We start from the raw sequence: 72,089 nt of genomic DNA, 5'->3' as shown, positions 1-72,089 counted from the left end.
TTTTTTTGTAGTGTGCCTTATGTGCCAAGCATAGTATTAAGGCACATTGAATGCAGTATTATGCTCCATTCGGTGTCAGTTTATAACTAAAACTAGCTTTCCGCCCGCGGCTTCGCCCGCGTGGAATTTTGTCTGTCACAGAAAAACTTTATCGCGCGCGTCCCTGTTTCAAAAACCGGGATAAAAACTATCCTATGTTCTTTCCCGGGACTCAAACTATCTCTATGCCAAATTTCATCAAAATCGGTTGCGAGGTTTAAGCGGGAAAGCGTAACAGACAGACAGACAGACAGAGTTACTTTCGCATTTATAATATTAGTTGGGATTAGTTGGGATAATATATCTTTGTATCCACAATTTATCAAATACAAAGCTTCATTTTAGGTAATTTTTATTTGTGCACACCTTATGAGTAAAATTGTGTGAAATCCTCCTCTATTTCACTCTAATTGTTCCTCTCCATAAGTTAATCCACAGGACGTCCACTGCTGAACATAGGCCTCCCCCAATGACTTCCACATCGCACGGTTGCACACTCACTGCGGGCACCCTTCGCACAGTCGCGACAGCAATATAATTAGGTAGCTTGGGGTCATTGGACAAAATTCTACGTGCTCACAGACCGGGCTTTAGTCTTCTTTATTATTTTGCAGCCAAAGCATCCAAGCTATAATCTGGACGACCACACCGTGGACCCTCGTGGCCAACAGGGCCATCTGCTACGGTCCCCAGATGAAGTACAGTCTGGTGACATTAAGCAATAAGCCGGGACATTTGTACCTCATGGGCAGCGGCCTCATTGAGGGGCTGGAGAAAACTCTGGGAGCGGAGATTAGTAAAGTGCTTGAGTTTGATGGTGAGTTACATAGTTATGTTTCTGTTTTTCTTATTGAGACTGAATTTAGTTATTCTTCAATATAAAGTGACTGCTCATCAATTTCATTTGCCAGTAGGCTTGAAGTACTAATTCTGAGATATTTTATGCATTACGTATTTAAAAAGGGTTTTATGAATAAACTAGCTTTTTTCCTGCGGCTTCAGACGATTTCCCATGCCATGGCTTCTTAGCGCAATTTGAATTTTTCTTATACATAGGGGTTTTCCCCCCTAGGTTGTCTGGAAGAGATCGCATCATAGCGATAGCACGCCCTAAATTCTGCAGTTTCTTTTGTGTATTTTCTTTTCTTTTTTCGTGTATAAAGTGTCTAAAGCCTGGTCCGTGAGCACGTAGAATTTTGTCCAATGACCCCAAGCTACCCATCCTTATCGGTCGTGCGTAATTATATTGCTGTCGCGACTGTGCGACGGGCGCCCGCAGTGAGTGTGCGAGCGCGACAGCAACAAACAGAAACAAACTATCTTTCTACTAATCTATCTATATTTCTTAGGACAAGAGCTCGCCGGCACCACGTACAGAAACAAACTGGTCAACGAAACGCTGCCGTTTCTCGAAGGCGACCACGTGACCGAAGGCAAGGGCACCGGCCTAGTCCACACGGCGCCGGCGCACGGCCCTGAAGATTTCTTAGTCGCGCTGAAGAATAACATGACTGTGGTATGAATTAAAGGACGTAGCACGTATAAACTCGACAGAGTTAATACAAATGAGTAGGTCATCTTCATAGAAACGCACGGGCGCGATTGGTATGCGAGCGCGCATGACACACTGACAAAATTATTTTTATTTTTTATTTTATTTATCCACAACGAGTAATCCTGATGATTTAGTATTTACTCTGATCTCGAGGCGGTCAGTATTCTTTGTATGACTCCATACTGCGACGACATAAACTCCTCGCCTTGGGGTTGACAGCTCACAAAAGGCGATACGTTTTTAATCCCTTTCCGAGTTGATAAGTCTTCTATGACCTTTACTTTCCAAGGCATGCTAGCTCATTAACTTATGACCACCACTTATGAGCTGCGGGACACAATTTGTGTAAATCCCGGTCACTGAGCACGTAGAATTTTGTCCAATGACCCCAAGCTACCCATCCTTATCGCTCGCGCGTAATTATGTTACTGTTGCGCTCACACACTCACTGCGGGCGCCCGTCGCACAGTCGCGACAGCAATATAATTACGCGCGAGCGATAAGGATGGGTAGCTTGGGGTCAATGGACAAAATTCTACGTGCTCAGCGACCAGACTATAGAATGATGTATCATTCCTTTCAGAAATGCAACGTAGACGAAGCAGGTTGCTACATCAACCTGGATTCAGAGCTAAACGGTCTCCCAGTCCTCACAGCAGGCCAGGCTACCGTCATCCAACGCCTGGGTGACTCCATCATTCATCAAGGGACATACGTGCATTCCTACCCTCTGGACTGGCGGACGAAGAAGCCAGTCATCATCAGGGCTAGTCAACAATGGTTTATTGATACTGCTGCGCTTAAGGAGAAGGCTTTGGTAAGTTTTGAACATTACTCTCTTTTGTGTTGCGCAGTCGGGTCAATCTGGATCCAACAAGTATTTTGCAGCTCTCTTATTAGTCATAGTCATAGTCATTTATTCCATAAACAATAACATTATCGTATTGGAAATATTACAAAAAACATGAAAAATTAAAAAACATCAATCGATATAAAATCACAAATTATACAACACAGCATAAAACTTTAAGGACTTTAGTTCTTTTGATGCTACTTGGCCTAATGGTTGGGTATCGGACTATTATATTATGCCAGCGGTTGTGGCTTCGATCCCAGTGGCCTAATTCACGAATTGAACTTGAAACTTGACGTTTAGAAGTCGTTCTTTTGAAAGTTCTAAATCCGTATTCACAAGGGTCATTTCGATAGAACGATCACTCGATAGGATCGCAACTCAGCGATTTGTTGTCGCTGAAGTTTTGTTACGTGAATAAGGCTACTGTACAATACCTAAAATACAAACATATTAGTGTGTCGGTTTTCTATTATAATATTATTTACAAAAACACGTAAGGTTCGTAACTATTTACTTTAAACAACACTAGCTTTCCGCCCGCGGCTTCGCGCGCGTGGACTACATTATCTACATATTTTACGGAACCCTATTTTTTTCCAAAATAAAATTTAGCCTATGTTACTCGTGGATAATGTAGCTTTCGAATGGTGAAAGATTTTTTAAAAACGGTCCAGTAGTTTTTGAGCCTATTCATTACAAACAAACAAACAAAGTTTTCCTCTTTATAATATTATTGTAGATTACAGAGTGAAGGTACGCACAAAATAGGTACAATAATTTGCATTGATTTTAACTGACTGACTCACTTTCAGAAACTTCAAGTGCTAGGAGTCTCAAATTTTGCATGGGATCCTTTCAGAACATAGGTGCTCACTAAAAACGGATTTTACGAAACTCCACCCATAAGGGGGTAAAACGGGATTCACGCGTACGAATCTGCGGGCGGCCGCTAGTACAGAATAAAGATACAGAAAGCAAATAAAAAATAAATTTATTATTATTAATTTATAAAAACTTTTTTCTTTGAATTTGCACTTTTTCACTATGAGCAAGTCTGTACCTTTACAAAAACTAAAAACCAAAAAAGTTTTTCCTCTGACTCGTGAAGGATTTGAACCTCCGCCCTCCGATGGTCAAGTGAATTCTTATATCGGCGCTCTAACCTACTGAGCTAACGAGTCTTGTTCGATACAGACGAAAACTGGCTTTGGTTTCGTAAATATGACGTCACCATAACGTCAGTTTGTGTTCCTGGCGCAGTGCGATGACTCCTCGCGTTATAATATGGGTCGTTTGGAATGTGGGCTTTAATGCGTGGTGATTAGACTGACTTTTGAATGTTATTGTGGGCGGTTTTTGTAGACAGGTGAGTCATGTGACCTTGCATTGTATATAGTACATAATTTAATGACAGCTATTATCTCTTATTATCACAAAACATAATAATCATGTTTGTTTATTTTCTGACTTAAAGGTGTTTTTAATGTCGTGTGGATTTCATTACGACGCGAGATTGCTTCGCATGGAAGTGTCCTTTTCAACTTACCAAAGAGGCAATGAAAACACCTAATCTGTGAATTGAAACAGGATGAGCATTAGATTTATAATTTAACCCAAAATCTCCAAAGCTTCGCCTTTTTACATACTGATGTTTTGTATCAAACATGTATAATTCGCTGTTACCTTGACTGGTTATTTTAAGCTTGCGATGCGGGGAGTTGATAAATACTCGTACTTATCGAATAAATATTTGGACGATACGTTTCTAACGCCCGTATTCACAAACGATGCTTGCTTAAGTGATCAAATCGAACACACAGTGTTGAATAGAGCTCTGTAATTGGTTCGTGTGTCACCCTGTGCGTCCACGCGCACTGTGAGACCTCATAGTAATGTTTGTGAATACGGGCGTAAAATTCACATGTTATTTATTACGCTTATAGCTGCACTTATTAGATAAGTGTAGGTGGCGCGTACACTTACTACAAGCTAACATAGTCCTCATGTCCCTCCCAGGCCGCTCTAAAGATCCTTCCACCTTCCTTCGGGGACCAGTCGCGCCAAGGGTTCATCTCACAAGATAGGCCTCCTTAATTGATTTTTATTGTCCGTGGTGCATAATACTAAACCTTTCTTTGTCACCTGTCATCCGCTTTGCAACGGAGGGAAGTCGAACCTTAACTTCGAACTCCTCCTATGTTCTTCTGATTAATTTCGTTGCGGGTCAAATGACAGTTAAACCAAATAAATGTTTTTCTTTCTTTCTTAAACTTTCCCCCGGGACATCTTGTCCTTCACTGGTTGGGTTTTTATTGGCGGTTAAGCTGTAGATCCTGGCTACACAGAAGTCGCAACGGTGGGAACGAGAGGTGGGAAACTGGGAATAGTCCCGAAGCTAATATAGTGCTTATGTCACTCCCAGGCCGCTCTAGACAAGGTGAAATTCCTTCCACCATCCTCCGGGGACCAGTCGCGCCAGGGGTTCCGTGCTCAGCTCGAGTCTGTACAGTACAACCTGTTGATTGAATGGTTGTTGCAAGCTAATATAGACCTTATGTCCCTGCCAGGCCGCTCTAGACAAGGTGAAATTCCTTCCACCATCCTCCGGGGACCAGTCGCGCCAGGGGTTCCGTGCTCAGCTCGAGTCTGTACAGTACAACCTGTTGATTGAATGGTTGTTGCAAGCTAATTTAGACCTTATGTCCCTCCCAGGCCGCTCTAGACAAAGTGAAGATCCTCCAGCCTCTTTTGCACTCAGCAGCTGGACTAATGATGATTTCGTGATTCTTTCAAGCTATTATAATATTATTGGCAGGTAGCTAATAGCTCATAAGATAGTCCTCCTTAATTGATTTTTATTGTCCGTGGTGCAAATCTTCTCATAAAGGTTACTAAACCTTTGTTTATCACCTGTCATCCGCTTTGCAACGGAGGGAAGTCGAACCTTAACTTCGAACTCCTCCTATGTTCTTCTGATTAATTTCGTTGCGGGTCCAATGACAGTTTAACTTTCACCCGGGACATCTTATCCTTCACTGGTTGCGTTTTTATTGGCGGTCAAGCTGTAGATCCTGGCTACACAGAAGTTGCAGCGGTGGGAACGAAAGGTGGGAATAGTTCCGAAGCTAATCTCGAGTCTGTACAGTACAACCTGTCGATTGAATGGTTGTTGCAAGCTAATTTAGACCTTATGTCCCTCCCAGGCCGCTCTAGACAAGGTGAAGATCCTTCCACCGTCCTCCAGTGACCAGTCTCGCCAGGGGTTCCGTGCTCAGCTGGAGAAGAGGCCATACTGGTGCATATCCAGGCAGAGAGCGTGGGGGGTGCCGATACCAGCCGTGTATGGAAGGGACAAAGTCATAGTTGACGAGTGAGTATACTTAGAGTAGGCGCACACCGTTGATTTTTCGTCGGCCGATAGTTTAGTCGGGCAGTTGATCAGTATGGGCCATGTATGGGAGTGCGCACACTACGCCGATTCGATTTGGCCGATTCTTCATACAATTTGAATTCGGGCACAACTATCGGCCAACTAAAAATCAACGGTGTGCGCCTACTCTTAGTCTTTTTAATGTCATCTGTAGGCATTTATCAATTATGCTTGATAAACCCATTATTTATTTTGTTTGTCATTTAAAATCATAGATAAATGTTATCGTGGCGAGCACCCTAGCTCGGCTGGTATAGATCGTTTCATCCACGAAGACGCGCCCCACCATTCTTCCGCTAATGTTTGAGTGTTATCGGTACACGCTAAATTATCCATGAGTGCACACGCACACTACAATAATGACGCTCGGATTGCTCGGATCAAACTCCCCGCACCCCGCGCTTCCCTCGAACAAAAATTAGTGGGGCGCGTCTTCGAGTTTGACAAGATCTATATTAGATCGTTTATGGTTGTTTCTATTACTCGTAATTGATATTTCAGAGCTAGCCTTATTTGTTTTTTGAGAGTAGGTATATTTTATGTATATTTATGATGATTAATTAGTCGCTCCTTACGACATCCACTATGAGTGGGCGTGGTGGTCCTATTCTACTCTGCCGAAATTACTTATTTATTTATTTAGAAACTCAACAGCTGTTTTACAATTTTCGTGTTAGTTTGAAGAGCCACCAATATGCCATGTAATGCGAACAGCTAGGGACTGGATTTCTCTGCCTGCTTCCGTCTTTCCTGAACACTCTAATAGGCACTAAAGCCTAGTTCGTGAGCACGTAGAATTTTGTCCAATGACCCCAAGCTACCCATCCTTATCGCTCGCGCGTAATTATATTGCTGTCGCGACTGTGCGACGGGCGCCCGCAGTGAGTGTGCGATGGATGGGTAGCTTGGGGTCATTGGACAAAATTCTACGTGCTCACGGACCAGGCTTTAGACATGCTCTGCATAAAAACAATATGAATAGATTGGCATGTCTTTATTTGTCTGAAAGCAGATAAAATTATCGTAAAATCTAATAAAAGTCCTTCATTTCCAGGCGCGTCATAGACAAGCTGTGTGCTCTCATGGACGAGAAAGGTCGGAACGTGTGGTGGACTTGCGACGTGCGCGAGTTGGTGCCTGATGATGTACTGGAGAAGCATCAGTTGAGGCCTGAAGACCTCACCAAGGGACAGGTGGGTAAGGTTTTAGTGTTGGGTGTGTCGTGTGTAGCATCGAATCGAATTTAAGCTACTGAACTGATGAACAATTATTTAGGATTTTTGTATGAAGAGCAGTAACGTACTGGCCATGAGTCTGTACCTGTAAATTAGTGTTCACAAATGCAGTCGGAGGCATAAATGACTAATTATTTTGTTGGTGATATGTATTTGATACCTCTGACTGCATTTGTGATCACTAAGGCTTGTTTATATCTTTTTAACGGCTTGACCGATTTTAGCGTGAGAGGTGTCGTTAGATTCGTCTTAATCGTGAGAGTGACACTAGCTATATTAAAATTGAAAAAATCAAAATGGCGGATTTTAGACGTCAAAATGTCTTACAAAAAATATTTTTCTCAAAATCTATGGAGTTGGGTATCAAAATAAAGAGTTTTTTAAGTAGCTTACAAAAATGTATAGTACTTAACTAAAAAGATTAAAATAAAATTATTATTGAAAAAACAAAAAACCCAACTGCGTAAAAATGAACTAGGTAAATAGATAAAAACAAGACAACTTACTGTTCGCAAATGCAGTCTTTTTTAAATATTTTTAAGAGGCTAATCTATTTATTGTTTTTGTGGGGTAAAAAGGCTATTAAAACATGAACAATTTCATCATTATTATGACATAAATGTATTTTCTTTCTTTATTGTGATGGGCATTGCTGTTGTGACAGGATAGCACTGCTCAGTTCACTTTTTATTTCCTTGTAATATTTATGTGCTATTTCTGTCTTTTTTTTGTACGCTCTATGTCAGTGGTTCTTAACCTTTATGTCACGAGGGACCATTTTACCAAAGGACAATGTTCATTTCTGGCCTGGCGTGGACAAGCTGCTAATGAAAATATGAATTTGCCAAAAATTTTTAATTAATTTTTAAAGTATTCACTTAGTGTAACTTTGTATCAATTTGCCTTTATAAAAATCCAATTTAAATAGTACTTTATGTGATAATTACAACTTCCTGTCTTTATCACTCATTTCAGTGTTGCCAAAATGAATCCTATCGGTAAGAATCGATTCATATCGATTGTTGTTCGACTATGACAATTATTATTTTTTTAAATACGTATTCATTAAAATGACATTTATAAAACCTTTTTAATATTCTAATAACACTACCAAAAATATTTAAATAACTAAATGAAATCTTATTTCACACACACCTCATTATACACCTTATTTCGAGTCATCAAAAATACAATCGATTTTTATATCGATTATTTTTATTCATCACCACATTATTAGCATGGCAACACTGAAAATATTGTCACAGCTGTTATCTGTCATTCGCTTTGTTTTGTATTTTTCATCGTGAGTGTTGTTTAGTTCTCAAAACCAAGTTTTTGCCAAAATAAAAGCAGAAGAGTGTTGTATAAGTTTCCCTTTTGACATCTTTATTTTTTTGACTGTGGCTCTGCACCAATCAAGGACAAATAATATTTCAAATGAAGAAGCAACCTCTAGCACTGGTCACTGTTAACGTGGATTGTCTTTGTTACAAATACGTTCCATAGACTGCATATTAACACGGAAAGAGAATCACATATTCGAAAATAATGTAATAATGGAACATATTTCACCTCGTCAAGTAAGTTTTTTTATAATTATTTTCATTATATTTTATTAAAGACATTGGCTTGGTATATTTGAACAAAGTGTATATTTTTTTCTATACAAATACTTCTTACTGATAGATAAAAATTGACATCACATCACAATATCTTAAAGAATGAATTTTGAATGATACCATAATTAATTTCTTTGTTTCAGCTGCGGGGATCTGACCAAATATGTCATCCTTAAGTGGCAGTGAGCTGATCGAGCTGCTACACATGCTGTGGAGCCCCAACAAACACATGATGGGACGAGGATTCATTTGCCCTTATATTGGCCGAATAACAGTAGGTTGCTGTGCTCATGTTATGACAATTTTGTGGTTTTTGAGCTGGGCAAGGTATCAGGAACATGTATTTCCACCTGCCTAGTTCCTAGACAATATTTTATTAACCCATGAGTCAGATTAAAATAATAATAATAAAAAAAATGGTGTTTTATTTTGCTTCTAACCTTTCTAGTCTTAATCAAAAAAAATTTTTTTAAGGACTTGGATACAAAATGATATTTATATTCTGTTTCTTACTGGTATAGACTATTTAATAAATAACAAATTACATGCTGTAATGTCTGTCCACCTCAGGCCAAAGGTCCCATACTAAGTGGGCATAACCCTTTCTGTCTTGTCAGGGACCACATATTTTTTTCAAAATCCTATGAAAGGGGAGGTCGATTTCTCGTCCACTGTGCGCCGTTTGAGTTGTGTTGATTCGACTCATCACGTCACATCACTTGTTTATTACGATGTCTTCGTGGACCACTTGGAATGCCTCTAGGGACCACCAGTGGTCCGCGGACCACCGGTTCAGAACCACTGCTCTATGTCCTTAACTAAGTGGTGTTCATCGTAATAAATGTTTCTTTCTTTCTTTCTTTCTTCAGGACATCATGGACATCTGGTTCGATTCCGGCATATCCTGGAGTGCCCTCAACGGCGTAAAGGCCCAGCTATACTGCGAGGGCTACGACCAGCTCACTGGCTGGTTCCAAGCGGCCCTGCTGACTTCCCTGGCCCTTACTGGCGAGGCTCCTTACAAGTGAGTATCAACCTTATTGCTATAGCTGTAAGATTCATATTGTGACTTATAATAAGCTCGCTTGGTGATTCAAGCGTCTTTCTTTTCGGACGTGGCACATATCGGATTGGCGCCTGACAAGTAAGCTTCAACCTTATTACTACAGCTGTAAGGTTCATAGTGCCCTCAACGGCGTAAAGGCCCAGCTATACTGCGAGGGCTACGACCAGCTCACTGGCTGGTTCCAAGCGGCCCTGCTGACTTCCTTAGCCCTTACCGGCGAGGCTCCTTACAAGTTAGTTTTAACCTTATTGCTATAGCTGTAAGATTCAATTTTAGTCTCTCTGGCTCTTACTGAAGAGGTTCTTACAAGTAACTTTGAACATAATTTCAACAGGTATAAGGTTCATAATGCAATAAACTAATGAGCCTCTCACCTAACACTACGATTACTCACATATTGGCGAGGCTCCTTACAAGTTTCAACCTTAGTCCGACAGTTGTTAGAATCATATTTTGATAGACAGATAAATTCACAGGCTGTTTCCAAAATAATGTCCTTGTTGAAATGGCACTTACAAGCGAGGCTCCATATAAGTATAAGTTTTGGCCTTATTACAATAGATTTAAGATTCAAGACAATCAACACTAGGTTGTGAATTCACTGACTGTCCCTAATTGCTTACTAAAAAGGTTCTTTCCATAGAAGTTTCAACCTTATTACGACAGCTGTAAGATTCATAATGTAATCGACTGATTTTTAACCAACTTCAAAATAAGTAAGTTCTCATTGCATTTTATTTCCAGGTCAATATTCGTGCACGGTTTCGTAGTAGACGATAAAAAGCGCAAGATGTCGAAATCAATTGGAAATATAATCGAACCTGCGACCATCATTCATGGAGGGAAGGATAAGAACAATCAGCCGGCCTATGGAGTCGATGTCTTGAGGTAAGAAAACACTATTTTAAGGGTAAAAGGGGTAAAACAGACTGGTGAAGGTCGCGGGAGGTGACCGGTCTTTGTGGAAATCCTTGGAGGAGGCCTTTGTCCAGCAGTGGACGGCATTTGACTGAAACTAACGAAAAAAATTGTATAACTCGTGTCATGTACTAGCATCATAAAATTTTAAAAATCAGTGAAATCGAGAGTTAAATCCGACTGGGGTGGATCGAAAGAGAGAGAGAGAAACCCGACTGCTAAAGAATGGTAATTTTTATTTATTTGACTTACTGACTTAAGGTCCTATGTCCCCTAGATGGGGCAGAGGGCGTCCACAACAGTCCTCCATCGCGTTCGGTCTTGAGCTTCGCGTTTGATCTCGCTCCAGGTCTTGCCGATTTTATTCGCCTCGTCTGCTACAGTGCGCCGCCAAGTTTGCTTGGGGCGACCACGTTTGCGTTTTCCTTGGGGGTTCCAATCCAGAGCCTGCTTAGGGATGTAATCGGGGTCCCTTCGGAGAGTGTGGCCAATCCAGTTCCACTTGCGGCGCTTGATCTGCTGGTCGATCGGAATTTCGTGGCAATTATTTACAATGCTGTAATTTTTATTTTCCCTTTAGGTGGTGGGTAGCCAGTCACTCGACACAGCACTCTCAAATTGTGATCAGCAAGAAACTCTTAAACGACTGCCAGACAGAAGTCATCAGGCTGCGGAACATCATCAAATACCTCCTTGGTATCGTCACGGACTTGGACAAAGACCATTTTAGCCAACGACCAAAATTAAACTACTTCGATCAGTACATGGTTCGCGAAACTCATGATTTTTTAAAACAAGTTAACGAGCATTACAATAATTTTAGATACAATTCTGTAGCACAAAGTATACTCTATTTTATTAGTAACAAAGTATCTGGGCTTTATTGCCATTGTATTAAAGATAGGCTATACTGTTCAAGCAAAGAATCCAATGAGCGTATTTCAATACAGTTAGTCGTTCACACAATTTTGACGTCTATATCCAAAGCTCTAGGACCGATTATGCCGCATCTGATAGAAGAAGCATGGCAATACCATCCGCTGTATAAAAATCCATTCTATTTCACAAAAGATATCCCAATGTTGCCAGCCACAAATATTGATGCGTCATTAATGGATACAATTTTGGATATAAAAAAAGATATTTGTGTGATCACAAAAAATGAAAATTTAAAGAAGTTTAATGCGACCATAAAATTAGATTCAAACTTATTTAATAAGTTAAAAGAACTAAATGTGTCAGATGGCTCAAATGACAGTGTGCTGAGCGAAATATTGGAGCTGTCAAAAGTCAAATTGCAGGTTATAAATGGCGGGAAAAATTGGCTAATAGAAATAGAGGAAAGTAATGCGAACCAGTGCTTGAGATGTAGGAAATATAATGTGTATGACAATAGTGATAAGTGTGTACGATGTGATAATGTTTTGAACTCATTATAAGTATTATAACTAGATAATACAAGCACTATTATGTGGCAAGAGTTGAAAGGCGTCTGAATATTTCAAAAGCTGTAGAGTAAAATAACGTAAACAAAATGCATTTACAGTTATTGTAATTTTATTCTAATTTGTAGTAAAAAAACGAACTGAATTGAGAACCTCCTCCTTTTGTTAAGTCGGTTAAAATGAGACGTACGTGTACCTATTACAGAACGGATCATATTATATTGGTTGAATTTAAATATTTAGTGCCATCACAAGACAGAATAACACAAGGCAGAATAAATGACTGACATTGAATAAAATTTTGAGCTGCCTTCTGTAATACGGGCCTTAGCTAATTATAGTCTGGCCGTCGAGCACGTAGAATTTCGTCCAATGATCCCAAGCTACCCATCCTTATCGCTCGTGCGTAATTATATTGCTGTCGCGACTGTGCGACCATTATTTATTTTGAAATATAGAAATCAGTTTGTGATGCACTAACAGAAAATAGAATTTATATGCCTGATTTTTATTTATTTATTATTTATTTATTTATGGATAGACAACAGCACAATATCTGTTTAGGTTTGTGTAAGTCACTATGTTTTTGTAAGTTTTTGTAGGCCAATTATGACTATCCAACAATTTTGTTTTGACTTCTAAAATTTGTGTTGTCTGGTTTATATTAATATTTATCATAGATTTATTTTTATTTAATATTAGTAACGACAACGAGTAATAAAAACATAAAGTTTATAATTGTGTTTTATTATTATTATTATGCTCCTTGCGATAGTTAAAATCGCTTTATTTATAAAGATACACTACAAACAACTTTATAAGGGAAACGTTTAAAAAAATACCAAAAGGTTACTTTGACTCGTGAAGGATTTGAACCTCCGCCCTCCGATGGTCAAGTGAAAGCTTATATCGGCGCTCTAACCTACTGAGCTAACGAGTCTTGCTCGACGCGGACCAAAACTGGCTTAGCGTCCAGAAATATGACGTCACACGCCAGTTGATTCATTCACGAAATGAGCAAGCTTACGAATCGACGAAGATAGAACGAAAAATGAACTTTAAGAAGTGGGAATACGTATTACACTGGACTAACCTCACCCGTTTTATCATCGGAAGAAAACATTCATCGCTCATGTACAGACTACAGCATCATCAAGTTAAACTCAGGCACCGTATGCAGTTGGAAATAAAGGCTATTTTATATCGAAAATGTATTTTATAGTCTAATGTCCTGGCGTTTGTACCATACCGTCACCGTTCGTTGTGGAAATCCTTGGGCGAGGCCTTTGTCCAGCAGTGGACGTCATTTGTTTCGTAATAATTAATATAATGACGTCCCGATGCTGTCCGGACGACCAGATCACGCTAATGCAAATCCGGACGGCCCGGACACGAGTTTCGTTAGCCATCAGTTTGTGCATCAGTGGCATTATGATGTGCATTAAGTAATCATCTATCAGTAGCTATGTTTTAAGTTATCATAGTTTTAGATTTACATTATTTGAAAAACAGGCAGACAAAGGTGACCGAGTTTCTTCCGCCGCTTCTTCTCAGCACCAGCCACCACCATATTTTAAAAAATAAAGACAGTATTCGGAATAAAAATTCGTCTTGCAATAAGTTGATGATATCTACCCCTGGTTAGCACTATCTTAACTTTAACTTTAACAAATGTCAAAAGTCTAAAACTCCGTACAATAACACCGGATAAGTAAGTTACGGTTAAAGGTGAGGTGGTGCAACTCAGCCTTAGTGCCTTTTGGTCAGCAATCAATCTGTTTAAGCCTAAGCGCAGACCACCAACTTTTAGTTGGCCGATAGTTGGGCCCGATTCTAATTTGTATGAAGAATTGGTCGATACCAAATCGCACTCGTAATGTGCGCACTTTCATACATACCCATCTGATTAACAGCCCGACCCCACTATCGGCCGACTAAAAGTCGGTGGTCTGCGCCTAGGCTAATAGTCAGAAGTCTTCAATCCAAATATAACATCCAAGGGGCCGTCCATAAATTACGTCATCGATTTTTTCAGATTTTAGACCCCCCCCCCCCTTCTCCCAAAATTGACGTCATTACCAGTTTGACAAAATTAAAACACTTGGTTATAGAATCACCTTTTTTTTTAATAGAGTAATTCTTAAGGAAGGTTTATATGTATAATACATGTAAGTACCACGGGCGAAGCCGGGGCGGGCAGCTAGTATTATATGTAATACTAACGGCCGCCCGCGACTTCGTACGCGTGGATCCCGTTTTACCCCCTTCATCTATTTTACGCGGTTTAGATTTCTTCATACAAATGTTTTTTCCCGCTAACTCCCGTGGGAATTTTACAATATCCTGTTGTAACTAAGCTTTAAGTTTACTAAGGTAGGTACCTGCATGCCAAATTTCAAGCGTCTATCTTACGCGGTTTAGATTTTTTCATACAAATGTTTTTTCCCGCTAACTCCCTTTCCCGTGGGAATTTTGCAATATCCTGTTGTAACTAAGCTTCAATTTTACTAAGGTACCTGTATGCCAAATTTCAAGCGTCTATCTTAAGCGGTTTAGATTTTTCATACAAAAGGATTTTCCAAGATATTAAGATAATTGTACCAAGTTTCGTTAAAATCCGTCGAGTAGTTTTTGTTTCTATAAGGAACTTACAGACAGACAGACAGACAAAAATTTTACTGATTGCATTTTTGGCATCAGTATCGATAACTAATCACCCCCTGATAGTTATTTTGAAAATATATTTCATGTACAGAATTGACCTCTCTACAGATTTATTATAAGTATATAGATTATTGTTCGAGTATTTTATCTGTAGTTATTACTGTATTTGTGTACATCTATGTTGCATTATGTATGTTTATTATGAGTTATTTTATTATTGTACGCGCCTTAGCCGCCTCTCACATTTGCAGTCTCACTTACTAGGTGTGCTGGAAGAAATTTCTTTTTAGAAATAATCTTTTTGTACGTAAACAATAAACTACACTCGACATCAAATAAATCGCACCTCCCGCGACAAGCATTTTCAAACGTATGCATCCCCACTTCCCACCAATATTGGCACCATTTAAAAGCCTAGTTCTAACCTTCATTTCATTAAAGGAAAGATTTTTACCCCAAAAATGTGTCTTTAGAAGGATCCAGAGTCACTTCTTAAAAAAATAGGTAGTTACGCTAGAGCCAACTTTTATGGCTATAAAACTGTTAAGTTGGGATTAATCGCTATCCATTTGTTAAAGAGGACACGTGAAATCATTATTTGGTTTTATAACCATAAAAATTGGTCTAATTGATCCCATAGGTGGGCCCAAAGTGAGGTATTTTTTCAAGTCAGATTTATGGTATATGTTAATCATTTATTAAGAAATTAAATGTGTTTTTCTTTAAGGATATTTATTGGGCTTTCAAATAACACCAATATTGTTGGGGCACCATGATTGTGTCAGAAGAAAATAAGTTCGCGTCGCGGAAGGTGCGGTTTATTTGATGTTGAGTATATNCCTAATTTAGAATGACGTAATATATGGACGGCCCCCAAGTCAAGTTATTCAAAACAGCGGACTGGTGCAGCCTGCGCTGGCCCGCATTATTATCGTGGTCAATACAACGTACTATAACTGGCTAGCCACGACGAAGCTTGTGAATTAGGGATTAACCTGCCCCAATCTGCTTCTAACTGGTTTAGGGTTGTCAAAGTTTTGTTGAAATCTTTTTATTAAACAATTTTCGTAAGAATAAGCTTTTTTTTCGGGTAGACGGGTCTTCTTTCACAGTAAACGAGTTTCTTGATCTTTTTCTCGATCCAATATTTTTTTACAACAAAAAGATGAATAAACGTAGGCAGATACCTGAGTCTGATGAACGTAATAAGGCACAATGATTTATGCTGTAACAACGATAGTAAATTAGGTAGTTAGGTACATAGTTGTTTTTTATGCTCAAAGAGATTTTCATTAGTAAAATTAAATTGGTAAGTAGAAAGCGTAATTTGTTCGTGTCGAGTTTAAATTACTTAGATTTCTTGAGTTAACGAGATAAAATAATGATGTATTTGTAGGTAGGTGTATAAATATCACCTATTATCTTGTCTATATCACAAATCGACATCCATAAAATTAAGATTGGCGCTGCGACATTACGGTGCGATTCGACAAATAATTTAATAATTTTCCAAGTACCAACCCTAGCAACGGTCCAGTCAGTCGGCAGATATGTCATCAGCCGGTATCGTACTACCCGCATGCTCGAGGCGAGCATTGAACGTCGCCCAATCGTACGCCTATTGAGATGTCCCTGCAAACTGCCAATGAGAACGAGGCTCTTTCAGCCTCGTACGTGCCATAGGTACCCATATACGGGGTGTCCAAGAATTCGGAATGGCGGCAGCTGCCATTATTTATTATAAATAATCGTCAACATTTCAGCCAATGGCAAATAGTCCACGTTTCTGAACGTTAGGCTCTTTTTAACGTAAGTTCAGTAAAAATAAAAAAATAAATAAAATATTAACAGAAATTTGTGCAAAAAGTTCCAAATTCGATGCCGCAGAACCCTCCTGCTTTTTTTTCATTTAGCTACTGCTAGGTTAAGACAGACGACGTAGTGTGGGCAGGCCTCCCACTCGGTGGGCCGACGATTTGGTGAAAGTCGCGGGAAATACCTGAATGCGGGCAGCGTAGGATCGCTGTGGAAACATCCCTGGGGGAGGCCTTTGTCCAGCAGTGAACGTCATTTGGCTGAAACGAATAAACGAAAGAAGCCTCCTGGTCCAAGGTGGGAGTACCAAGCTAATATTTGTCGAGTATACTTAGTCTTGATTATTTTGAGAACCCGTTCAGAAAACCGTCCTCCGTTTTTCTTCATTAGGCTCTGTTGGCATAAGTTGCTGCTCGCATAATTATATATAAGATAAATAAAGACTGTGTCGTATAACTGAAAAAAAAAAAACAGTTAAAGCAGTCCTTTACCTGTAGAATCAGTTCACATTGCATTTCCTACAAATTAAGTAAGTAACCTAAGAAACACTAGTCAGGTAAACAGACCATTGTTATCTCAAGGCTGACCTACATAGTCTATTATTGCAGACAGTGATTGAGGCATAAATCAATATTGCAGTCGGGTCAATACGAAATGTCAACATCATTAGCCGATGTATTGTTTGGGAAATGAATACGATTCTCCTAAGGGATGGAATGTGGGGTGACAAGGAAATTGTAGATTTTAGGACAGTTGTAGTCCTGAAAAATATGAATGGAAGTTTTTCTACGGCACAAAGACATCTGCTTTTAATTAAACAGTAGCGACAGAAATTTTATCATTAAATAGCAATTTAGTACTTATCTAGATGAGAATGTAAAGGAAATTACGGACAATTTTAGGTGCTATTTAATTTTAATTATTAGCAGATTAGTCTTAATTAGGTAATAATGTAGGGATTAAATACATAAATTTTCTTTAAATTCCTCCATTTAGGTACCTAGCTCAAAAACGGCAGATTTTTTGTTTCATTTCCACCCTGTATCAGACTAACTATGGAAATATGGAAAAAAATAAGGAAAACAAACTGTACAGAAAAAAATTAGGCATAGGTAGCTACGTGGTCTTTGTTAATGGAAAACTATTTTTTTTATCCACTACGAGGAAGCTCTTGGCCTGTATCTCACCTGATGGTAAGTGATGATCAGGCCGAAGGTGGAAGCCAAATTTTCAAGTAAGCTACAATAGTCGAGGGCAGAGGTGGGTGACCTCTTTGGCAACTTTTTTTTTCTCTTTTCCTTTCGTTGTTTTTTGTACTTTTTTTTTATTAGTTGTCTAATAAATATTTTTTCTTTCATTCTTTCTTTCAGAGGTTGTTTGAAAGCTGGTCACCTGACCGGATTACCCGGGCATGCCGGGCAACAGCTAATCGCCGCCATTATCCGGGCGCTCATTAACCGGTTCTGTTGTCTGCACTGACGACTGACGGTTTATCTTCTATTTTTTAGCTGTGCACTTTTTTCTGGATGTATTTGCAGACAGCATTCTTCAAATTGCGTTGTTTGCCATCCAAGATAAATAGTAATTAATACTTAGTTAAATAATAAAGAAGCTTAATTGTTTGAATCTAAATTATAATGACGCTATAAATACCTATTACAAACTACCTACTATTCATAATAATGTTTATAGTAATCAAGCAAAAGACCCTATTAGTCTTGTCTAACAAAATTCGCAGTCAGCACTAGGCAGATGTGCTGTAGGTGCTCTAAATGGAATAAGTACGTCGTAAAATAAAATTTAATTCCACTTAGAGCACCTGTCCAATATATCGATAGGTGCTCAAAGTCGAACAGGCTAGGTACTATTTCAACGGGTGTTCAAAGTGGAATACCTACGTCACAAACGGAAAATATTAAGTATTTGTATCTGTAATATTTTTCTTGATAAGAAAGATGTAGTGTACCTACACCATTTTCCTGTGAAAATGAAGAAATATTGCTTTTTCACCAGCTCAAGAGCCTTATTTATTTTCAACATTGCGTAAGGTAAACCAATAATATGACTTACTTCTTATATTGTTAACGAAATCATAACTTAGGAAGGCATATTGCCTACGTTTCCACGATTTACTTGTCAAGTGGAAATAAACAGAAGTAGATAGCGATTTCAATAAACAACAAACAATTTGCCTTCGTGCATACTGTGCGTTATTGCGTGGAAGAATATTATGACGAGTTGTGATCTCGGAGCTTAGGGCACACACACACTTGAGGCAAAATATGTATCTAAAATTTTATTGAATAAGTAAGGGTTTTTTTTCGATAAAATTAAAAACGCCCTTAAAGATTGTTAGCTCGGTTCCCTAACAAATTGTATAATGTACTGAAATATCGTATATTAAACCTGGAACTAGTTAGTGCTTTGTAACAAAAGAAATTGTTATTCTTGGTGGTAGATCTTGTCCTAAGATCTTTGGGCAAGCTACCAATGTCCTAAGCAAATCGCTATAACAGCATTCTTGTATTGGAGCAGCGGGAGGTAAGATAGCCAGTTCTCCTGTGGTTGAGTTCCAGTCTGATTATAACTTTCCATCATTAAAAATCTCTAGAATTAGAAATTGAACTGAAATTGCTTGTTACATAGGTAGTAAAAGCTTTGCTTAGTTTGAGACTGTGTAATATCTAGTCTGTGTATGTCTATGTAAATCTTTGTTTAGTATGCACTGCAAGAATGTCCATGAAAATTTATATTATGTTTAAGTACCTATTTGTTTTTTAGATAAATGTTTTGTCTCAAATGTGCAGCTCTCCTTATCTCATATCGGCATTCCCCTCACACGCGTTACAGCCATTTTGCATATCTTAAACCTGTCCACGTGCCCTCTTATTGCCATAGCAATGTATTTTGGACGGTCGTAAAACATTCCAGACATTTTTCCATTCCACATTGTCTAGACTTTAATGTTAGCAATATCAGCAGCTGTTTTGTGAATAAATTCTACTAACTTATCAGTTATTTAGCTAAACAAAAGTTGCATCGTCATCATTCAGCCAAATGACGTCCACTGCTGGACAAAGGCCTCCCCCAAGGCTTTCCATAACAATCGGTCCTGCGCTGCCCGCATCCAGGCAGGTAGGTACTTCCCGCGACCTTTACCGATCATTACATTTAGGTTATAGCCAACACAAGAATTCTACAAATTAGTTTTAGTCTATTGTGGTTCTAAAAAGGTGAAAGAAAAAAAATCCCCTTGTGAGAAATCAAAATTAGGCCACAGCCCTCCAAATACTCAATATAGACATCAATTTATTGATACCGCGGTCTCAGCGGCCATATAAGATTCCACGAGAGTTAGTAACCTTTTTATATATTTTTTTTATTAAAAAAATAAACTTTTTCCCTACCCATATTTTCGTAGCATTATTGACCTCCCCTCGAAGCCAATCGAGGAAAACTTCTACTTTTTAATAAATTACATTGAAAATTCGTCGTTAAATCTACTGCACATTAATATTTAACCACCACCCTCGATGGTCACGCCAATACATTTAACCTGCGTTATATCGAATTCTCAACACTCTTAAGGGCACCCCGTAGGGTATGGTCTACAAAAATAGTATACCTAACTAGCGGCCGCCCGCGACTTCGTACGCGTGGATCCCGTTTTACCCCCTTCATCTATCTTACGCGGTTTAGATTTTTTCATAGAAATGTTTTTTCCCGTTAACTCCCGTTCCCGTGGGAATTTTGCAATATCCTGTTGTAACTAAGCTTTAAGTTTACTAAGGTACCTGCATGCCAAATTTCAAGCGTTCTAACTTAAGCGATTTAGATTTTTCATACAAAAGGATTTTCCCGCTATTTCCCGTTTCCGCGGAAATTTCGGGAATTCCTTTCTTAGTGCACCTTGACGGTACCTAAGCTACGTCCCTTCCAAATTTCAAGTGCCTACGTTTAGCCGTTTAGGCTGTGCGTTGTCAGTTAATAAGAGCAAAGTTGTCCTTCAAGTACAGCTAATCGAGACAATAGAAATCAAATTGTTACCGCGGTCTCAGATCAGATGACCATTGGGTCTCACAGGCTAAGATGACACAATTCTTCGGATATTACCTAACCGTGTTCATCAGTGTGGTCTGGTGTCTTTCTCGACTCGGAGATTCTGGATTTGAGTCCCAGTTGAAGAATAAGTAGGACCTAAATGACCTACATATTATTCTTCTTCTTTTCGTGTCGACAACAAACCTACACAGTGTCAGCCCAAAACTCCGCCACAAGAGTGGCGTTCTCAGCAGCACTCATCAAATCCTCCTGAGTGCAGTTGCTTGGGCACTCAGGGCACGACATCAGGTGCTTCATCGACTGGGGAACAAAACCGCACCTGCACTCCATGTTTAAGCCATCCAAGAATCCCCACCTGACCAGATTGTCCTTACTACGGCCAACCTTCTTATTTATTTGGTAGGATACTCAAAGAAAGAAAGAAAACATACATATAGGTATTTATTCGATAGGCTATAAACATAAAGAGCAAAAAAAAGAATTATTTGTACCAAATTGGTATCTGCTCAGTATGAGGCCATAACGTATTCGGGAGGCTTCGAACCAACTTGTGAGATTGTGGGGAGGGGGAGGGGGTCCGGAAAAATCTCACCAAATCTCACCAAGGGGGGTGGGGGGGTTGAAAAATTACCAAAATTGTCTCACGTAATTAATGGACGCCCCCTTAGGGTGTCTCTTAAAGCCTGGGTCTGGTTTAAGTGATCGCTATGTTCTGGCTATTAAATTTCTTAATGTAATCTCATTAATTTATTCACAACAACACTTCACTGTTATCACTAACTTTGAATCATGAAACTAACTTTGTTTAAATATGAGATATTCGTGATTTCGAAAGCCCATTATTTTCTGAAGTTACCTGCCGTTCTTTTCTCTGATAACCCTACGTGGGGTCCTTAAGGCCTGGCCATTCGCTGATTTGCGGGGGCCGGCAAGACGTATCGGGGTCTCTGAGGCCCGCACCGAAATAAATCCAATGAGACTTGACGGGTTATTTATTGACTCACGTATTATAGCGGCCGGTTAGCGGGAGGTTGTAAATCCAAGTGCAGCGAGAATTTAGAAAACGAAGTTGAGGTTTTTAATTAATGGTTTTTATTAGTCCGGGAGTCCTACTTCCGATGTAGCAGATCTTTTGCATACTTTTCTTCTGGTAGGCTATAATGTCTTTGCCACTATTGACATGAGTAAATGTCATCGCAGATCTTCCGTATAGAGATTTATTAGAGCAATAGGCTTAAGATCGGATCAACCGACCATCGAAATGCTAACTTCCAAAACATTTGAAAAAAAAATCTTGACAAACATCTTATAATATGTGTCTGTAACTGTTATTACACTAGATAAAGCCTTTTAAAAGATAATTTAAAGTCTATTTGTGAAGTACAGAATTCTTGGAACTATCTAATAAGTATCCAACGCATCCATCTAATCCAATTTGCATTTTCTAAGGAACAAGACCCCAGCACAAAGGATCTACTGGAATCTGAGCAATCGCTATGTAATTGTTCTAACGGAGTGGTTAGAGGGAGCTGGGAATAGCTCAGTGATGAACTTGTTATTTAGATTGAATCTCAGTTGACAAAGTTATTTAATAGTCTTTGTTCTTTACTGAACTATAAAGCGCATTTTTTAATTTTAAAAGGCTCGACTGATGAAGCACAATCATGATGTGTGCCCAAACAACTGCACGCAGAAAGATTTAATGAATGCTACTGACAATGCCACTCTTTGTAGCTGTTTAGGGCTGACATTGTGTAGGTTTGTTGTCGACACGACAAGAATAATTTTAAAAGGTAATTTTGACGACCGTCTCACTAAGTGGTTTGCAGAGCGGATAATATTCCGCAATATACCTACATTATTTATTCTTTATTTGTTTGTTTTGGTAAAAGTGAAAGATCCACTCAAACTTCCAGTTAATTTTAGGTGCTGCAGACTTTTCCGATTATGACGCCTAAAGTAATTTTGGAACGGGCTCCCGGACTACATTACAAGGTCGCAACACGTCTTTATTACTCGTACACTGGATTAAGGTTGTGTTGTTAAGTTTTTGGCCACTTTCGGTGTCACGATCATCAACTAACTATATACACCTATATATTTGACGCGGACTGCACTGAATCATTGTTTACTTTATCCCTCTTATGAACCTTGGATTAAAATGACATTTCCATACTTAAATGTTTATTTAAGCCAGAGTTCAACTAGGGTGTATGTATAAGTTGTTGGGAGGGATTGTAAAATTTGTAAACCAATTTTACTAAGCTAAACAAAAGCCTTGCCGTAGAAATGTTTTAAAAAGATAATCAATCCTAACAGATATTCAACGAAGACAAAGCCCCGTCCCCAAGTTAAGGAAGGAGTTACAAGTTGTATAAAAAGATTTTGTTTTAATTAGAACGTTGTTCGAAGTTTGATCGCCCCTTTGAGGAAGTTTCGTTTGGAACGCAAGTGTGTCTGCTACTTTATCGGCCGCTTGAAGACTTGCCATTTTTTTATAAAGCCAGGACAGGACGTCCACTGCTGAACATAGGCCTCCCCCAATCATTTTCTACATCGCCCGGTGGGTAGCGGCCTGCATCCAGCGCCTTCCTGCTGCCTTGATAATTACCTACCTGTGTCTGTGCAGGTAAAAAGTAGTCTACATTCAGAAACTTACCTATTTGGTACGTGAAACGTCCAATCATCATCATTATCGTCATCATAGGACGTCCACTGCTGAACATAGGCCTCCCCCAATGCTTTCCATGTTACCCGGTTGGTAGCGGCCTGCGTCCAGCGCTTTCCTGCTACCTTTATGATGTCGTCGGTCCACCTTGTGGGCCATGAAACCAAACGGCCATGAAATGATAAGTACATTTCAAAACCACACCCTTCAAACCACTCACAAGCTTTACCACTAGAATCGATGCAAATAGCTTTATCACGCCAATCAACCAATCGATGTCGGATCGGACGCTAATTCGACGCGGAACGTTACTGTAACTAGCGAAATATTTTATCGAATTTGCACCAACTGGGTTACGCTTTTCCGTGTTTTGTCACTTTCACTCGTGGCGAGTTGTGGGCACGAGGGACAGTGACAGGTATACTGAATTAAAATAGGGGTACTATTAGCCAGGGTTTATATTTTATTTAGAATAAAAGGGTTACACTGCGCTGCACATTGCAATTTTTTGAATTTTTTAGTGTTTAACACTAAAAAATACACTTATTATTATTCTGTGGTTAAACTCACTTCACTCACTTTGGTACCTATGTTGATAATCTCTGCTTTCTTATTTAGAAGTTTAGTAGTTCTCTCACAATTTTGTGTATTCAACTTCAACTTTTTCTATTGCAAGTAAATATATGTACTTGTAAAAACAAAATCTTCCAAGTGAACTGAACTGCTGCGCAAAAAACTAACATTAAAAAACTGAAAACAAAAATACAGTCCAGGTAGGTAGGTACTTACTTAGTTTAGAATTTTGTATTCTTAGCAACAGTCGGGACCCGATACAGTCCAGTTAGTTTAGAATTTTGTATTCTTTGCTACAGTCGGGACCGAATAATTGGAAATTTAGTCTAGATTTGAGACTTTTAGCGCCTGTTTAGGCAATTTTAATCGTTATGATTTACAAATTGATATCACCACCATGTTTTTTTATGCATAACAAGACAGGTATTTGACCACAATCGCACCTGGTTTTAAGTGGGATGCAGTCTAGGATGGTACGTACATAATTCTGCCCTGTAAGTGCCTATTCACTCTCGTCTTGAAAATAATGTTACAGTATAATCTGGATGCACGATGTAACTTTCCCCAATGGTCTACACTCTACAGTCCACATAAATCTCTCACTCTGCAACAGGGCAACAGATATGTAGATACCTAGATAGATAGATAGAGGGTAGATAGGGAAAGTAGTACGAGATGATCCCCTTAAGCGGGAATCGCTGTAAAATACATATTTTTCAAGGTAAACCAAAAATAAAGACGATTACTACTAGTATATTTATCTATCCAACTTTCCTCATACTCAAAACCATAAATTAATTGAGGTTTCATTAAAATATTTCATTTTTTGCAAAACCTTACAAAGTGATCATCTTGTACACCCCTGTGGGTAAGATGATCCCCAGGTAGGGGTAAGATGATCCCTATGATTCTATTCTATGATCTATTCAATTCTGGTTATACTCCTTTCGGAGTACCTAATTATGCGAACAAATCGTTAAAAAGTTAGAAAAGAAAAACATTTACGAATTAAATAACGAAAATAACTGATTCTTTCTTAGTACCTGCTAAAAAGCGTTTAAATAATTGAAACGCTTTTTGGCTGGAGCTGTGTTGAATATATCACAAATAAATTCACCTGCTTCATCACCCTCTACCCCAGCACATGCTTTATGGCCCCATTTTCCACATGCATAACATTTTATCCATCCTTCACCCTTGGTATCGCTTGAAAACTTTTCTGTTCAGTACAGCCACTCAATATCATCTCCTTCAGACTCAGGTGAGTTATATGAATATGAAGTTCTCTTTCTTTTATTTCACTTCCCTTTACCTACTCCATTGACTTTTTTGTTTCAATTCCCAGGGATCATCTCGTACATATAGGAAGGGATCATCTTGACCCAAGTCCCACTTTTTGTTAAATATTTGCTAAAATAATCTACAAGTACGCGGCTACTTTTTTATGGCCAAAATATTAAAATTTAACATAATAGAAAGCCTAACGACAACAGTAATTACATTTAACATTGTTTGAATAAAAGTAACATAAGCTCAAAGTCATGCCTATTTTAGATCAGAAGTACACACTTTTTCTTTTTTCTCGTCAAATTCGATGTATCGCTCATGCCACCATTACGATTTGACTGAGGCGGGGATGTGTCCAGAGCTATGTTTTACCAGTGAAAGAAACTAAATGACGTTAGTGGTTTCAGCACAATCGCGAAAGATCATCTTACCCCAGGGGATCAACTCGTACTACTTTCCCTACCTACATTCAGATTCAGATTGACTCGCCCGGTCGATGTGTGATTGACGAAGGTACTGTCAGCAAATAAAGCGCCAGTTAATTAGCAAAATTAGCGCTATTTCCTTCTTTTTCTTATTGGAAAGGTGTTTTTTCTTTTAATGGTGACCTCAATGGTCAATGTGTTTTGATTGGGAAAACGGTGGAAGCATTTTGGTCGGAAAACTGATTAAATACGATTCATTAGTATTAGCACGAACTATTAGTGTGTAAAAAGATACAATATGTTTTTATAATAAGCACTTAATTAAGGATTTGCAACACTGGATGTGTTCTGTTGGGAGCGATCAAGCCAAAGTGAACGCAGCCCGCATCATAATATATGAACGACATAGTGATCTATCAACGCACAGCCCAAACCACTGGACGGACCGGGCTGAATTTTGATATGCAGGTAGATGTTATGACGTAGGCATCCGCTAAGAAAGGATTTTACGAAACTCAACTCCTAAGGGGTAAAACGGGATCCACGCGTACGAAGTCGCGGGCGGCCGCTAGTCTTGGTATTTACGAGTACGACTACATTCAAGTTTTACCCCTGGCAAAGTTCCCGATAGCCTGTTAAGTGTTAGTTACCTAGAGTGTCGGGGTGTGTGGAAATCGCATCGTGAGACGTCCACTGACAAGGTGGACCAACGACCTTATAAAGGCAGCAGGAAGACGCTGGATGCAGGCCGCTGCCAACCGGGCGATTGAAATCATTGGGGGAGGCCTATGTTCAGCAGTGGACGTCCTGTGGCTGAAATGATGATGATGATGAGACAGAGTCGTGTTTCTGCAGTGAAGACTTAATAAGTTGAAAGAAAGAAACATTTATTACGATGAACATCACTTAGTTAATGTCGGGTGTAAGTCCGACAAATTAATAAGTATGAAATAATATAAAACGTCAAAATTGGTTAAACTTGGTATATTCGTAAAATGGTTAAACATGGTTAAATGGTATGCTGAGTACACGCGGCGATGGTAACCGAACGCGAACTAACTTAAAGATATTAAAATAATGAAAAGGTTAAAATTGGGTCAGATTGGTAAATGCTGACCGCGCGCTTACGGGCGAGTTGAATGCACTGTACTTCGTACAGTTAAGGACAGAGAACGTATACGGAAAAAAAAGACAGAAATAGCACATAAATATTACAAGGAAATAAAAAGTGAACTGAGCAGTGCTATCCTGTCGCAACAGCGATGCCAATCGCAATGGGACTCCACTCAGCATATTATACCGTGGCCCACAGTGGGGAAGGCCATTAAAGACGCTGGTTGATGATGGTGATGACCTCAAGTATCAATAACTTAGCTCCACGCTTCACATGTGAAACAAAATTGGTTTATAATGAATGAGCTGTGTTCATTCCACCGTAGGGTAGGCAATGAAGATTGATTCAGATGCGCGTAATCGCGTAATGTACAGTCCGCTACATAAATACCAATTGCGCCGGACGTTCTGCCAAGACGAATGTAACGGTTTAAGTGAAATAACTGGGGTAGAGGTTACTTTAACGAGTTTTTATGGTTTCAGCTCGTTCTAAGTTTAGGTTGTTTGTACGAATGTTTTTCTTGCCATGCACATCACGTACCTTATAATAACCCTCCTTTTGGCGCAGTCGGTTAATTAATCAATGATTTCAAATTACAACAAACATTACAAACAAAAAACAACAAAACCCAATTAATAAACAAAACAAGTATTAAAACATGAAATCTGGTTTTGAATTTCTTTGAGCCAAAAAGTGAAGTCATATACTTATTCCGTCAAATATCTGGTCATCAGGTGCGATTGTGGTCAAATACCTGCCTTGTTATGCATAAAAAAAAATTAAACTAATAAATTATTATTCTTTCTTTCTTTCTATTACTACTTACCCGTCATAACACGAAATCTATGGATCAGTTTCCTCATACAGAAGTAATAGGTTGAAAGGCGTAACAAAAAAAAAACTCATGAAAATGTCAACCAATCCTGAAAGAAAAAGTAAACTGAACTGTACGACGCAGTACCTACGACTACTTTAATCCACATAGACAAAACTGCCAAAAGTTAAGGCTGGGTTGCTCTTTTTTACTTTAACTATAACAAACTTCAAAATTCTGTCAAACTCCATACAAAATCACCGGCTATGGTTATAATATACTCGTAGTCATGGTTAAAATAAGGTGGTGCAACTCAGAATAAATTCCACGAAATCAACCAAATCCGTAGGCAAAACCTAGCTAATTCCAATATTTCGTATTGTTTACGTGTACGGTGTAATATGCGCACGGTACAGGAGTCTAGTTCCCCCTGATCCGGAACTAATTCGGCGCACTGTCCTAGGTAATCGCTGCCTAGATTCAATCTAGTCTGGATCCTAGCTCCTCGCCTAGGGGGAGGCTAGACAATTTGCACAAACTGAGCAATAACATCACTGTCTATTACAATCATTCTGGTGTCTATTATTAAAAACTGAAATAACTATGAAATAAAGAACTTAGCTTATACTGAAACGAGGAATCGGTATTCCCTTTTTACCCACTAGCTGAGATACTTTTGATTAATTTCGTTGCGGGTCCAATGACAGTTTACCTTTCCCCCGGGACAAACTTGACCTTCATTGGTTGGGTTTTTGTGGCGGTCAAGCTGTAGATCCTGGCTACACAGGAGTTGCAGTGGTGGGAACGAGAGGTGGGAATAGTCCCGAATAGCTGAGATACTGAACATATCCTTCGGAGGGTGGAGGTTCAAATCCTTCACGAGTCAGATTTCCTTTTTTCATTCAGGAGTGGAAATATCTATTTGTTATTATAACCTATCTCAAGATTTATACTATGTGTGTATTTGAAAAGAAAAATTTACTAACACCATATTGTACTTATCTGAACTTGGTTTCAAAACCTTACATAAAACTTATATAAAAATGGAAAATAAATACTATTAGTAAAAGTTGTTAATAAAGGTCTGTCAGCTCGTGCCAAATAAAGATTTCCTCACTTTCATTCAGTAACTAACCGGAAATCGATTTCAGGGTCTATTAAAGGCACACATACTCCCTTTCTAGACAAAATTATTCGTGACAGATCAAATTTCGAAGTTGTTAACGAACAAAGAAAGCCACACGAAGCGATTTCGGTATTAAAACTTTCATTATGTCACTTTGTCCAGGGATTTGCTCGATCAGTCCCCAAAATTACTATTTACTGCTCAAATCGTCAGTTGAATACACAGTCATAAATCTGTACGTTTGACCAAGGCATTAATCTAGCCAGCTCGCAAAATTTAATCTAGACTGGCTGACCGGCGCAAACCGGACTAAACCGGTTATGCCCGGCTTTCTCCGGTACAAAGTGGACGTACGACTGACTTCCCGGATTGGTTAGTTTTTGTTTGTTCTGGGGTATGCCAGACGTGCCATGACGTCAGTCAGATACAATAAAATGCATTTGACAAGCATTCTCAGTGCTGGACTGGAATGTCCAATATAAAATGAATGGTAGTATTTTCTTTTATTTCATTTGAAGTCTTTTCATACCCGTTTGTTTGTTAAGGTTTCATATTATAAAGGAATAACAAGAATTGTCCAGCAGTGGACGGAATTCGAATGAATAAGGAATTCCATGTTTTCTCGATGGCATGGACACGATTCCTGGAAATAAAACAAGTGAAATAACTTTTAACAAAAGAGAAATATGATTTCGTCCATTTTTTGGAGGGTTCGATAAGCCAACTCTGTAGGTACCAATCGACAAAAAATCTCACAATGATCTTCTACCAGTGTTTAATCTAGTAATGAATACAAACCACACTTTAGGCATTCACAGCAATAGAGCATTTTTTAACAAAAATATCTTATTTAGGTCTTTCTAAAGCAGCTCTAACAGATAGTCTGAAGTTCTTTGAAAACATTTAGATATCAAGTTTCACGTCTACCTAACTCTAAATTGAAACAATCGGTTTTAGCCCTCGAGATTAACTGAAATTAGTTAACTAGACTGTCTTTGTTCTAACAAGTTACAACCAATTCACAGATAAAACTCAAACTTGCCAGTGTTCAGTTACAAGATCTTGAAAGTTAGGAATGTTCTTGTAAATTAAATGTAAAACACACACACACACACACACACACACACACACACACACACACACACACACACACACACAAACACACACACACAGGCAAACACGGTAACAGTAATGCATAGTTTTTATGTCAGCTAGCACCATTTCGAATTGCTCCAACTGTCACCTTCAGAGAGCTGGGCAAGGTTGAAAAACAGCGCAGCCCGGGACTTGCTCTCGAGGCAGCTTGAGCTGAACCTCATGGCCTTTTGTTTCCTGTATTTAATTTACTCTAGTTTTAATTTTAATTGTAAATTTTAAATTTTGGTTGTGGGAAATAATAAATGAATTTATTATTTATTATTATTTATTTATTAAATTCAGTCATACAGCACAATCTGGGGGCTTAGTGTGAGTTTGCATCAAACGTTGACACTTTTTACGCGCTCACTAGTGACGACGTTTGGTGTAAACTCACACTAAGCCCTTTGATACAAAAGACGTCGTGTTAAGGAACTAAAATTCCAATTTTCCCCCTTTAGGAGGTAGGTAGTTTGTAAGGGAAAGATAGGAGTGCCGCCAAAAATATAAAAAAACTTCTTACAGACGAAATAAGATCACAAAGACTTTTGTTTTAAATTATGTTACGTTAATAGTAAGACTCTATTTGCAAAAACAACTAAATTTTTGCTTTCAATTCATTGCCAAACGATTTTTTTTGCTTAGGCCAAAGGTCAATTGGCAGAGAATTCCCAATGGCATAAAGTTCGCCTCGTTTACCTATTATATGGTATTAAAGCTTAAATAAAAAGACATAGTTTAAGATGGAAGAGCAGTCGTCCGGCAAGCGAAAGGTCGTGAGTTCGATTCCCGCCTTAGGCAGTACGATTTTTTCAAGTTGTTTATTATAATTTAGTCTAAGCTTATAGTCTGATGTGCTGGTGTGTTTTCTATTAAAATCTAATTTTCCAGACTACGGAATAAGTACAGTGTAACCTTGCCCTTTCAACCAAACCCCTAATTACACTACACAAAAACATATTATTATACTAAGAAACAAAGTGCGGTGGTAATGTGTTATGCATTATAAATTAATAAAATTAGCCCTTACTCGGGTAATCTTTTTATAATGGCGGCTGTGGGCCGTGTATCATGGATTAGGCTGGCAAACAAAGTTAATGTGTTGGGAAGTTATTAACAGTAAAGCCATGATAAAAATATTGAGGTTTTACTTCAGACGCGAGAAACTTTCTTTTTCTTGGCTTTCGGGTGGGAAACTTTCAGCCATGTTTAAATTAAACTTTTAGCTAAAACCTATTTGGAAATAAAAAAATAAAAAACTGCAGACCGAAAACAATATCTGCAAAAACAAAAATTACAAACGTACCTACACGGTGCTTTTACGATTTAAAAAGCCTTGTCTTAATCCAATAAAATTAAGGATAGAATTACGCAAAAAAAAATCTCCATTGTTTTAAAACCCTTCTGTAAACTTCTCAAATCAATCGCATTCAACATTTATTTTATGAATACTGGTTAATTACGAATTAGGCGCGATTCGGACCGCGCTGTCAAATTAAATTTGAAAAAGGAACGCGGCCATTATGAATTCAAAAGAGGTGTTCTTTAATTTGGCCGCAATCATTCCGGCGGGAAAAGGGACTTTATGTTTATTTTATTATGTGCTATTGTTGCGTTTTATTTGTTTCCTGAACGTAGTTAGGAATTTCTGAACGTGGATTTAATTTTTAGTGGGCAATCAAACTCTTTTGTTGAAACTCAAAGATTTCTAAACTTTTAAGCAGTATACAGACAAGCGGTTTTGAATAAAATTATGCGTTCAGTGTACAATGAAGGATATTAAAAAAGAAAACATAGTTAATTATACAAAACTCTTTTACAATACCTACAATCTTTAGCTATATTAACAGGGGACAGGGCCGATAAAAAAAAAAGATTTAGTACTGTGTAGGTATACATATAGTGCTTTGATAACATCTAACCAAGCGGCCGTTTATTTCAGACTGATTCTACATACATTTTTAAAGTAAAAGTTTTTTTACTACCTTAATGTAATTATCTGTTTACTTAAATCCTTCTTTATCCATAGTAAAAACTTTCTTATTATTACAAGAATAGTTTTAAAAGCATATCAACTTCCTATAATAGATAATAATAGGTATACTTATCAGGGATCCGATCAGCAAACTTAGTGGGATCTAAAACAATAGCAATGCGAATGGTATACCCTTTCTTGGAAACTTAATCAAACCCTTTAAAGGGAACTATTATTACCATAGATTAGTAGATTGGGAGCTAAATTAACCATAACTGAGGGTAGGATGGAAGTGTTACGTCATTGCTAATGGATTAATGGATATGTCAGCTTGGTCACGGGTTTGATTCTCGCTAGTGGAAAATAATAGTGTAATAAGTACGAATGGGAGTAAAGAAGGACATTAAAAAAAACATAGTACCTATTTAGGTGCTAACAGCCTAAAATAAAAAGAACAGTGATCGAACTCTCATTTCTGCTTAGCCCAAACGCCCCAAGGTTGACTGGAAGACAATATTATGGCGCACTGTTTAAGCGCAACCAATGTGGCTATGAGTTTTAAATAAATGACGATGTATCCCAAGGAAATTGAACGCGGATCTCCGGCATGGTTTTTCATTACGTATTTTCACCACCATTACAAGGTATTTTCTTAGATTAAATAGCAAAACCTATCGTAATCATTGAGAATGAATTGAGTAGATCTTTGCGTGCTGTGTAGCAATTTTCTTGTACGGACCCCTGTAGTGGATGTGCGTTACGGAACCCTGTAAAATTGGAAAACAATCCGCGTCTCACGAACAAATCTGTACCCCCAGTGAAAACGGAGTTAAGTCGAAAATGGTGATTTTTGGGAAATCGCATTTGAAGTTAAAAAAAATCCTGCTTCGTCGCTATTAGAGATAACTTGGTGAAATATTTTTTAGGTGAAAGGTAATGTTAGATATAATTAGGCAGTGTGCCAGTTTGGCAAATATAGCATGTAGTTTTTTCGTAATTAAATAAAAACCCAGTTATATCGCCATGCACGGCAACTTTACATTCGTGTAAAGTGATGTAATGGGACATAAATCATTTTACACCACACTGAATTGACCACCCGCTAACAAGTGTAAAGTGATACATTTTACGCCATTTCTGTTGATATTTTTTTGTTTCTTTAATTTTAGAAAAAGTTGTAAAACAAACATTAGTAATTACACTATGAGGAATCATTATTTCAGGTTATTTAGGGTAAATCGTCCAAAAATTTCTACTTATATCAATATACACCAATTTTGTGATGAGAAAAAAAATGTGTAAACTGATCTAACTAACATAATAGCGATCTAAGTATCCTAATAATTATGTGTAAAGTGATATAAGTGGCGATTGTAAAGGAATAAGTAACTGATAACATTTTACACATGTACGAAACTTTTGTGGTTAATGGTATTAGTCTAATTGAATCATTATACACAAAATAAATAATCATTTGTCTTTTACTTTTTGTGATATAAATTAAGTTACATTCTTTTTCACCAACCAACAATACATAGTTTTTTTTGTGTATATTAATATGAGTCATCTTATATTGTTAATCACAAATTCAATCTGAACAACTTCAATCGTGTAAAAAGTAGTAACACGAGTCGTACCTCTTGACACAATAAAAAATTGAAAGAAGCCTCCGGTACACTTTGTTAAAAGTAGACATGTATCAATATACACGAAAGAAAACTCAAAATTGGTTCACAAAGCCTTACTTGTATCATTTGGCACAAAATTATTTTCTTTTCTATACGTCGTAGAAACATACCGATTAGATACAAAAATAGCTAATTTTTCAGAGATTCACATTATGTTATAAAGTCAATTTTGATCTAAGTCGAGTTAGATCCCTTTTCACTGGGGGTACAGAAATAATGTGGCCGTAAAATCTTAACTATTGTGCAACATCCTTTACATTAAAAACCTAAATTTTTCCACATAAAACCTATATAGTTCCAAAATACTGGACTGTCCTGTCGATGACATTGACAGTGGGGCGCCACCGTCAATACCGGATCGCTGATTCAGATTTTTGACATGTTGGAAACCATATAGTTGAACGATGGTAGCGCCCCCCTGTCATTGAGTTTGGCGGGACAGTTCAGCGTGGGTCATCTATACCACACTGACAGCTGCCATTAAAATGTCAAAACTCATAACCAACTAAAATGACCACCAAAATGTGATTTTGCCCGATATTTAAACCAAAAATCCACCAACACCATCAAATTCACCACCGGTCCATACAATCCATAGAGTTGATTCGATTATCCAAAATGGGTAAACTGCCATACATGTACACAGATTCGGATGAGACAGAAGAAACCTCCAGCTCGGTGGAGAATGTGAAGAAGAAGAAAAAGTTCTCGTGAGTAATAAAAGTAATAGACTGTTCCCACCTCCCGTTCCCACCTCTCGTTCCCACCGCTGCAACTCCTGTGTAGCCAGGATCTTCAGCTTGACCGCCAATAAAAACCCAACCAGTGAAGCTCAAGTTTGTCCCAATCTTTGTGATATTACTTAATCTTTCTGTTGATATTAGACATGAGTAAGTATGCATTTTATAATTTACGAAATACCTATGAAGTTAACATTAAATTTTTGCGCGTACGTGTAGTTTTACTGTCACAGTTGTAATAATAGTAATAAATAAAAAAAATGCTAGTTATACAATGAAACCCTTTATTTTGATACCGTACTCGATAGGTTTTGAGATTTTTTTTAAATTCACTATGATGCCTAAAATCGGCCATTATTCGGCATGTGACGATGCACAGCATCTGGTGAGAGATGCGTCTACTTCCGGTGTAGTTTTTTACCTTTTTATACCTTAAATGACGTCATTTCCGCAATTATTTAATAGGAATTGATTTGACTTACTTCCGTTTGCCGCCATTTTAGTCACCTGGGGGCGAGCTTGCTCGGAGTTCTTCATAGCGTCTTTAACTTCCAAACTAGCAACATCGTAAGCAGAAACTCTGCTCAGATTTTTACTGAAATAATTTATTTCTCAAGGTTCTTATACTAAGTTTAAAATTAAAAAGTGCAATTGACCGCGCGTGTGTGACCACGAACGACATGTACGTGATGGTGGTTGGCGCAAAAGGGGACGAGTGTCTTCCGGACGACGAGCAGGTGGACCCAGAGCGTCGGATACCGGAGAAACTCGGACCCCGGCGAGATTCAAAACGGATGAAACGAGGTACGTGGGATTCTGATAGCTTTAACACTCTTTTCGATCAAATGAGCATTCTCGCGAATCTCTATATTGTATTAATAGATTGAATAACGTACCCACAACCATCTTATCCAATTTTAACGGCGGCCCCGTCAGCCCCAATCGCAAACATTACCAATCAAAATACGTTGTTAGCATCACCACAATCGAACGATAACTCTTTCTGGTACGAGTTTCTTAATAAATACCCATTTAAACTACAACTATTAGTAGACTGGGTGGCCAACCCCAACACTGAGCCAGCTTACAGCTTGAATTATTAAATTCTAATGTTTTTTGCAAATCAAGAAGCTTAATAAGTATGAAAAAATGTGCTAAGTGCATCGAACATGTATACTTTTATTTTGCAACAACATATAATGATAATGACAATTTATTCTAAACCGTCTAATCAAATTAAACTAAAAATGCCTCCATCTGCATTTGTGAACACTAAAGATGCAGAATAAATGTCGAAATTAAGAAAATTCGAAATTAAAAAAAACGTCATCGGCATCGCTATTGCGTAAAAAATTAAGTGCGTGTCGTGCCACGCGCAGTGTAGGGTTCCGTAGTTGTCTGTCGTTACCACAATATACCTATTTCAGAAGCAAGCAATTACTTCATCTAAAGTCACTTTTCATATTTTCTTCTAAGGAATTTTTACTGCTTAAGAAATTGTATAATACATGAGTCAAATGACTATTACTCTTAAACTAAGTAATGTATCTTAACCGTTATAGTTTTCCTTGAAAAAAATCATACCCACTTAACATGCAGGGGAGCTACCCTAGATTTTTTTATGAACATTTTATTTTACCGTTTTGTCGGCGTGATTAATATAAATACCTTCACAAAATTACAGCTCCCCAGTACCAATAGTTTCCAAGCGAAACCTCGGACAGACAGACAGACATGTCGAAACTATAAGGGTTCAGGACTACGGAAACCTAAAAAATGACATTACATACATATGAAAATATTATGTATTTGTAGTTAAAGTGACCAATAGTCAAATTTGACAGATGTCAAATGACAAGTGGTTAAATAACAGAATTTTTTTTTATAACAATGTTTAACTTGACTTTTAATACATTTTTTAACTATTAGTTTACATTTTATTTATATTTAACCATTAGTAGCAAAATTTAACAATTAGTTATTTTAACTATGAATCAAAAACTGGTCCTAGGTTGAAGCAATTGCTTGTCTTACTAAACGACGGGAAGCTACGGAACCCTGCACTGCGCGTGGCACGACATTGGGTTACTGATTTTTTCATATAAATCTAATAGACTCGAAGCATAGACATTGCAAAATAGGCATTTTATTAAATATCACGTGAGATTAGGGGGGTGGGGGAGGGGGTCAGGCAAAATCTCACCAAATCTCACCAAGGGGGGCGGGGGGGTTGAAAAATGGCCAAAATTGTCTCACGTAATTTATGGACGCCCCCTTTGCTGTCCCGTTTCTCACTACAGCAAAAGGTACCTGCTTAGCACCTCGAAGTGACCTTTCTGGCTTTTCTTAGCTCTTTTCTTAGGGTTCGAGACCGACCCTCAAAATACAGAATCTCCACCATGTTCTTACCACATGGTGACCTCCACGTCAGGATCAGGTAACATGTAACTTTTTAGTATGTTGAGTTGAGGGTAATAAGGTATCGTTCCTAAAACATACCTGGCAAAAATCCACTTTAAAAACTTACAAAATAACCTGGCCTTGGTGGTTAAACTAATGGCCTAAGGAAAACAGTCGTAGCTATATTCTTACCTCTTGAAGCTCGACAGCAAGATTTATTTGCTAGACTAAATCGTTTATCTACTCTTCTACTACCTTTATGCCCTGTGGGTCTAGACAAAATTTACTTTAAAATCGCAAACCAGTCGAAGGATGGTCGATTAGCCTTCTTTTTTCTATACGAAGTTATAACGTATCCAATTTTCGATTCGATCAAAAAGTGCTACTTGTCTAGGGGGGCTGGTATTACTAATCTAAAACTATATTAAAGATAACTTTAATTTTCTTACTAAGCATAAAAGCTTAACCAATTTCACTTCCTGATAAAGGCCTTAAACCCAACAGTAGGTATCTAAAATGTGACCTTTACGAGGCTTCTCGTAGACTAGCTTATGTATATTTTTCTCCTACCATCTACATCAGCTGCTGACATGACAAAACATAGTCTCACCTGAATAATTTCAAGATTAAGTTAATAAACCTTGACCTACGAGTAAGTTCGGCACCGTTACGGCATCATACAAACAACTGGGAAAAATGACAGCAAATCCCAAAAAACAACATAGGTATGCCCTTGCTACGGTTGCGTAAGTTACTGGAATCAGGCGAGCAGAGGCGAACAGCGGAATATAATAACACATTATTTATTTATTTTTTTTTTTTCAACACCAAGTAATGCTAGGAATCTACATGGATAAAAACAGTATAAAAGTGTACAGATAAAGGTTGTTGGATTTAAAACCTCTCCTGGCATTGTTGACTTCGTTCTGGCATCTTTAATTTGGGTGATATTTAGCCATAGATGAAATTATTTGATGAGATATTGGTGTAGGCAGAACAATAATAGCAATATTATAAGGCAGACACTTTTATTAACTGATCTACGACCGATACACCAAATAACATATTATTTAATTAATAACTTTCAATCAACAGATCTAAAGCATGCATGTTGGATACTCTTCAATCACATCGTACGCCTGTATTATAAACTTATGTTGATGACTCGCATGAATCTTACTGCCATACGGGCAAATTATATCAATACACACTCAATCTGCATTTTAATGAGGAAAGAATTTCTGAATTCAGTTCAGTAGCTTTCCAGTTTATTCATTTCAAACATACAAAAGTACAAACCCTCCTACTTTGTGATATTAGTGCTGCTCTCACTGTGCATTTAGAACAAAACATGTTAATACCCTGAAATTAATCATGTTCTAATCTAGTTCTGTTACAGAAACTCGAAAACTTTCATCACATAGCGCCATTGGTAAGTAGTCACCAGGAGCTAATAAACAAGTCTCTCACCAGATGCTGTGCATCGTCACATGCCGAATAATAGTACAAGTTTTACAAAACAATAAAACTTGTATTATTGAGCAGAGACGATGCACAGCATCCCAAGAAGGCCTCCTGGTGAGCTCTCTATGAAGAACTCCGAGCAAGCTCGCCCCCAGGTGACTAAAATGGCGGCAAACGGAAGTAAGTCAAATCAATTCCTATTAAATAATTGCGGAAATGACGTCATTTAAGGTATAAAAAGGTAAAAAACTACACCGGAAGTAGACGCATCTCTCACCAGATGCTGTGCATCGTCTCTGCTCAATAATACAAGTTTTATTGTTTTGTAAAACTTGTACTATTTTACTTTTTCCAATTTTAGCTTGTAACAAATTATAATTATTACAGAATCCTAAAGTATACTACCGGCAATATAAAGAAAAAGAAATGCAAACTGCACAGCAAGTCCGAACCGGACGATTCTGACTACCGGAGCCGTAGTGGGCAACGCATACGCAGGTTACACGGCATCTTGAAGAACGACAAGGAGAAAGACTGTTAGTACATCTGCTTTTGGCGATTAGTTCTAAAAGTGGCAAAGAGATGGCACTGTGCCTTATTACATCGCGGTGTCGCCCAATTTTGGTTAGATGTAATAAGCTAATTGAAATCTAAAAACCTATGATTTCATCACTTGGATTTCGATATATTATAGTATGTAAATGATACCTAAATGCTGTCCTAATCTGACGTAGTTGTAAATAGTTTGAATTATAAAATCGCATAAAATAAGTTTAGTTTTACGCGATGGAGTAACAAAAAACTGTCTGTTCACAACTGATTAATCTGATTATGGATAGAACACATCTTGCCATTTTGGTCGTAGTTGTAATAAATTATCATAACGCTTGCATGCGCATATTGCTCATATTGGTTGCCTAGACCACTTTTTACAATGCTATTTCGGATGCAAGGTCATGTAATTTAAAAACAAAGTATTTACCATTGTAAAGTTATCCTACGCTCAAAGAGATAAAGTCTACATTATAATGGAGCGAAAAATCGATGCAGCCAGACAGGCCGACCCATCTTTAATGCGTGTGGTGACGTAGTAGTGACGTCATTTGGTCCAAAACAAAGTCAGTTTTCGTCCTCAAATAACAAGACTCGTTAGCTCAGTAGGTTAGAGCGCCGATATAAAAATTCACTTGACCATCGGAGGGCGGAGGTTCAAATCCTTCACGAGTCAAATTATTATTTTTTTGTTTTTCACCGACTTTAAAAAATAGGAGGTATTCAAAACAGTTGTCTTTTTACCACAAAATGAAGAATAACTTATTTGTTTTTACTAATTACGGTTGTATCTATCACATTATCACAGTCTGGTCTTACAAACATGCTAGTATTGTGTGATATAGGTAAATGCATTCTTGATTTATTAAGCCAAAGATATTCTCTAAAAAAACAATAGCTTATTATTAAGCGTAAATAAATGCGATTTTCCGACGAAAATGTATTGTTTGATTTGCTCGCGACTGTACTTGATTGATGACTGGCATTATAATAACAAATTGAGTTTTGGAATTCGTTCGTTCGTTCGTTTCAGCCAAATGACGTCCACTGCTGGACAAAGGCCTCCTCCAAGGTTTTCCACGATGCACGGTCCTGCGCTGCCCGCATCCAGGCTCTTCCCGCGACCTTTACCAGATCGTCGGTCCACCTAGTACGAGGCCTGCCCACGCTACGTCTTCCAGCCTTCCAGTCTTCAGTTTTGGAATTATTCTACAGTAATACATGTGCCAATCTTATTAAAGTTCACTATTCTTTCTACCTTCTTCGAATCGTAGCTTACTCATTTCTTGAATGAATCAACTGGTGTGTGACGTCATTTGGTCCAAAACAAAGCCAGTTTTCGTCCTCAAATATCAAGACTCGTTAGCTCAGTAGGTTAGAGCGCCGATATAAAAAATCACTTGACCATCGGAGGGCGGAGGTTCAAATCCTTCACGAGTCAAATTATAATTACTTTTTGTTTATAAACAACTTTAAAAAATAGAAGGTTTTCAATACAGTTGTCTTTTTACCTGACAGCACCAGAAGGAGGGTTATGTTTTTTTAACGTTATTCTTACGTAGATAACGAAGTTAACCTTTTAGTATTGTTTGGATGGTGTTACCACAAAATAAAAAATAATTTATTTGCTTTTATTAATTAATACGCTTGTTAATCCAAAACATTACCAGTCTTACAAAACATGGTAGCATATTGTGATATAAATGCATTCTTTTGATTTAAGGCTATAATTGTCTAAAAATTTTACTTCTTAATTCAATACATTAAGTACTATTTTGCAACGAAAATGTCTATTCTTTTATGCTCGCATCTGTACTTGATCGATGATTGGCGTTACAATAGCAAAACAAAGATTTGTGATATTCCAGAGTAATACTTGTGCCGACACAATAAAGTTCACTTTTCTTTATACCCTCATCGATTCGTAAGCTTACTCATTGAATGAGCAACTGGTGTGTGACGTCATGTTTCTGGACGCCAAGCTAGTTTTGGTCCGCGTCGAGCAAGACTCGTTAGCTCAGTAGGTTAGAGCGCCGATATAAGCTTTCACTTGACCATCGGAGGGCGGAGGTTCAAATCCTTCACGAGTCAAAAAATCTTTTGTTTTTTTAGCATTTTACGTAACCTATTTTTGATAGCTATGTCTTTAGTTTGACAGCGTTTTTTTATCCACAACGGAATAAAAAAAAAGCCTGTATCTCACATGATGGATAGTGATGATCAGGCTGAAGGTGGAAGTGATCTCCGGGAATACTCAAGCACATCAAATGTAATTAATACCATAACAGTTAATTAGGATTTTTGCATTAAACATGCTAAAAGGTTGACTGAGAGATAATGCCACATTGTCTTAAGGCTAGGATTTACCGCCTCGATGCCGTGCATTTGTTTACCTCAACCCCCGCACACCTCGCACTGATACTCGCGCTGACACTCGCGCGACGCGTTGACGCCACAGTGTAAAAACAAACCGTAAGTTGGATGACGGTTTACGTAATCTTCAAATAGTTAATAAATAAATAATAAAATTAAATATCCTTCGACATAATATTTTAACACTGCGCCTCTAGTCTCAAACTAAGCAAAGCTTGTACTATGGGATATGAAAATACTTAAATAACATAACATAATAAAAAAAATATTATGGTTAGAAACCGTGCATAGTGCAGTCCACACAGCTTATGACCGCAGTCTGTGGAGGAACACTATCTGTGGTCGCGATCCTCATCAGTGAGGGACCGAGGAAGAAGAAGAATGGTTAGAAAACACCCAGCCCGAAACAAATATTATTATAATGTTCATGCACACAAATGTTTGTCAATCAATAATGTCAAATGAAAGATGATAATATTAAGTCAAACAAATACTTTTTACCGACAAAAATAGTAAATGATCACAAAAATTTAAATTCCATTTTAATATGAAATACTAATGTTCTTTTACATTTTGCTATTCTATTTAAGCAAATGACTCTAAATTAATCATTGTAAACCCAGAAATAGTAAACAATCCTCAAAACAACTTGCCTAGAGGTCCTCGTCTGACCTTTTAGAATTTGTAACTCAGATTCAAGCAGTAAACTTCTAAAATAATTATTTATGGTATCAATTAAATAACTGTATCGCCATCTAGTTTTATAATTCAGCATGTTTAAAAATTTGTGAAACATCAGAATTGATGACTCGCCTTATATTCTTTCATCATCAAAAAGTACCTAAAATTATCATCTAATTGTAAATTATGGCAACTATTTCCTCATAATTATTTGAAAATATAAGGCAAAAATGTTTAAGTTTTACAAAACTATGAAGAGCAGATATCTCGAAAACCATACAAGATATTATCGAAAAACTTGACTGATAAAAGTAGTAAATTAAATGAGTTTTCATTTTGTTGCAATAGTCATATCGCTAGGACGCATAGTTATTTATTTAGACAGTTTCTGAGATATAAGCGAAAAACCCAATAATGGGACCTTCAAAGGCTGCGATCGAGAACTTTTGTCATTCACTTAAGTTACAAGTGTTTTATAAGTTCGGCGATTTTTGTTTGTTAGGAAAAATGGATAAAAAAATCAAAATCAAAAATATTTATTCAGTTTAGACCACAAGTGGCACTTATGAACGTCAAAATATAGTAAATAATAAAAAAAAGAAAAGGTAGCCCTTATGGGGTACTATACATATGTCTCCTTACCTTTTGGGCCCTACCAGCGCTTCGACACAAACATATGGCAAGTGCTGAGAAGAAACGCCGGAACAAACTCCTTACGATCAAAGAATTTGAATCAAGTTTTGCTTATAAAATGAAATTAAAAGTGTTTGAAATGTTAAAAATGGACTTTGGTGAGTCTGCTGTGAGTGAATCAAGGGTTTACGAGTGGTAAAATCGTATCTAAGAAGACCATGAAGGCATAGAAGATGACGAGCGCTCTGGACGCACCAGCATATCAACAACCGATGAAAATGTGAAAAAACAGAAAGAAGTGGTTATGAAACACCGTCGAATCACAATTTTATTGGGGAAGATGCTGATGATGTTAGCATATCGTTTGACTCCATGCTATGAATATTTTTTGGATTTTTGTCGGTATGAAACACATGGCAACAAAATTGCTGAATTTTGAGCGAAAGTGGCGGCAAATTTTTGCTAAAACAATACTGTAACAATGTTCCAGTCTCCAAATTTACCAGAAATGGCTGTGTATGACTAGTTTCTATTTCCGTGAATAAAAATAACTTTAAAGGGTCATCGTTTTACAGACATAAGTGACATTAAACACGCGTCGCCGATCGATGTAAAGGCTATCTCAAAGATCGACTTTGAGAAGTATTTTGAGAATTGGAAGAAGCGCTAACACACGTGTATAATGTATAATAGGGACTATTTTAAAAGTTTAAATACTAATGTAGATCAATAAATAAATACTTTTCTGAAAAAACGAAAATTCCCGTTATTTTTTTAACAGATTAGTACATAGGGTTGCCAGGTCCAAAATCACAAAAGCCGGACTCTGTGCCTCATTTGGCCGCACATTTTACTTTAAAATTAGTGTCATAACTCACGAAGTACTATCATCATCGGTTGCCCAACATCCTGATGCGTGCGCATGATATTATTCCGTAGCTCGGATTTCTTTCGCATAAAAAGCCTAACAAAAGCCGGACAGGCTGGACAAGACAATATTTGGCCAGACAAGACCGTAAAAAGCCAAACATGTCCGGCTAAAGCCGGACACCTGGCAACCCGATACATACATATATAAATGATGTCATATTAATCAAATTTACTAAATCATAATTATTTCATAATAACCGGTAATTATTCATAATTTTTATCACATTTACCGTAACATATAAATCAGGAGGACAAGTCATAATAAATATTGTTCTTTATTTGACGCTTTCTTTGGAATAGTTAAGTGGCATTTAAAAGAAGGCGAATTAGTATATTAGAACTTTAGAAGCCTTTTATATTCCCGTGGCTTAGTTTTAAAATCAAGGTTAGATACCGTGGAAAAATAATAATAATAAACAAATTTATTTCTGTATAAAAACAGCCTAAAATATTATTATATCAGAGGCTTGACTCACAATTTCCCATAAATAAATTAATTTTAACTCATTGGTTTTATTTTGGAAAATGTACTATGTATCATGATTGAAAATTCTTAGCTTTCTCCAGTAATACTGATATTATTATACTGTGACTCGCCACCCGCCAGACAGAGGCGATTTTGTCAAAAATATTGACAAGTCGCGAACTGTCACAGGAATAAAACTGACACGCGTCCGTCCTCCGTAAGCGCCACCGCGCGACTGATTAAGATTGTCCAAGCCGTCATGGCCGATTTTTTCACATTTTTTCAACATAGTAACTAAATAAGACGCAATAACAAAAGTTTGAAAAGTTGTCGACCTAGAAAATACAAAGTCCTATCTATTAGTATATATTTTAAGTGTAAAATGTTAAAAATGAATATATGAGAGTAAAACAAAAAAGCCGTCGACGTACTTCTTTGGGATTTTTTTTATCGGACAAACTATGCAATATCGTGTTTTGGAAAAGTTGTCGCCCTAGTTAAAGACATTAACTTACTCGTACAATTTTTTGTTTGCTAAAATATCTTTTCATTTAGAAGCTATCTGCAAACAAAATCGGTCAAATATCGACAATTTGGGAAATCATGGCCTTAAGTTTGCCTTTTGTGCTTTGTTATGTGCCGTGCCATTTTTTTCATTAAAGTCACTATTTAAGTAGGTATTACAGGTCTAGCGCTTAAATCAGTTAGTGTCTGAGGTATGAGAGCGGTACCGCTACCGCTCAAACGTCAGTGAGACTTCAGATTTGTATGATCAGTGGGTCTAGACAAAGTGCAAATTATAATCGCAAACCAGTCGATAAGTGGTCGAAAAGCCCCTTTTTTGTATGGAGTTTTGACGGATTCGATTTTCGATTCGATCAAAAAGTGCGTTTTGTCTAGGGGGGCAGATGATGATACAATCATTCAGATGGCACGGGAGGTGTGACAGTGACATCTCGTGACGTGACAGATCACGTCCACTCCCGTGCCGCTCCCATAATAATTCAGGCACTGACTGAGTTTGGAGAGCGCAATAGCGCCACATAAAAGATGTCCTCGTGATCAAAAGATGGGTCAGCAACCGTGGACAAACTGGGCATAGGCGGAAATCGGGTCAAGGCCTCGCTACACCGGTACTTCCTCTATGCTCAGAGAGATGGACATTCGTGGTTATTTTAGTGGGTAGCGCCCCGCCCTTCTGGCGGGGAGAGCCCCACATTACCCGTCGCCATGACCACAGCGGTGGGTATGCAGTTTTATGCATTTTTTCCACGTAAAAAAAAGGCACTGACTATTTAATGTGGGTTCAAATCCCACCCGAGGCAATTTTAAATAACACCTGCTCCTCAATTCTAGATTCAACGGATGACGACGAAGAGAGCGAGCCGTCCAAGACCAAAGCATTCAGGTCGCAAGACAAGTGCCTGGTGGGGCGGGTCCCCCGGCCTGCTGGGGTGAAGCCCGGCCGAGGCGGCGGCGTCGCTATAATCGTGAGGAAGAACGTCAGTGTGAGTGTCTTTGTTATATTGCCAAGAGACAGTTCGTTCTTTTGACCAATGGCGTCCACTGCTGGACAAACACCTCCCCCGTGGATTTCCACATCGAATGGTCTTGCGCTGCCCGCATCAAGGTACTTCCACTCAGCCTGTTTAAATCCCCTAGCAGGAGGTGAGGAGCTTGCTGAAAATAACTAAAAATAATGAATAAGTAGGTTTCCTTGTACAGTTTCAACAACGCTATTAAGTGCCAAGCACAACTTGTAAGTAGGTACCATATTGGGTACCAGATGACGTTTTTATACCTAATCATAATTATCTATACTAATATTATAAAGCTGAAGAGTTTGTTCGTTTGTTTACTTGAACGCGCTAATCTCCGGAACTACCGGTCCGATTCGAAAAATTCTTTCAGTGTTAGATAGCCCATTTATCGAGGAAGGCTATAGGCTATAATATACCATCACGCTACGAGTAATAGGTGCAGAGCAAGAATGATTTTCACGCGTACGAAGTCGCGGGCACTGCTAGTTTAAATACATAATTTGTTTTGTAAATAAATAGGCATACAAATTGTACTGTGTGAACCAGCGACCTCTGGTATACATGGGATTCCACTAGCTATCAAACCAAGCTGAGTTCATCAAAATGAAATACAATTTTATTATCCGCCATTGCTATTTACTGGCACATCCCAACTTCCCAACTAATATTATAAATGCGAAAGTAACTCTGTCTGTCTGTCTGTCTGTCTGTTACGCTTTCCCGCTTAAACCTCGCAACCGATTTTGATGAAATTTGGCATAGAGATAGTTTGAGTCCCGGGAAAGAACATAGGATAGTTTTTATCCCGGTTTTTGAAACAGGGACGCGCGCGATAAAGTTTTTCTGTGACAGACAAAAATCCACGCGGGCGAAGCCGCGGGCGGAAAGCTAGTTCACAATAAAGTTAGTTCAATGTCAAGACCCAAAGCACCAAACCCAGCTTACTTTCATCCTGCTACTCAAGTTCGATCTCAACTAGCGTATGGAATATGGATACGGCATTTCAACGTCACGCTGGGGGGGAATTGAGCTGCTGTCGATGGCCGGCTCTGGTATGACCCGCGGGGGAATCGAACGGGGGACTCGGATGTGGGAAAATTGGAGGTGGCACGTCGGTCTTGCAACAGTGATGCTTATTTTTTTTTTATTATTTTATTTATTAGGACAACCAACAAGACAAACACGCATACATGAAATTACTATAACTAAAAGTGCTTAAAACTAAGTGCTGTCTTAATTAAAGGCTGCCACGGCATGCAATGTCAATGCTTAGTCGTCATTATAGCATTTTTTTTCTAATAGAAATTGCCAGTATTTGACATTAGTAATTCCTTCTGCTGACAAGACAAAGATCAAGATACCTCATCTGAATGGCTTAAAATATTTTGATGTTACAGAATTGATTAAAAAAAGATAAAATCGTTTCCATTGCTAGGTTAGAGGTTATAGGTTAGAGAGTTGGACTTTTTTGACTCAGGTTCTAAGATTGATTCCCAGGATGGGAATTACCAGGAAGGTAATATTTATGTACTTTGTGTGTTTTTTTTGGTTCTATATTGGCTCACATAAAATTCTAAATCCTATTCTTTGTCTTACTACCGATTTGTGTTCATAATAATCTCTCTTCATAATTTGATTTTTCATAGTTTTTTTATTCATACATTTTTATTCCTACCATCGGAGCTCATAACAGTTAGTAATCATAATTTTTTTATCAATACTGTTACTACCAAGAACCATTTAAAATACATAATTTTTATTTTCAGATCTTTTTTCTTCATAACATTCATTGGTCATATTGTTTTAATTAATAATGTTGTTACTAAGAACATACTTCAACTCATAATGTTGTTGTTCAGAATAATTTACTTTATAACAGACATACTCGTATCTTTAAAAAAATCATATATAATTTAATAGAGTAGATAAGCATGCAGAGCATGCAGCATGAAAGCAAGCATGCAGCATGCATTGGTATCTCCTCGTCTCCGGCGCTGCGGGATGTGCAGCCCTTCCGCCCTTGCGTAACGAGGCTCAGGCACCCACGCTTGCTTCCGCAGCTTCGGCTTTTTGGATCGCCATCGGCGCCTTCGGCGCCTCGGCGACCAGCCTCAGCCGCTCCAGCTCACCCGGGCGCCTGAGCCTCGTTACAGCGGGCGAGGGCTGCCCTCCCTCCGCGCCTCCGGCTTTTAAATTACACTCTAGGGGTAGGGCAGACAAGACTACGTGGAGTCGGTTTTGCAGCGATTCGTTTCTGTCACGTTAGTTTTGTGGCACAAAATATTGCCTGTTTTGGACCATTTCAAATTAATTTAATGTTAAAATACGATTTAATACGAATATAGACATCATGATTTTCAATAATATGGAAAAATACACTTATGAGTAATAAATTTATGAAAACAAATATTAGGATACATCGCATTTATGAATATTATAGTTATTTATTCGAATGATTATGAGTTTCGATCATTAGTATAGAAAAATATATGAAAACAAATATTAGTAAAAACTAAGTGTATGATTAATGATATTATGAATATCAATGATTATGTTTTTAAATATGTAGGTTTTAAATTTTTTATGAAGAATTATCATTATGGTATCAAATTGTATGAGAAATATTTTCGGACCTCCAATGATAGGAATTGAAAAGTTATGTAAGAAAATGCGCTACCGTTTTTTTTGTATGTGACAGGAGTATATTTTATACGGATTTTTTATACGGATCACCATCTGATCAGTGTTTGTTTTGTATGTATGAATATGGCGGCTCATAAAGCCTGACACAGGGTCTTGACCTCAGCAGCCCACTTGACATAAAAGGAATAATAAATAAATGCTAGAATTTGGGACATCAAACATATTTAAGAAGTTATAAGTTGTTGTTGCTTACTAAATTTATGATCACTAAATGGTTATTTTTGCGATTTCATTTATTTATATTCAGGAGCAGGTTTGCATCTCAAGCGTAAAGTCTTTCTTCAAGACGATCTTATTTCAAAACGCCTTCTCCAAAATTCGTAGCTCAATAATTCGACCGGCATAGGTCCGCGATAGTTTAGAATTTTTCCCGCGTCCCGGTGGACTCCCAACGGCCGCAGGATCCGATAGTCGCGTATTGTTGAAGTCCTACAGCTACTTGTGTAAGTCCTACAGCTGGGAATATTTCATGGTAATACAACAATTTGTTTCAATTTGGTTCTATGCAGTTCTGGAGAGAAAGTTCTCTGAAAATATTTACAGATTTATAAAAGTTGGGACAATGAACTGGAGAGAATTTTCGCATAAACTTTGATATGCATAGTTTTCTAAATGCATAATGGTTTCTTAGGCATAATAATAACTTTCTCTAATTTTCAATACCATAATTTAAATAATCATAAATGTAAAGAACATATTTTTTATATACATAAAGTTTGTTTTTAATAAAATACTATAAACATAATTTAATTATTTATAACATTTAAAGTCATAAATATTGTCTATAAGAGCAACCAACATTGAAGAGTAAATAATTATGTATTTGTGATGTTGCGAACGATCCTCCTTCCACCTTTATACTCTTTCGGCTTATAGATTTGCAAAAACTAAATTCTCTGTATCATTGTCATTTTTGTTCTTAATTTTTGACCTGTCTCTTAGAAAACTTAAGCTCGTGAAAATACATTCTGTTTGATCTCGAATCCCTCTTATTTATTGTAACGCACATATTATACAGTCCACATTTCGTTTACAACATTAAGCTTGCCTGGTCTGAAATTATGTTGATCCCGACTGGCCGTGGTCTCTTCCACGTGGTACTAGTCTGCCCTATACTAGAGTGTAATTTAAAAGCCGGAGGCGCGGAGGGAGTGCGGTCCTCGCTCGCTGTAACATTTATCATGGCATGCCGGGTATATGTTACGCCAGAGCGGAAGGACCGCACTTCCCGCAGCGCCGGAGATAAGGCAATCCTAATGCTTGCTTGCATGCTTGCTTGCTTGCATGCATGCTTCCTTGCTGCTTGCTTGCATGCTTGCTTGCTGCTTGCTTGCATGCTTGCTGCTTGATTGCATGCTTGCTGCTTGCTTGCATGCTTGCTTGCTGCTTGCTTACAGGCTTGCTTGTTTGCATCCTTGCTTGCATGGATGCTTACATGCTTCCTTGCAGCTTGCTTGCATGCTTGCTTGCATGCTTGCTGTTAGATTGCATGCTTGCTGCTTGCTTGCATGCTTGTTTGCATGCTTGCTTGTCTATTCATATTTGTTAACTTATATTTTATATGTATAACATTTTTATATTTCATATTTGTTAAAATTATGGTTTTTGTATATTATGAATGGTAATATTTATGGCATTGGTTTAGATGCCAATAAATGTTATGCCTAGAAATCGTTATTAAAAAAACAAGAATACAGAAAAAATATATACTTTAGTATATATTTATATTTTAATATTATTATAATAAAAGTGGTTATGGCAAAAAAAAATATGCCTTATGATTTATTCTGTATGAACGTTATGCGAAATGATAAATATGCCAAAAATCTTTATGCACTCTTAAATTATGACAATATTTTTTATGCAACCGAATATGGACCCCATCCAAATGACGTTCACTGCTGGACAAAGGCCAAGGATTTCCACAAAGGTCTGCGCTGCCCGCATCCAGGTACTTCCTCTGACCTTCACCAGATCGTCGATCCACCCATGTTTCTCTGTGTACAAGTTATGATATTTGTGACTACTAAAATATTTGTGGTACCTATAAGTAATTGTTATGCAATTAGGTATAGCAAATACGCGTCTATCCCGCACGTCCTTAGATCTGCCCCAAGGAGCGGCCGACAGGTGTTATAAGCACAATAAAACGTTAGCACTGTAACGCCCACTACTTAGCCCGCCCCAGCTGGGAATCGAATATCGGACCTCATGCCCGAGTCGCACAGTTACGAGCTTCGCTTGATGGGAATGACAGCTCAATAAAGGATTCTCCTGCCCAGGACTTATAGCAAGTTATAGCTGTTGTATTAAGTGCGATTTAGCAAAAAAGATGCGTCATCATCATTACAGCCTCAGGACATCCACTGAACATAAGCCTCCACCAATAAATTCCATTCCACATTGACCGGTTGGTAGCGGCCTGCATCCAGCGCCTTTATGATAAGTCACCGATGCACCTTATGGGTGGACGTCACGTCATACGTTGCGGTTTTCGTGGCCTCCACTCCAGAACCTTGCTGCCCCATCGGGCGTCGGTTCTGCGTACTATGTGTCCAGCTCTTAGCCACTTCAGCTTGCTAATCCGTCAGGCTATGAATTATTCATAAATTTTGTGTAGGACTTTTAGTTTCCATACCTACTTAATATTCGTTATTTAATGTATTTTTATCCAGGGCCTGCAACCACAAGAGAGCACGACTAGCAACACCAAGCGGCGCAGGAAGAAGCGACTGGCCAGGAAGAAATCCTATTAGCACGGACAATTTCAAGCGAGGCCACGGGAACGGGGGAGAGAGGCGTACGTGGAAATTCAATGTTTTAATAAATTAGTAATTTTAATTTGTTTACGAATGCTATGCTAAACAACTGTCCTTTAGGTTGTCTGGAAAAGATCGTATTATAGCGATAAGATTAAGTGAACGAAAGTGTGGTGAACAATATAGTGTTATCTATCTAATATCGAATTGAGAGAAACGCGTATCGAAATATTTTAGTTAGTATAGTTTTGAATCGGTAGAGGTAGACAATAATTGAATGTCTTATTTAAAATAAAAAATCACGCTACTTACCTACTTAAAGATCATTTATAAATGGAAAGTGCGCATTGTACCTGAAAATTTTTAACGTTTCATCTTTTGGCAGTTGGCAGTTTTGTACCGATTCCGAAAATATTCATATTTTTTAATTATCCTAATAAATAAATCACTTAATAATTGTTCAAAATTTTAGTGCAATTTCAGTGGGAGCACTATATTGACGTATAAATAATATTTTTCAGACCACCCCAACTTACATCGAACTAAATGAAGCAAACGTCCAGTTACAAGCGTTTCCTCCTGAGCCGACAGCGAGCCGATTGAACCTTACAAAATGGTGGGTTTTACAAATTGCACCACAACTCCGTCGGGATAATGACTCGTTTTGCATAATCGAGTTGGATTATCATAACAATGTCGCGTGTATTCTTGAATCGCTCGATATCGATAGATATTCACCGTCCGCTCGTTTGCCTCCTGTCACATAAAAAAAAAAAGATAACCACGACTGGACTTTTTACCGCACGCTTTTAATAATAAACTGCAACTAAAATCGTATTTTTTAAAAAGTTTTTATGTAATGTGATGAGATGTAAGCCAAGCTTTCTCGTTGTAGTTAAAAAACACACTAATGTTTTAACTGTCAAGTAGTTTTTGCGTGAAAGAGTAACAAACATCCTGACATCTAAACTTTCGCATTTATAATATTAGTAGGATTTCTTACCCATAATGTGTATATTATTATTTGAGTTAAGGTGATTCGGGTTTAATTCTAGTCATTCCTCAAGTCGATTTATCATTTTGTACGTAATTTAAAATATCGAGTGGTTTAAGAATACCTACTGCTCTCCTTATTACTATGCAGATTTCAATATAAGTTTGTAAGCTATTGATCACATTACTATAAACGAACTATCTAACATCAATGTTGTTTTATTTACTTACTTTAACGTAAATTAATCGTGATACCACAGAGAAGTGCCTTTTTCCGCATCACAGAAAAAAGTTACTAATAATGTTGATACAAACGTTTGTGTTTTCTTCCAGTTGGACATACTTTACCTAGGTATCTGCCATACCTTTTTTGGTAAAGCCCATTCATTTATCATGCTGTCATCTTCTGTCACGACTAAAGCTGAGCTAGTGACCATTTTGACACATACTTGGACATTTCTTTATGTTATTGTTGTTTTTGTCGCCAAAGAACGATTGCTATTTCTAAGGCTTTTGAACGATTGCTATTTTTATCACAGTGCGCGTGGACGCACAGGGTGATACACAAACCAATCACAGAGCTTTATTCAAATTCTGAGCTGCTTCACTTAAGCAAGCATCAATTGCGATTATAACAGCAGGTTTACCCAAAGACAATAACGATTGTAGACTAATTTAGAGAAGGTAAATAAATTTTCTAATGATTATTTTATAAAGGCCTTTGTTCCCTCTGAATAATTCTACGGTAGAACTAGTGAAGAGATTTTTTTCTCATTAGTGCTCCGATTTTACAAGATATAGAAGAATAGAATATGTGGAACTTTTTATAAGCATTTGATTGTAAAGATGTTCTTGAAGTAATTATTATAATTTAAACCAAGTAATTCGTACTGAGCGCCTGTGAGTTAGCGCGAGCACAATGGCTTGGCTGTAAAACTAGTTTATTGACTTTTGAGGAGGGCCACAGGAACTGAGGACTTGAGAAATTGATATTGAAATAGGTTAGGTTTGTAAGAAAATTAAATCCAATTTAATACAAATTCTTAACACAGTTCATAATTCAAATATTTATCGGAATTATTATTATTTAAGATTTTTTCTCGAGTGGCGACCACTGGTTTGAAGACGTAGCGTGGACAGGCCTCCTACTAGGTGGACCGACGATCTGGTGAAGGTCGCGGGAAGAGCCTTACTAGAAAACCTTGGGGGAGGCCTTTGTCCAGCAGTGGACGTCATTTAGCTGAACGAACGAATCTTTTTTCATGAAACTCATCATCATCATCAAATACCTTAATGATGGAATTAATTTCTTTAAGTATAGAATTTATTGGTCAAATTCTATTGAATTACAAATACCGCCAAGATGCTTGCTACAACTTAACATACTACGAACGCTACGGGCGCTACGGCATCTCTGCTACGAAAGTTACACTTATAACTACGAATGCTACGAGTGTCGCTACGAACCCTGCAAATAACTGCTACAGCGTAGATTTTTTATACGCAAAGTATTATTGTTTGTTTTTTCCATTTTACGTATGTATGTAACTTATTTTTTTAATAAGAATCTTATGGATTATTATAATAAATCCTAAAGCAAGAGTTTATAAATTACTATACTATAAATGCAGCTTTCCGCTGGTCGTATTTAAACTAAAAAGAGTATTTTTTTTTCTAAAATTCAAATAAGTCTCAAGTTTTCGTGGTGTAGGGCTGGAAGACGACGCTCAATCCGACTGCAGAACCTTTCATCGCCTGCACTATCGCTCCAGCTGTGCAGCTGCGCACAGCAAATTTCACTAATGGCTTGTTTACTAGTTCTGCTCTTGTTGTTGATTGTTGAATGAAGATATTTAATTTTGTTAACAGTATAACTACAAGAATTGCTTGGTTTATTACCTACATAATATTTAAAAAAAAACACGGTTGTGATGATACATTTTCATTAGTGTCTTTTTAACCACAAAGGGGAAGTTCTTGGCTTGCATCTCATCTGGATTCTGATAGAAAGTGATGATCAGGCTGATGGTGGAACTGACTTTGGAACAATTAATTCTTAATTTGTTAACTAATTTAATAATTAGGTTGGTTTGGTTTGATAAGGACATTTTTAATTCATAAATAATTCTATTGGTTTTAAAACTACACCTTTAGATCTTAGCATTGTTGATTTGATTTACGCAAAGTCCTCTTTTCCAAAAATGACAAAATGTTTTACGCCCGTGTTCACAAACATTACTATGAGGTATCACAGTGCGCGTGGACACAGAGTGACACACGAACCAATCACAGAGCTCTATTCAACGCTGTGTGTTGCGATTTGCTGCTTCACTTAAGCAAGCATCGTTTGTGAATACGGGCGTTAAATGTCTACAGTTACTTACCGATCCCCAGATCGTTGTGTAAAAACAAACTTTTTACATCACTCGTTTGCGCTCAGTTGAAAAACTCTTTAAAATATCGACACTCCAAACTTTCCATACGCTTACAGAGTTCCGAACCTACGACATTTATTGGATTTCAAGTTTCAGCTTGTTACAGACAAATAACTGACGTTATTTTAACGTGGAAAAATCTACCCGTTGTTTTATCTCGGGAGTCCTGTAGTTCTGGATGTCTGGGGTGACAAAGCCTTGTAGTTTGGACAGGACATTTTTGGGATTTTTGTGGCAATATTTTTTTATGCAGTATTTGACCGCAATCGAAACTGATGTTAAGTGAGATGCTGTCTGTCTTGGATGGTACTTACATATCTGCCCTGTAAGTGCTTCTTCACTCAGCCTTGAAAGGCCCGGATTATAGTCATCGGGAAAGACAGCAGCAGGCAAGGAATTCCAGTCCCTAGCTGTTCGCATTATTATACTTCTCCGGTTTAGTTAGGAATGTATTTTGGTTCATAGAAAATACCTATATTTTAGCATCTGCACATTATGGAGAGCATGACGTGTTAACTTTACATACCTACCTAATAAGTGTTAAATTATCTTAGGTACCTATGTTATGCTTTATGCTGTTAAGTTGTCTGTAGTTACAGACATCTATGGCAGCATATAAAAGGTTTCAGCCCCAGTGATTACTGTCGGTCTATGTCTTAATCAAAATATGTTCGGATATTTATGACTATTTACGCTAAAATTATACAGAGCGCTATTTTCCTTAGCCTTTCTTGTTTTTAAACATGGCCACTTGCGTGCCATTTATGAACAAATCCAATCCGTCCCGAATTGCGATCCGAGATGGCAACACTGCGATCGCGAATGTCGGCGCAAATTGATTCGGACCAATCTCAGTAAGTGTCGTCGCGTGGCTGTCCGAGTATACCTAGATAGATAACTTAGTTCGTAGATAGATATTATGTTTTCATATTTCTTCTAAACCTCGGGAGAGGCCTTTGTCCAGTGGACGTCATTTCGCTGAACGAACTGACTACGTACCTACATGTAGTTGTAACAAGCCGTTATAAGGGGTTTTTCAAGAAATTTCATCTTGTAACAGTAGAAGACGAAGAAGCGCTTTTGTCGCACCCATAGAGATATAGAGAGATGCCAACTAATGCGCGGAGTTTTAAACTCAGTGTCGCATTAGAAATTGACACACAAAGTAATCAAAATATTTTATGTGCTCAATACTGCGGTATCAGTACTCAACGTTCGAATAATCTTTGGTACTACGCAAGCAATGTAAACTGTTTACATTATGACGTCTGCAGAAATGTATTCTGTTTTTGGGCATATTGCTGTGACACCGACCCTGCCCTCTTGTCACATCTGCCTTTAGTTTCTGTGATCTGTGGTTGCACCGTATTATAGTTGTGTCATTGTAACGTCTGTAGGTACACGCATAATTTAAGATGGTGCAACCCAGGGTTAGAATCGAGAATTTTGAAAGCACGTTTATTCTGAGGTTACGAATTAAGTACCTATCTAGTAGTAGTAGTCCACAGTTCCTCTCAAAATTTTTCTTTGTCGTTGTCGTCTATCAAACGAAGTAGTCTGCAATCCTACACGCCCGCACCTAGGGAAAGAAGCAATCGTCTTTGCTTCACCACTCGAATTAATTCTACACGTGTGGTACAGAGTACGAGAGAAAGTTTTCATGGAAGATAACACCCTCTGTCTCAAAGATATTATATTTAGCACAGAAGTTCACTGAACGAATGTAAATCTTACAGATAGTAGGTACATTATGAAAATGAAAAAACTGAAATATATTTTATTGACACTTAGTACGAATGTTACAAGTAGTTGGGGAATACCTCTCTTTAAGTTTAAGTAACCTGTATTGTGCCTGTATTGAGAGGATAGTACATAATATTGGCATAGCTGGGCACTGTTAATCAAATAGTTAACTTCGTTAATCGTTAAACCGTTAATAAAAAAATTAACTTCGTTAAACGTTAAAACGTTACATTTCGCAAGATTTAACGCAAGTTAACGTTAATCGTTAATCCGTTACCACATGATAATAAAACGAAAAAAATAATTATATGCAAGGTTCAAATAATTTCGAAAGCTTGTATCGCGCATGGAATTTATTCCTCTTTTATGTTTGCGCTACAAGCTTTCGAAATTATTTGAACCTTGCATAAGTAAAATTATTTTTTTCGTTTTAGTACAACTGCATTTCTGAATAAAAGCTTGTTTTAAAAAAAGTTTAAAACACTTTTTAGTAGTATCTCAATCTCAGAGCCTTGGTTCAATTACAATACAATTTAGCACCAAAGTGCTCGAAAAGACAAATCCAGCAAACCCAAACTCGATAAGTTTCCACCGTTTCGTTTAGGAATTCCTATGGCCACCTCCTGACTCCAACATCAGGACCCTGGACATCATCTAGTACTAAAGTGCTCGAAAAGAAAAATCCAACGAACCCAAATTCGATGCGATGCCGCCGTTTCATTTAGGAGTTCCTATGGCCACCTCATGACTCCATCATCAGACTAGCTCAATGGTTCCATAACATTGCATTGTCATCGTACTTACACATAAGTATACCAAATTCCAGCTCAATCGGTTCAGGAAAACTGGTCTTAAATTTGATTGCAAGAGTTGTCCCACACACATACAAACAAGTGTCGTTAGTGATCTGGTTACAAAAACTGTTGTTTTGGGTTCTGGAAGTTCTGGAAGCCCGAACGTACTTGTCAGAACGCGTTTTTCTAGCGTTTTTCAACGTGCATGCTGTATCTTTTTAGTAAATAGTAGGTACTGGATTAACGATTAACGGACTTAGGATAATTTAACGGAAGTTAACGAGTCCGTCAACATTTTTTAAAGTTAACTTAAAAGTTAGTCCGTTAATAGAAATGTTAACTTCGTTAATTAACGATTAACGGATTAACGAGTTAATGCCCAGCTATGCATATTGGTAAAACAAAGATTTATCTATTTTAGAGTGGGGATCGCATACCTACCTATATTACCACAAAAATGCGTCAATAGATAAGATTAGATATATTATTATATTAGATATATAGATAAGAGATTTAAATAATAATAATAGACATACAGGAGTTGCAATGGGGCGACGAGAGATGGGAATAGTTGTGTAGTAGGTACTTTAACCTGTTACATTTCGGTCTATGCCCATCCCTTTGGTCTTGCCAAATATACTTAATTTTTTCATAATAAGTATGTTATTAAAATATTTCAATGAAAAGATTACATAACATTGGACCACTGCCGACGGCGTACGAAAAGGCGGCAGGATTATTAATTAAATTGATCCTATTTCATTGCGAGTGCAAATGAGAATGCTATCAATGGTGTTTTATTTCGCTCTGGGGTTCCGCAGTCATAACTGTTGAACCAATTTTAATGTATGATACAAGTAGTGTTACATTGTCGTGCATAGTTATTTCGATGGTGTTTTACTCGTATTTCGTCCGACAGGGTACCGCCGTAGTACCGCGGGCGCGGTCATAAACTCATAACTGTTGAACCAATTTTAGTGTAAGTAACGTTTCTTTGGTGAATTTGGTTTACTCCAAGGTAGGCACTGATTGATTGATTTGCATCAGCCAAAAACGGCAATAAAAGGTTGACTCTACCTTACTACTTATTATTGCCTATTATGGACACGGGGATCTACGCTCTCTAATCTTTTTTATCGTTTCGTTTGTTGGTTTTATGTTGATATCTTTTTTGGCACTACCTTGTAAAATGAACTAACGAAAGACCTACGAAATATTTCCTGCCAACTGACAGGTCTTTACTGAAAATAATTATAAATAACTACGACCAATATCACACTATTTGCTTCTAGCGGGATTCGAATCTGCTACAGCAGCTGACAGCTGGACTACAAGTCCAGTAACCGACTAGGACAGGCCGTTCGGCGTTCAAGACTGTAATCGCCTTCTCCGTGTCATTGGTAGAACATGCCGCTTCACACTTGTCCGCCATTTTTAATTCAAACTAATCCGAACTGGTAGATACTGAACACGGCAAATAGAGAATATAAAAGGCGAGATATCCCATGAAATGTCTGAGACAGATTGAATTTTTATCGGCTGTAGATAACTTTGTTGACGCAGCGGAGATTGGAAGTTGTGAATTTGATAAAGCATGCTTCATCTGCTTTGGAGGTTAGGCAGAAAACAAAAAATTGGGGTCGCACTTCTGTACTTGCCTTCGAATTCCTTGGGTTTTTTCGGACTACTCCCACCTCTCGTTCCCACCGCTGCAACTCGGACTGCAAGAGGAGATGTGTCAAGTGGACTTATTTTTCTATAAAATTTGACAGCGGCGGCGCGGAGCGGAGCGGTGCGGAGCGGAGAGGAGACGTGGAAATGATGAAATCTGATTGGTTATTCAAAACACTTCTCCGTTTCACTCCGCTCTAGTCCGCCTTAGTGGAAACCGAGCCTGACACTCAGAATTAAACCTATAGGAATGCAAAACTAAATACTCCCCTATTCATAAAACGGATTTTAGAGACACATTTATCATGGAACTATTGAAAGCTTTATGTAGGTACCTTCTTTCTGTATCATTTAGACTGGATTTTACTTAGATGACATGAGAAAAACAGGTATAATGAGTGGATAAAATAACGCTTTCGACTCACCTGATGGAAAGTGATGATCAGGCCGAAGGTGGAAGCGAACTTTACCCGCAATCCACATTTCCTAGGGAACTAACTCATCTGTCGTCGTCCGAATGACGTCCATTGCTGGACAAACCCCAAGGATTTCCACAAAGTCTGGTCCTGTACCGTCCGCAACCAGGCACCTCCCGCGACCTTCACCAGATCGTCTCTCCACCTAGTGGGACCGCCTGTTGTAGGTATTTTAAAAGAATCTCCTCTGAATCCAGGGTTATTGTATTTATTCTATGGCAGGCTGCGAGTTTAGTTTGGTCAACATTGTAAGGCTTTCATCTTTTATATTGGTATGTCAAGAAGTTGATCGGCGTTATGAAAGTGCTTTCATATGAAATGAAAATATTTATTTCTTAGAAAGTGGTGCAACAATATCAGAAGTATATAGATAAAAAGTATTTAGTAGGTAGGTAGTTTGTGTGTATTTGTACACAACGGCCTATTAGACATTACTTGTACTGTCGTTAGAAAATTGTAGCAATTACTGATGGTAAAACTGTTATGAAAGTAAATAAATAAAATATGTATCGATGGGTTTATAAATAAGTGTTGAAGTTATTCTATTGACTACTTATTAAATACTAGCTTTCCGCCCGCGGATTCGCCCGCGTGGAATTTCGTCTGTCACAGACAGACTTTATCGCGCGCGTCCCTGTTTCAAAAACCGGGATAAAAACTATCCTATGTCCTTTGCCGGGACTCAAACTATCTCTATGCCTTTTCAAAATTGGTTCAGTGGTTTAGGCGTGAAAGCAAGACAGACAGACAGAGTTACTTTCGCATTTATATTATTAGTAGGTGTTATTCTAAACTACAACATTCCCAGGCTTTCAGCACATAGCAATAGATTAAACGAGTAATACCTAGGTATCAAAAACTCAGTGAGATCAATATCTTAAGAAAACCTAGTAGATGGAAGAAGCATTTAGTACAAGAGTACTTGTACTTGTCAAACTGTTAACTCTTACACAGGTAGTAACAGTTAAAAACTGGGCAGCTTCAATATCTTAAAAATAAACCAATTTGATTTTTCTTTGGAATATAAATAAGATTTTTCTTTTATTTACATTGCAAATAGCAAAGCCTACGACACAAATTTGTTTTTTTTGTCAGCGTTCTAATAACAGTGTTAAAGGGATGGGATGTATTTAACTTGTCATTTTATTGGACTTATAATTTAATTGTAATTAATGTGACTAAACATGCAAGCGCTTTGGTTTTTCTGTAGGCTTATTATGTTGCTCATTGACAAATAAATAAATAAACAATGGTTGACTAGTCTTTACTAGTTGATCTAACAAGATAAGTCTTCCATTTTCATTCTTAACAACAACCGCTGCAACTCCTGTGTAGCTAGGATCTACATCTTGACTAGTTCTGTTGATCTAGTGAACTACTAATGTACTTCATCATCATCATCATCATTTCAACTAAGTACAGGACGTCTACAGTTGAACATAGGCCTCCCCCAATGACTTCCACATCGCCCGGTTGGTTGGAACATCCATCACTTACTTGGAAAAAGTGAAGTATTTATTATGTTTTTTATTTTTGGTATATTAATATTTTTCCTTTCTTTCAAATATAATTATGATCTCGTCGATAACAGTTTTATTATTTACAATAATAGTTGCTTTGGAATCACTGGTGATCTCAAGAAATAAAATTCGATGCTATTTTAACCAACATCAGGACATAGAAGATAAGAAATTACCAAAAAATTAATGATTTTATGACACTCAACATGATTTTAAGACACTCAACGACATTATTTTAAACTTTACGACTAGACACAGAAGTTATCGTACTTATCGACTAGTCGTATAGTCGATACATCAGCACATCCCTAGTAAGTATTTATTGGTATTCAAATGAAGCTGTTGTTATTAAACTTGAGCGATATTACATGACGCGATCCGTCGATCCACGAGGCGTGTTAGGTGGTAAACACACTAGTGGTTAGATGAAACAACTATCTGACAAGTTTCTAGAGAGGAATTCCTGCAATTTTAATGGAAGAAATAATTTTAATGAAAAGGTCTTAAAACTAAATCACACATAACTAGGAGAATCTACCATAATAATTTATGTAGAAGAAAAATATCATGAACAGTTAAAAAACTACTAATATAACTACTAATATCACACCTCAACGTCAACATGAAGCTCGAAAAGCTTCCCTTTTCATCTCACTTGATGAAAAATGATGATCAGTTTTAAGGTGGAAGGAATCTTCGCGTTTACGTTCAAAGAACTAGTTTCCACAGACATTTATTGAACTCGCATAAACAATACATCGCACACCTTTATAATCGCTGTTCGTCGATCTTGCTCAAGTGCGGCGACACCCTTACACCGCCAGTTTTATTAAAGAGAAACATTCGCATCGATACGCCGCCACCTGGGTGTTGTCGTGCTCTAATGTGCTATAAGACGGCTGTCTATCACACCGTATAAGTCGCTAGAGAATTAGACACTATAAAAAGTTCGATTATGTTCCTGAAAAGGCTTTCGATTTGAATCCCCGGGGAAGGAATAGAGGAGAAAGTGCTATGCCATAGAGCAAAATGGTGGGCGCTTTTACACATCCCAAATATAGCTTGCTCTACCATCAGTTCGGGACAACATATGGGCTGGTGAGAAGATGTGGTGGAAGAAAAATGAGAAGAACGTAGGGAAGCTCAGGATCTATTGTAAATGAAATTCGTTGTTATGTCCTTTACTCCACCATAGGATAGAAGTCTCAAATGCATACATTTTAATAAAAAAAATACTGATTATTGCTGTAGAGATGAAAAAATGGAGTTCCCGTGCTATATTTAAAGCTAATTGTTGCTGAAACTTCAAACTAGGTTTTCACATTCAACAAAAGATGCTATTACTTATCTATTTAATTTTGTATCAATGCGCGTACGAACATGTGTAGGAATTGCGGAAAAATAAAACGACTTATTTAAAATCTTGTTACGGATCGGTGTGACATACAGCCCACGTATTTTGAAGCTGACTGAGTGACGGTTTAGAGAAAAATTGCATTCTGCACGTTCCGGGAAAATTCCTATTCCCACTTGCGGAGATGTATGAAGAAATTCCCATTAAGACCCGCACTGTTCCTTTGAAGGATGTGTTTCCTGTTTACCGATACTGTCTGTTGCTTTGCTGTTTTCTTTGGCTTTTTTCTAGTATTTAAGCAGCTTACAGTACGGTGAATTCGTATAAATAAAGTAATATTTTGTTACAAATAGGGTGAAATTTTTATGAACATAAAATATCGGTTGAAAAGAAAAACACGGGTTTCAAAAAGTCTGCGAAAGTTTAAAATCTTGTAAAATATCGATTGTTTTTTCGCTTATAAGAAACACAGTATTTTATTGTAAATACTTTTTGAAGATTTGTTAATTAATATTTGTACTAGTTTATTAATATACGATGCCTTAGTGGAGTGCTATGCCTTGGACGTGGTCATAATGTAAGTTTTTACTTAGACTAACTAACGCCCGTATTCACAAACGATGCTTGCTTAAGTGAAGCAGCAAATCGAACGCACAACGTTGAATCTAAATATATAAAAGGAGAAACTGACTGACTTAGTGACATATCAACGCAGAGCCTAAACGGCTAAACGTAGGCACTTGAAATTTGGAAGGGACGTAGCTTAGGTACCGTAGAGGTGCACTAAGAAAGGAATTCCCGAAATTCACACGGGAACGGGAATTAATGGGAAAATCCTTTTGTATGAAAAATCTAAACCGCTTAAGTTAGACGCTTGAAATTTGGCATGCAAGTACCTTGGTAAACTTGAAGCTTAGTTACAACAGGATATTGCAAAATTCCCACGGGAACGGAAGTTAGCGGTAAAAAGCATTTGTATGAAAAAATCTAAACCGCGTAAGATAGACGCTTGAAAGGCATGCAGGTACCTTAGTAAACTTAAAGCTTAGTTACAACAGGATATAGCAAAATTCCCACGGGAACGGGAGTTAGCAGGAAAAAACATTTGTTTGAAAAAATCTAAACAGCGTAAGATAGATGAAGGGGGTAAAACGGGATCTACGCGTACGAAGTCGCGGGCGGCCGCTAGTATAGCTCTATGATTCATTAGCTTTTGCCCGCGGCTTCACCCGCGTGAAATTTAGTTTGTCACAGATCGTCATAAATTATAGCCTATATGTTAATCTGGCTTATAAGCAATAAAACTGTAAAGTTTCATTAAAATCCCTTCAGTAGTTTTTGGGTGAAAGAGTAACAAACATCCAGACATCCAAACTTTCGCATTTATAATATTAGTAGGAAGGATGTTCATGTGTCACCCTGTGCGTCCACGCGCACTGTGAGACCTCAGAGTAATGTTTGTGAATACGGGCGTTAGATATTAATATTGAAACTGTTTCACGCTGATCAAAAGCAAACACAAAAGGGTCTTACCCCAAATAATCACCTATTTACTTAAAATGTAATTAGTGGCATCAGTTTCGCACTATTGATCAAGAAGCTTTGCGCGTGAGATCACTACGTACTAGGGATGTTATCGATATGTAGTTTCGGTTACGGTTACGGATATTTTTTTATATTTCGGATATCCGAAAGTTTTGGTTACGGATATCTGTGCTAAAGAATGCAATTTGCAATAGTTGTCCAACACGGTTCATTCATGGCCGCACACTTTACATTGAATAAAAAAAGTAATAAAAAAATAAACATTGATATTAGATGGCATTATAAAGGTAAATCAGGTTGTTAAGCCTTTAAATATAATGCTATACAAAAACAATTTAAACTGCCTACGTCCGAAATTATCCGAAACTTTTGAATCGGTTACGGTTACGGTTTCGGATATTTTTTTATTTCGGATATCCGAAACGGATATCCATAACATCCCTGCTATGTACCCTTCTATCTTGTGTAATTAATTATTTACAACCCTCAGGGCATCGGGCCGTACGTGGGAGGGTCTCGGAACCCTTAGATGACATTTAAGAAATTAAACTTCATTTTGCTTACTACAAAATATGTAGATATGTACATAAAATTCGTTGAGATCTTTTTTAAATATCAGATTTAACAATATTCTTTGCGAAAAAAGCCCAACGTGTCGCTAGTTCGATTCCTTCGAACTCCTCCTATGTTCTTCTGATAAATTTCGTTGCGGATCCAATGACAGTTTAACTTTCCCCCGGGACAAACTTGACCTTCACTGGTTGGGTTTTTATTGGCGGTCAAGCTTTAGATCCTGGCTACACAGGAGTTGCAGCGGTGGGAACGAGAGGTGGGAATAGTCCCGTTAGTTCGATTTCTGGATTGTTAAGGTGAACCCTCGTTTCAGTCTAGGGATGGATTGGATAAAGGCCATGAATTTTCACAGCAAAGAATTTATTCTTTTCCTTCGTCTTCATCATTATTCTTTTCCATCAATCTATATTTTATTTTATACTCAATTTATTCAATCCCAAATTAATTAAATAACTATCCCACCGTCTCCAATCCCTCATCGCCCACCAATCACGGCTACGTCAACTTTTATACGGACGCCGTAATTTTTTATAGTAATAGATCTCTTAAACTGTAACCTCGAGTTGCGTTGATTTCCCGCGGGGGGCGCTGCCATGCGGTTTAATAACCGCCTTGAAGAGGTGACAAGCTCAAGTTTTGTTGTGTGGTGAGGTTCTGTATAAACATTAATATTAGGCTGGTTTTAAGCCAAGGGTGTGGTAAAGTGTTGAAAGTGATTTATTTCCCTATTCATTTTATTTTGAACTAGCTTCCCGCCCGCGGCTTTTCCCGCGTGGAATTTTGTCACAGAAAAACATTATCGCGCGCGTCCCTGTTTCAAAAACCGGGATAAAAACTATCCCATGTCCTTTTCCGGGATCAAACTATCTCTATGCCAAAGTCCATCAAAATCGGTTCAGTGATAGGCGTGAAAGCAAGACAGACAGACAGACAGAGTTACTTTCGCATTTATTATATTAGTATGGAGTATAGATAAATATAGATGCTATACTTATTAATTAAAAGAAACAAAGACGAAAATTTACGAAAAAAAATACATTTTCCCATACAAAATGTTCTTGGGTTTCATAATAAATTTTCGCATCTGTCCATGCGAAGCCGGACGACAAAATAATATACGTAGGTATTCCGATATGCTCTCGACGACATACAAAATAAAAAATAACCATCTTTTTACATTACGCCAGATAGTCCCAATCAATACTCAATACTCAATGCTCAATAGTTTATTTTGCATAACCACATTAGCATTCACATTTTGAGGTCTTACAATTTAGGCAGTTATACAATGTGGACCCAGTTAGGGCACAGCAACTTTAGGAAGGAGACAGAACGACGATCTTAATAGTTTCAAAAGAAATGTACACATTGAGTTTGGTGGAAATGTCATTATTAGAGATGAAACGGATATCCGGTAACTATCCGGTAGGCCGGATATTCGGCCTAAATTTACTATCCGGCCGGATACCGGATAGTAACTCACTATCCGGCCGGATACCGGATATTAAAAAACTATGACAATTTCCTATAAATAAAATGAAAAACATTAATCTTTGAGGTAAACATCAATAAAATGGCTTATAATAATGATGGCTTTTATTTAAAGTCTAAAAAGTTACAAAAAGTCATATTAAGGCATTTAAAAAAACTAATTTCTTTTTCTGGGCTATTCACTCTAATGACGAATACATAAATAGTAAATATCTGTAAAGTCGAAATATTGCCAAATAAAATAGGCGATCTTTTTTTCACTGATGGTCTGATGTCATGATGCAGTTCAGTCAGATTATGCAGCAAGACTAAACTAATTTAATTTTCGCTATTCAATCACACACGATGGCAACCGAAATCGCCCGAATTGATCTGCCCCCTAGATAAGTGGCAAAATCTGACATTCTATTCGGACTGATTCGATTTTCGAAAAGTGTGACTAGTCTAGTCTACTAATAGACCCACTGATCGCGTTCGAAGCACCTGTGCGGCGCTTAACTTGTCACGACATGCAACGAGACAATGGGCCAACTATCCGGCCGCCGGATATCCGGCTATCCGGCCTAGCAGCTGGCCGGATATCCGGTATCCGGTATCCGGCCAAACAACTATCCGTTTCATCTCTAGTCATTATTAAACAATTCGATAGTTATAAAATAAACGTCAAGCTTCGAGGTAGGATGAAAATAAAAAATGTCTACGGAACCCTAAAGCGGTCTGCTAATCCGACACGACCCCTTAAATATTTTAGGATGGCTGACTCCCTATTTTTGTTGCCAGGAACTTAGTTTGATTATTAATTTAATGTTGGCTGTTTTGTTGTTTCCTATGAAGTACATCAGACAGCACTTTTACGCCCGTATTTACGAACATTACTATGAGGTCTCACAGTGCGCGTGGACGCACATGGTGACACACGAACCAATCATAGAGCTCTATTCAACGCTGTGCGTTCGATTTGCTGCTTCACATAAGCAAGCGCCGTTTGTGAATACGTGTGACCGTGCGTTAGTACTTATTATTATTCTGTGGTTATACATTTAAGTGTGTGCAGGGTTATTGAATGCAAACAAATAATTTTGATGCAACTAGGAAACTATAATTCTTTCGCCTCTGTGGTCATTCTTTTGGTGTCTCTGGATGCTACATGTGTCAAGAGGACACAATACATCGCCTTGACATAAAATTGAATTGAAAATTGATGAAAATTATGTTTTTCGTTCGTAAATTTTCACCGCAAGTCCACATGCTAGTTTTCCGCGAATCCAAAACCTAGTGTGCAGAGGAAGTGAATCATACCTGAAGATGCTATTCCTGAATCCTGGTGCTGGTCGACCTGGCTGAAGGGGACCCTGGATTGGCTCCAAAGGTTAGTATGGTAACTACCTAGTCTGGTATGGACCGACCGCTGGATGCAGGCTACGATGCCTATGTTCAGCAGTGGAAGTCTTGTGGCTGAAATGATGATGATGATGATTGTGTTAACGTGTCGTCTTCACTATTAATAAATGAATTTTCATTCAGTCACGCTTCCTATCCAGTACAAAGACTGAGCGAAAAACCCTGTCTTTGTAAAATTATTGGCGGGTAATCGCATATTTGCTTCGACAACTTGATTTTCCTACCGTCGTTCTATGGTCGGAGCAAGCCTTACTTGCCCGGAGACGCTCAATGCGCACACCCGTGTGTTGCGTGTATTGCGAGTCTACGAGTGACGTTCACTCCTTCGAAAGACCGTGTCTTTTGCTATAATTCGCGCGTGTAGATTGATCATCATCATCAGCGTCAGAAGACCATGTATTTTGCTTTTGTTCATCATCATCATCATCAGCAGCAGCTCCGAGGACACTCAGGCTGTGCTCCACCGTCCAAAACGCCGTACGTCTACAGTTTGGTTTCCGTCCGCGGCGAGGGTCGACTTTAAGGTTGGTAAAGCTCAGATTACCTGTCTCTGTATTGCAAGGATCTACCTTTCATCAATTTTATATAACAAACACCTATACAGTTCACTTTCTAATCAAATATTCTGAAACAGCGTAATAAACGCAATTTTTAAAGCGACTCACCACACACAAGCCCCGACTTGATTATTATTACTGACGGGATTGCTACCATGTACCTTAATTTTAAGTTTCCGATATTTCGGCACTGTTGCAAGCGCCATGGTCACGGATTAACTGAGGAAACTTGCGGAAGATGTTATGGGCAGACATATCGGTCTACCCTCTTTCGCAGTCTTAATACTCAATCTATACTTATAATAAATCTGTAGAGAGGTCAATTCTGTACATGAAATATATTTTCAAAATAACTATCAGGGGGTGATTAGTGATCGATACTGATGCCAAAAATGCAATCAGTAAAATTTTTGTCTGTCTGTCTGTCTGTCTGTCTGTCTGTATGTTCCTTATAGAAACAAAAACTACTCGACGGATTTTAACGAAACTTCGTACAATTATTCTTCATACTCCTGGGCAGGTTATAGGATACTTAGGAATTCCCACGGGAACGGGCATTAGCGGGAAAATCCTTTTGTATGAAAAATCTAAACCGCTTAAGTTAGACGCTTGAAATTTGGCAAGCAGGTACCTTAGTAAACTTAAAGCTTAGTTATAACAGGATATTGCAAAATTCCTACGGGAACGGGAATTAGCGAGAAAAAACATTTGTATGAAAAAATCTAAGCCACGTCAGATAGACGCTTGAAATTTGGCATGCAGGTACCTTAGTAAACTTAAAGCTTAGTTACAACAGGATATTGCGAAATTCCAACGGGAACGGGAGTTAGCGGGAAAAACATTTGTATGAAAAAATCTAAACCGCGTAAGATAGATGAAGGGGGTAAAACGGGATACACGCGTACGAAGTCGCGGGCGGCCGCTAGTACTCAATATTTTATTGCATCTATTATGTACTTAAAATTAGAACATTATGGGCCCTGTAGGGCACGGCAATTAGGAGAGAGGAGGAATAGAATATAATAGAATAGAAAGTATTTATTTGTCTCAAAACAGGTTTCATTTACAGTTTTTCACAGATACAAAAAATCATAAGAGACAAAAAGGTCTATGACTCAGTGATTGCAGGAGACCCACAAACCCTGTTATTCTGCCATAGCCAAGATATACATAAGTAAATAAATATTAATTTATACTTAAAATTACAATTTCCTAAAATTACAAATTGCTATGTGAACTTATAATTAGCCAGTGCCAGAGATTGCTCTTGAAGCAGCCAGTTGCGACATCTTTTGCGGAAGGTCGGTAGCGTAAGATCCAATGCGGCGCGAACCGGTGGTGGCAGGTCATTCCAAATTTTTGCAGCGGCAAATCTAAAGCAGCCCCTAGCACTAGCACAGAATAAGTAATAGTAGCACTAGCCACGTTTATTTTTGAAATAAGTAGCTGATGCCCCCTGTCTCTAAGCAATCTATTTACGTGTTTAGGAAACAGTTTACTCCATAAGTAAGTTGGCATTTTTGTATGATGCAAAGTGTGCAGAAAAACATGCATACTTTAAAGTGGCTTGTTTGGACATACTGAGAATGTTTTTTAGGACCACCCTAGATCAACCGAAAGATGTATCAGAAGTTAGAGCCTAGTAATTTATCATTGAGATACTCACTTAAAGCATAATAGTGTTTGGAAATTAAAAGTTCTTTTATTGACCATGAAAGTTTAAAACAATATAAGCCCCTACTTAGTTAGTATAATGTTGGGAACCGGTGGCTGCCATCTTATTACCTATTAAGGTGTCTGTCGTTTGAATATTTAAGCTGTGAAGCTTTGCGCCCTAGTTTACTATTTACAGCTAATTAACGTGGCACAAAAATTGAGAAAATAATCTATATACATATATAAAAATGAAACCCGTTTTCCGTTGTCACGACATAACATGAAAACGGCTTGACCGATTTGGCTGATTTTTTTTTTGTAGTTTTCTAATACTCTGTACAAGGTTTTTACGGAAAAAAATATAAAGAAAATCTCTACGCTAAGGCGGTACGAAGTTCGCCGGGTCAGCTAGTAACTAATAAGCGTCCAAATACTTAATTACCAAATTATAATTAAGTTTGTATTTAAAGTTACTTGTTTCCGCTGGCTACTGGGGGATTTTTATATCGCAGTTCTTTTTATTGAACTTTTCGTGATAAAATCATGGTCGCACGTGTCGGTAACAAAATGTTGTGAACGCTGAACATTTTGGGTAGAAATGATGAGTTTTACCTGCAAACTTTTTATTATTTTATACCTTCAAGGTTTTTGGTGAGAAAAAATTGTCTATGTTCGTTATTAAGGTACAATAAGTGTACCTACTTTAAGCCATGAAAATTAGTCAAACGAATGGCTGTACAAAATGTATGGAAGCTGGAAACATCGGACAGGTGGATTGGTATCGTTTGATAGAGCTTGTGAAGCACTTTCAGGATCAGTAACCATTTTTTCGTTACCTTGTATAGTTTAGAAATAATGTATTGAGATCACGTCTTATCGTTTCCAACATGTATGTATGTATAGCCTAATGTATTATCAACTGTACATTATAATTACTTTAAAAAATTCCACAAGCAAAACCGCTCGCCCAAAGTAGATAACCAATAAAATGCAATATGTGCCGCAAGCACCGAATAAAATGATAGAAATCCGCACAAAATTGTTCGCGCGGCGCCCGCGGCGTGAGAACACGCGCCATCTTGTTCGGCTCGGTATGTGGGACCGACGATTTATGGATATGTCGTGTTATGCTGGAAATTTTATAACGACCCTTAGGGCCGACAAAGAAGAGATTAAAACTATAGATCTAGCGCTTAACTCAGTGCCTGAGATATGAGAGCGGCACGGGAGGGTGATTTTGTGACGGTCAAACGTCAGCGGGACTTGAGATTTGTATGCCCTATCACGTTAAAATAATGTATGTAATAGTGTATTTATTATTATTATTTCTTTATTCATTTTTCTTTCTTATTTTTAATTTTTTCTTTTTAAAATTTAATTATCAAAAAATAAAAATACATTATAAAAAAAAAAACCTTAAAAATAGTTAACCCGCTGGCAGCGGAGCAGGGCCCAAGCTACCGGTGGTCAGGGTCACAGGCTGAGGAACCTCCGGACAATGCGTGCCGTGCTGAGGATCACCGTCTTTTGAATCTGACCCTTGAGCCAACCATCTAGCGAGAGCTTCTTTAGATGTTGGTCGAAGCTCTTCGCTATTAGCCCGTTCGCCGAGACAACTATCGGGACAATGATCGTCGAGTCAACATCCCACATGGCGGTCACCTCGTGGGCCAAGTCAAGGTATTTGCTTTGTTTTTCCTTCTCGGCCTTCACGAGGTTTTCGTCATGCGGGATGGTGATGTCAACGAGCACTGCCCGACGTTGGGATCGATCAACCACCACAATATCAGGTTTATTACAGACAATAGTCCTGTCTGTGATGATCCCATACCTCAGGCACTGACCGAGTTAATCGCTAGATCTACATAATAGTTAAAACACTGATTTTCCCAGGGACAGTTAGGATGTCAAAGCAGAGTAAAGTTTAACACGTCATTGCATCTTTGTCTATTGTTTGAAGTCGATAGAGACAATAAATTAGGTAGGTATTAAGTTACCTTTCTTAGTCTAAATTGGATTTAAACGTTTCTGCAAGTGGCACTTAGCCTAGATTCCGGTTAGTTCTTCTCCTGCAGACGTTAGTCAATTGACTATCTTAGTAGGTACTATAGTAAAAAAACTTCGGGTTTATTGATAAGTTTTTATTAAATTGTAATGCTTATTGTTAATATTTGATTCACACTTTCTTGAGTACATACGTCCTAAAATGAAATTAAGCTGTCTCAAAAGCATGTTAAGCAGTTAGTGCTAAGGTCTGTGTTACAAAAACAACTCATTCTAAGCATAGATTGAAAATTGGTATTATGCCTCATAGGACAGAGTCTACTATGACTTAATTTATTCATAGAGAGATTATTAATCCAATAAAATGACAAATAAACGAATACTTCTTAATTTATATTTAGGCTTAAATGGGAGAAGTAATAAACAAAGTCCCATAGCAAATACATTTTCAGTTCCCCCAAACATCCATGTTTTCCACCTTGGACTGATGAGGGCGATTCCCGGCAAGAGCGGGCCATCAGCGGGACCCCGCAGTCCCGGAGAAATGCGGGACAAATCTAAGAGATCTACGCCGGGATGTTCATTCGCATATTTTATACGGTTCATTTGTGCCACACACGGCTGTGGGGGATGGGCAACAACGAGGAAGATCTGTTAAGAATGAACTTAGAAAGAAAAGCATTTCTATTGAAAAAAAAAAAAAGATTTTACGACGAGGACTTTGAAACAAATGTTAAAAACAATCCAATCATAAAATGATTCTAACAATAATCTGCGCTTGTTTCTATCTAAAGACATTGACATAATGTAACGTGTAACGTGTAACAGTGTTACAGTGTGACTCGTTAGGAAAAAACCCATCAAGTTATCTTTCCAACCGGTCCAACGATTACACTGTAACCGGTGTTTATTGACAGAAATCCTGAATAATTATGTATTTAGATTTTAACTTATTTTGAATATTGTTTATTTTTAACAAAATCTCTGTATCCTTCAGACAATCGATGGACAGATGACCTGAAAAACTATTAAATTAGCCAAAAGTGTCTGATATGCTGGAGATTATGTATTTTCGCGTTCCTTATAGCTTCCTGTGATAAGCATTAAAATGACGACAATGAAT

The 72,089-nt window shown here is 37.9% G+C and overlaps 2 protein-coding genes across 5 annotated transcripts in view; both read left to right on the top strand.

The window, feature by feature from the left end:
* Positions 1–12,640, top strand: part of IleRS-m (Isoleucyl-tRNA synthetase, mitochondrial) — a 14,312-nt gene extending 1,672 nt beyond the window's left edge. Inside the window, exons 5-13 of one of the 4 annotated variants that reach the window (XM_028309395.1) lie at positions 654–856; positions 1,389–1,555; positions 2,178–2,411; positions 5,654–5,820; positions 6,935–7,073; positions 9,604–9,663; positions 9,938–10,032; positions 10,545–10,688; positions 11,299–12,640. In XM_028309395.1, the coding sequence (XP_028165196.1) occupies positions 654–856; positions 1,389–1,555; positions 2,178–2,411; positions 5,654–5,820; positions 6,935–7,073; positions 9,604–9,663; positions 9,938–10,032; positions 10,545–10,688; positions 11,299–12,157 (2,068 nt within the window). In that variant the 3' untranslated portion in view covers positions 12,158–12,640. Of the gene's footprint in view, positions 1–653; positions 857–1,388; positions 1,556–2,177; positions 2,412–5,653; positions 5,821–6,934; positions 7,074–9,603; positions 9,759–9,937; positions 10,033–10,544; positions 10,689–11,298 lie in introns of all 4 variants that reach the window. The other 3 variants (XM_028309391.1, XM_028309392.1, XM_028309390.1) reach the window with 3 other exon arrangements.
* Positions 12,641–34,004: 21,364 nt separating this feature from the next.
* On the top strand, positions 34,005–50,788 carry LOC114356302 (uncharacterized). Its single transcript, XM_028309389.1, has 4 exons — positions 34,005–34,221; positions 38,503–38,651; positions 45,107–45,258; positions 50,670–50,788. Exons 1-4 carry the CDS (start codon positions 34,130–34,132, stop codon positions 50,748–50,750), a joined length of 474 nt encoding a protein of 157 aa, XP_028165190.1. The 5' UTR covers positions 34,005–34,129; the 3' UTR covers positions 50,751–50,788.
* The last annotated feature ends 21,301 nt before the right edge of the window (positions 50,789–72,089 follow it).

The sequence above is a fragment of the Ostrinia furnacalis genome, unplaced genomic scaffold, assembly GCF_004193835.3.
Source record: "Ostrinia furnacalis isolate ACB-3 unplaced genomic scaffold, ASM419383v2 OfSCF2765, whole genome shotgun sequence".
Classification (NCBI taxonomy): Eukaryota; Metazoa; Arthropoda; class Insecta; order Lepidoptera; family Crambidae; genus Ostrinia; species Ostrinia furnacalis.
The sequence above is the reverse complement of the archived record's forward strand: the minus strand, read 5'-3'. Positions and strand labels throughout refer to the sequence as shown.

Bases quoted from the DNA above. Each gene is read 5' to 3' on its own strand.
- LOC114356302 (XM_028309389.1), top strand. From the start codon at position 34,130: ATGGGTAAACTGCCATACATGTACACAGATTCGGATGAGACAGAAGAA. The intron at 38,652-45,106 runs GTTAGTACATCT...CCTCAATTCTAG, and splicing joins GAACGACAAGGAGAAAGACT to ATTCAACGGATGACGACGAA. The intron at 45,259-50,669 runs GTGAGTGTCTTT...ATTTTTATCCAG, and splicing joins TCGTGAGGAAGAACGTCAGT to GGCCTGCAACCACAAGAGAG.